This window comes from Zootermopsis nevadensis, unplaced genomic scaffold (assembly GCF_977971745.1).
Source record: "Zootermopsis nevadensis isolate Lab colony 2312 unplaced genomic scaffold, Znev_1.0 Znev_ptg000037l, whole genome shotgun sequence".
Lineage (NCBI taxonomy): Eukaryota > Metazoa > Arthropoda > Insecta > Blattodea > Termopsidae > Zootermopsis > Zootermopsis nevadensis.
Genome location: NW_028259169.1, coordinates 3,145,697 through 3,217,785, shown reverse-complemented (window position 1 = coordinate 3,217,785; position 72,089 = coordinate 3,145,697). Strand labels below are relative to the sequence as shown.

Here is a 72,089-nt window from a genome sequence, read left to right as displayed (position 1 = left end):
GAGACCGCTGGGGAGACCTAGACATAGATGGGAGGATAATCTCAGGCAGGATCTATGGGAGATAGGAGTTGAAGGAGAATGGATTTTGTTGGCCCAGGACAGGGTCCAGTGGAAGGCTTTGGTTAATTCGGTGATGAACCTTCGGGTTCGGTAAGCCATCTAGTTAGTTAGTTAGTTAGATTTTGATTACAGTTTGTTATTGTCAGTGTTGGTAAAATTCAATACAATTTTAAGAGCTAGCCGAGATTTTAGGGACCAAACGTAATGTGGTTGCCATGTGTTGCTGCATTTAACAGTACATTGCAATCAGGTCTTTTCTCATTGTGATTATGAATTAATGACTGCTGCCTCCATTATAGCATTATTTGTAGATGAATGTTGACATCGAGGATGTATTAATTGGTACAGCTCTTCTCTGGTTTAAGAGTATTACTGAATGTAATTGCACATTATGTATGAAGCTTCATTCTTTAGGTTTCAAAATCCTAAATTTTTGTTTCTGTAACAATACATGCTCTGGTCCAGTGGTTTTGAAATTGCGGGTCAGAATGAATTGTGAGGGTGCCTTGAAAGGGTCGCAAGCTTAACCTTTTCCTCACTGATTGTTGCATTTGTAACCACACTTGGAGGATACAATCAGGATCTTTGGTTAGCGTATGAACTGTAGTGATCTGATATGAACAGTTACATTATTTAATAAAAGTATTAATAAGGTAGTATATTTGCGTCATATTGTGAATTAGGTTAATATTTTCTGTCAAATCACAATTTTTAATAAGATAATAAAATATTTAAAATATCATTTCACGTTCCGCATCGAATGATCGATTTACAAATTGGAACGTCTCTTACGACATGTTTCGGTTATATCTAACCGTCCTCAGGTATAAATTAGATTGGTAAATCTAAAACTCGAATTACAATCATTTACAATGTTATGCAGTTTATTGAAAATGTTATTATCAGATTACTCTTATATATTAGAACGAAGGTATTGTTTTTTATATGGCGTGGTTCATCTGATGTTCAATATTAGTCGGTGATGAGTTGATAGAGACATGACGTGTCTAGCGGAAGACATCTAGAAGTATTACTGTGTCGGGTCGAGGTTTAATACTGAATAGGATGTGCTGAATGGCAACTGCCTTGTGAACTGTATCTCCCCTCTTTTATGCATATATCGTGGAGTAATATTACCAAGAGATGGCAGACCAAGTTATCTGAATATTAGTGTTTCAGAAGAGCAGTTGTGTGTGTGATGGGGAACCAGCTTAGGTGGAGTTGGAGATGTGAAGAACCAGACAGAATGAAGCACCTGGAATGTTTGTGACTTGGATAAGGAAATGCATTATTCAGGTATGTTAGGGAGTAGAGTTTATTTACATTCCATAGATCCTTATTAGGACTAAACTAAAGGATGTTGTTCATTGATGAACTTGCAGGCACTGTAAAGCAACAGACTGGAGACGCTGATGTTGCAGCTGTAACTAAAGGAATTCAGACATTAAAGATCCCAAATAGGACAGGTTGTGGGACTAAAGGAATGAAAACTGTAGTAGAAACCAACTATTTATCAATTTTTCCTGTAGTGATGTTGCTTGGAACACAATTGAAGGTGTGATAGCGCATGTAATATAAACAAAAGTTTTGTTCTCACTGTAGACAGTTTTCCACTCTAAAATGAAAAAGATGTTTCTATCAGAAAGATTCTGATGTGTTTTTATGTTCAGTAAGACAAATATAATAGGAAGCATACTGGCAGTTTTAGTTATGTAATGTGATATCATCGAAGGCCAAGTTGAAGGAAAGCGAGGACTGGGAAGAAGACTGATACAGCTAACCGACGATCTGAAAGAAGGAAAGAAGATGAAGTTCCAGGAATTAAAACGAGAAGCTGAGAATAGGGAAAACTGGAGAGCTCTTTTTGGGCAGAGCAATGGACCTGTCGTAAGACAGAACACTGAATAATAATAATAATAATAATAATAATATAGTAAAAATTTGTGTCATGGTATTAAGCTTTAGTAAGAATCCTTTACATAAGATTGAATGAAAATACACTTGTTCTAGTCACGCACAACAGAATAGTATTGCGTGCCCACTAAGCAGTGTTATAAATTTGTGTGTAACTAATTTAAAATTGAAATTCATTAGTAAACCACTGTCAGCATAAGGAATAGCTTTCTGTTTCTGTCCATGATAATGTCACGGAGGATATTTACTGACAGACTACCGACGTCCATCTTCTGGCATTCGAAAGAACAGCTTCATTATTGCTTTTCAGGTGATGTCATAGTTATCTTTAGTAATCTTCCACCTTGTCCATAAATTTGTTGGCTCTCCGGTCTGTATTCGGTCCGTGGCCTCCTCGATTCTCCTCTTCCATTCGGTCCTCTGTTAGGTCCATCTGTCCGAGGCTTTGATTGAGGTGTAGTATCTTAATTTGTAAGTATTCCTTTGAGATGGCCTCCGACATGTGTCTAGCAAATCTCGTGTGAGCTGCTTTTAGTCATATTTCTTAATATCCACTTCAGTATTATATCTCATTCTTGTTCTAACCAGGAAGTCTAAGTAATTACCTAGTTGGTGGGCGTGTGCTAGCATTAACAGAGTGACTGTGACTGGTTGTGCTTCAACTGGATATTTCTTGTTATGTTCCAGACAGGCGTTGTTACATCAATGGACAACATTGTTCCTTTTAAGTACCTGCAGTTGCCACAGACAGAGCAAGACAATACAATGGCCTTCCAACTAAGTATTCAACTATTTTCAATTGCCAGGTAATACACAGAATCTGTTACATGCAATATTGTATTCATATTGAATCAATATATATTCATACGAAACAATCTCTACCAAAACGTACACGGAAGAAACTACTGCTGAGCAGACGGACCGAGCTTTAACACGACTTGTGTTCATGGTTCATCAATTTGATGCGTGCTCAAGGTTCTACTAGAAGGACGGTAGATTTATCACCTCCCTAAGCACTGCAGCTTACCTTATGTGATAGAGGAGTCTCAATGAGCTGTCCTCTTGCTTCTAAGCAAGCCTCGCTCCTCTTCTATGGCTCTCCGGTCCATATTCCGTCCATGGCCTCCTCAATCCTCCTCTTTCATTTGGTCCTATCCTCTGTTAGGTCCGTCTGTCCGAGGCTTTGATTGAGGTTTAAAATCATCTTCCTTTTTAAAGTGCAACCCCCAACCTGGAGGACCTGAGTACCTGTCTTAGTCTGACCTCTCCCCCCTCGACCAATCTGGGTAGGGAGGCCCTACCAGCAGCTATGCTACCGCCAACATACCAAGCAAGCCTTGCGCCTTCTAAAATTATTTCTTCACATGTGATGGAGTTGCTATCTTGAAATATTAGCAGTCTCCCTTGGAATATTGCTAGTTTTTGCAAAGAACGCAAAGTACCATCTGCACAACAGACAGAACATCGCAGTCTCAAAATTTGGATGTAAGAATTTAAGAATTTGTGTAACATAATTTTGTGAGACAACAAAAACAGTCTCATGTCTTGGTAAATAGCGATACATAAAATACCAAAGGTGTTTCACACGACGTTAAGAAGAATAATGTAGTTGAATGCGTGTGTCGAGATAACGGACGACACTGCATTCAGCGTTAAAAATTGTATAAATATTTATAATTCAGGCTCTGAATATCCAGGTGTGCATTCTAAGCAATAAATTTGAGACAAATAATTACAAATATAATATAAATAGATTATGGATGGATACCAGGTAATATGACACTGTTGTGAGACAGTGGTGATGATGGAAGCCTGTTTGTCCTGTATACAAGGTGTATACTGTCCTGAAAAATGTAATAGAAGCTAGTTGGTTAAATTTGTGGCTCAATTCACAATCATCACAGCTATGCAATTCTTAGAGCATTGTTACATAAAATAAGACAAGCCTTTGCAATTTCCAATTGCCTCTGGAATGTGAGTTTACCCACACTCCAAGACACTTCATATTACAAAGTCAGAAAATGTCAGTGGCCTGAAGCATATTTTACTTTGTATCCATATGCAAATTTTTATTTTCATTACGAAAATTCTGATATTGTGCTCAGGAAGGCGGTTGATCGATAACTTTGAAATTAAATGTTTGTGTTGGAAATTTAATTTTAAAATAATTTTTTAACTTAACTGTACTTTTCCAGATCAAATAATAAGTCACAAAATGGTTTGAAATGATCTCAGTTCTTATTTTCTTGAATAAAGAATATTTATAAATTTAAAATGTATTTTGTTGTTCATTGATGAAATCGCAGGCACCGTAAGGCAACAGACTGGAGACGCTGATGTTGCAGCTGTAACTAAAGGAATTGAGACATTAAAGATCCCAAATAGGACAGGTTGTGGGACTAAAGGAAGAAAAACTGGACTTGTCAACGCTTCGGAACAAAATTGCCATTCATTATGATGTGGAATTTAAACCTTCACCATTTCCAAAGAGGCTTTTGAGGTGTGTATAGCCCCATTATATTTTGCATACGATATGTACAGGTAAACTTTGTATGATTTTTTTATGGGATAAAGAATAATAAATATGTTAACATTAGTTTCAAAATGGTTTTATTTGGTTTTACAATAATTCACTCTGATTTGCATTTTTTGGTAACTGGTAAGATTTTAATTGTAAATATTTCAGTGTACTGTTGTCTTTTTCAATTATTTTACCCACAAATCTAAGAACTAAATCAGTTTTGAAGATACGTTGCATGTGAAAATGTGTGCGCTATAATACTAATACGTTTGAATCCAGCAAATACTGAACTTTTCTGCCTTCGTAGACTTTGGACGTCCATGGATATTTGTGTAGCTAGCAGCAAAAATGAATTTCTTACCTGTTGTCTATCTTCTTTAGGTCAGTCTGAATAATATTAAAACTTTTAATGACTTCCGTGTAAAAAGACCTTTTTCTACTCTGATAACTCAGAATAATGTGATGTTAATTTTCTCACATTAATTTGTATGTCGTTGTTAATAAGTAGGAGGCTAAATGTTTATGTTTTGTGTTTATACAATTTGGTAAAATCAATGCATTGCTTATATACTTACAGGTAGATTTTGATTAATCGGGTGTTGAGGAGGATATTTGGGCCTAGGAGAGAAGACAATGGGGCGTGGAGAAAACTGCACAATGACGAGCTTAAAAATCTGTACTGCTCCCCCAGTATTGTCAGGGTGATTAAGTCGAGAAGATTGAGATGGGCGGGGCATGTAGCGCGCATGGATGGGACAAGGTGAGCACCGGGTATTGGTTGGGAAACCTGAAGGAAAGAGACCGCTGGGGAGACCTAGACATAGATGGGAGGATAATCTCAGGCAGGATCTATGGGAGATAGGAGTTGAAGGAGAATGGATTTTGTTGGCCCAGGACAGGGTCCAGTGGAAGGCTTTGGTTAATTCGGTGATGAACCTTCGGGTTCGGTAAGCCATCTAGTTAGTTAGTTAGTTAGATTTTGATTACAGTTTGTTATTGTCAGTGTTGGTAAAATTCAATACAATTTTAAGAGCTAGCCGAGATTTTAGGGACCAAACGTAATGTGGTTGCCATGTGTTGCTGCATTTAACAGTACATTGCAATCAGGTCTTTTCTCATTGTGATTATGAATTAATGACTGCTGCCTCCATTATAGCATTATTTGTAGATGAATGTTGACATCGAGGATGTATTAATTGGTACAGCTCTTCTCTGGTTTAAGAGTATTACTGAATGTAATTGCACATTATGTATGAAGCTTCATTCTTTAGGTTTCAAAATCCTAAATTTTTGTTTCTGTAACAATACATGCTCTGGTCCAGTGGTTTTGAAATTGCGGGTCAGAATGAATTGTGAGGGTGCCTTGAAAGGGTCGCAAGCTTAACCTTTTCCTCACTGATTGTTGCATTTGTAACCACACTTGGAGGATACAATCAGGATCTTTGGTTAGCGTATGAACTGTAGTGATCTGATAAGAACAGTTCCATTATTTAATAAAACTATTAATAAGGTAGTATATTTGCGTCATATTGTGAATTAGGTTAATATTTTCTGTCAAATCACAATTTTAATAAGATAATAAAATATAAAATATTTAAAATATCATTTCACGTTCCGCATCGAATGATCGATTTACAAATTGGAACGTCTCTTACGACATGTTTCGGTTATATTTAACCGTCCTCAGGTATAAATTAGATTGGTAAATCTAAAACTCGAATTACAATCATTTACAATGTTATGCAGTTTATTGAAAATGTTATTATCAGATTACTCTTATATATTAGAACGAAGGTATTGTTTTTTATATGGCGTGGTTCATCTGATGTTCAATATTAGTCGGTGATGAGTTGATAGAGACATGACGTGTCTAGCGGAAGACTTCTAGAAGTATTACTGTGTCGGGTCGAGGTTTAATACTGAATAGGATGTGCTGAATGGCAACTGCCTTGTGAACTGTATCTCCCCTCTTTTATGCATATATCGTGGAGTAATATTACCAAGAGATGGCAGACCAAGTTATCTGAATATTAGTGTTTCAGAAGAGCAGTTGTGTGTGTGATGGGGAACCAGCTTAGGTGGAGTTGGAGATGTGAAGAACCAGACAGAATGAAGCACCTGGAATGTTTGTGACTTGGATAAGGAAATGCAATATTCAGGTATGTTAGGGAGTAGAGTTTATTTACATTCCATAGATCCTTATTAGGACTAAACTAAAGGATGTTGTTCATTGATGAACTTGCAGGCACTGTAAAGCAACAGACTGGAGACGCTGATGTTGCAGCTGTAACTAAAGGAATTCAGACATTAAAGATCCCAAATAGGACAGGTTGTGGGACTAAAGGAATGAAAACTGTAGTAGAAACCAACTATTTATCAATTTTTCCTGTAGTGATGTTGCTTGGAACACAATTGAAGGTGTGATAGCGCATGTAATATAAACAAAAGTTTTGTTCTCACTGTAGACAGTTTTCCACTCTAAAATGAAAAAGATGTTTCTATCAGAAAGATTCTGATGTGTTTTTATGTTCAGTAAGACAAATATAATAGGAAGCATACTGGCAGTTTTAGTTATGTAATGTGATATCATCGAAGGCCAAGTTGAAGGAAAGCGAGGACTGGGAAGAAGACTGATACAGCTAACCGACGATCTGAAAGAAGGAAAGAAGATGAAGTTCCAGGAATTAAAACGAGAAGCTGAGAATAGGGAAAACTGGAGAGCTCTTTTTGGGCAGAGCAATGGACCTGTCGTAAGACAGAACACTGAATAATAATAATAATAATAATAATAATATAGTAAAAATTTGTGTCATGGTATTAAGCTTTAGTAAGAATCCTTTACATAAGATTGAATGAAAATACACTTGTTCTAGTCACGCACAACAGAATAGTATTGCGTGCCCACTAAGCAGTGTTATAAATTTGTGTGTAACTAATTTAAAATTGAAATTCATTAGTAAACCACTGTCAGCATAAGGAATAGCTTTCTGTTTCTGTCCATGATAATGTCACGGAGGATATTTACTGACAGACTACCGACGTCCATCTTCTGGCATTCGAAAGAACAGCTTCATTATTGCTTTTCAGGTGATGTCATAGTTATCTTTAGTAATCTTCCACCTTGTCCATAAATTTGTTGGCTCTCCGGTCTGTATTCGGTCCGTGGCCTCCTCGATTCTCCTCTTCCATTCGGTCCTCTGTTAGGTCCATCTGTCCGAGGCTTTGATTGAGGTGTAGTATCTTAATTTGTAAGTATTCCTTTGAGATGGCCTCCGACATGTGTCTAGCAAATCTCGTGTGAGCTGCTTTTAGTCATATTTCTTAATATCCACTTCAGTATTATATCTCATTCTTGTTCTAACCAGGAAGTCTAAGTAATTACCTAGTTGGTGGGCGTGTGCTAGCATTAACAGAGTGACTGTGACTGGTTGTGCTTCAACTGGATATTTCTTGTTATGTTCCAGACAGGCGTTGTTACATCAATGGACAACATTGTTCCTTTTAAGTACCTGCAGTTGCCACAGACAGAGCAAGACAATACAATGGCCTTCCAACTAAGTATTCAACTATTTTCAATTGCCAGGTAATACACAGAATCTGTTACATGCAATATTGTATTCATATTGAATCAATATATATTCATACGAAACAATCTCTACCAAAACGTACACGGAAGAAACTACTGCTGAGCAGACGGACCGAGCTTTAACACGACTTGTGTTCATGGTTCATCAATTTGATGCGTGCTCAAGGTTCTACTAGAAGGACGGTAGATTTATCACCTCCCTAAGCACTGCAGCTTACCTTATGTGATAGAGGAGTCTCAATGAGCTGTCCTCTTGCTTCTAAGCAAGCCTCGCTCCTCTTCTATGGCTCTCCGGTCCATATTCCGTCCATGGCCTCCTCAATCCTCCTCTTTCATTTGGTCCTATCCTCTGTTAGGTCCGTCTGTCCGAGGCTTTGATTGAGGTTTAAAATCATCTTCCTTTTTAAAGTGCAACCCCCAACCTGGAGGACCTGAGTACCTGTCTTAGTCTGACCTCTCCCCCCTCGACCAATCTGGGTAGGGAGGCCCTACCAGCAGCTATGCTACCGCCAACATACCAAGCAAGCCTTGCGCCTTCTAAAATTATTTCTTCACATGTGATGGAGTTGCTATCTTGAAATATTAGCAGTCTCCCTTGGAATATTGCTAGTTTTTGCAAAGAACGCAAAGTACCATCTGCACAACAGACAGAACATCGCAGTCTCAAAATTTGGATGTAAGAATTTAAGAATTTGTGTAACATAATTTTGTGAGACAACAAAAACAGTCTCATGTCTTGGTAAATAGCGATACATAAAATACCAAAGGTGTTTCACACGACGTTAAGAAGAATAATGTAGTTGAATGCGTGTGTCGAGATAACGGACGACACTGCATTCAGCGTTAAAAATTGTATAAATATTTATAATTCAGGCTCTGAATATCCAGGTGTGCATTCTAAGCAATAAATTTGAGACAAATAATTACAAATATAATATAAATAGATTATGGATGGATACCAGGTAATATGACACTGTTGTGAGACAGTGGTGATGATGGAAGCCTGTTTGTCCTGTATACAAGGTGTATACTGTCCTGAAAAATGTAATAGAAGCTAGTTGGTTAAATTTGTGGCTCAATTCACAATCATCACAGCTATGCAATTCTTAGAGCATTGTTACATAAAATAAGACAAGCCTTTGCAATTTTCAATTGCCTCTGGAATGTGAGTAAAATTAATTGTTTACCCACACTCCGAGACACTTCATATTACAAAGTGAGAAAATGTCAGTGGCCTGAAGTATATTTTACTTTGTGTCCATATGCAAATTTTTATTTTCATTACAAAAATTCTGATATCGTGCTCAGGAAGGCGGTTGATCGATAACTTTGAAATTAAATTTTTGTGTTGGAAATTTAATTTTAAAATAATTTTTTAACTTAACTGTACTTTTCCAGATCAAATAATAAGTCACAAAATGGTTTGAAATGATCTCAGTTCTTATTTTCTTGAATAAAGAATATTTATGAATTTAAAATGTATTTTGTTGTTCATTGATGAAATCGCAGGCACCGTAAGGCAACGGACTGGAGACGCTGATGTTGCAGCTGTAACTAAAGGAATTGAGACATTAAAGATCCCAAATAGGACAGGTTGTGGGACTAAAGGAAGAAAAACTGGACTTGTCAACGCTTCGGAACAAAATTGCCATTCATTATGATGTGGAATTTAAACCTTCACCATTTCCAAAGAGGCTTTTGAGGTGTGTATAGCCCCATTATATTTTGCATACGATATGTACAGGTAAACTTTGTATGATTTTTTTATGGGATAAAGAATAATAATTATGTTAACATTAGTTTCAAAATGGTTTTATTTGGTTTTACAATAATTCACTCTGATTTGCATTTTTTGGTAACTGGTAAGATTTTAATTGTACATATTTCAGTGTACTGTTGTATTTTTAAATTATTTTACCCACAAATCTAAGAACTAAATCAGTTTTGAAGATACGTTGCATGTGAAAATGTGTGCGCTATAATACTAATACGTTTGAATCCAGCAAATACTGAACTTTTCTGCCTTCGTAGACTTTGGACGTCCATGGATATTTGTGTAGCTAGCAGCAAAAATGAATTTCTTACCTGTTGTCTATCTTCTTTAGGTCAGTCTGAATAATATTAAAACTTTTAATGACTTCCGTGTAAAAAGACCTTTTGCTACTCTGATAACTCAGAATAATATGATGTTAATTTTCTCACATTAATTTGTATGTCGTTGTTAATAAGTAGGAGGCTAAATGTTATGTTTTGTGTTTATACAATTTGGTAAAATCAATGCATTGCTTATATACTTACAGGTAGATTTTGATTAATCGGGTGTTGAGGAGGATATTTGGGCCTAGGAGAGAAGACAATGGGGCGTGGAGAAAACTGCACAATGACGAGCTTAAAAATCTGTACTGCTCCCCCAGTATTGTCAGGGTGATTAAGTCGAGAAGATTGAGATGGGCGGGGCATGTAGCGCGCATGGATGGGACAAGGTGTGCACCGGGTATTGGTTGGGAAACCTGAAGGAAAGAGACCGCTGGGGAGACCTAGACATAGATGGGAGGATAATCTCAGGCAGGATCTATGGGAGATAGGAGTTGAAGGAGAATGGATTTTGTTGGCCCAGGACAGGGTCCAGTGGAAGGCTTTGGTTAATTCGGTGATGAACCTTCGGGTTCGGTAAGCCATCTAGTTAGTTAGTTAGTTAGATTTTGATTACAGTTTGTTATTGTCAGTGTTGGTAAAATTCAATACAATTTTAAGAGCTAGCCGAGATTTTAGGGACCAAACGTAATGTGGTTGCCATGTGTTGCTGCATTTAACAGTACATTGCAATCAGGTCTTTTCTCATTGTGATTATGAATTAATGACTGCTGCCTCCATTATAGCATTATTTGTAGATGAATGTTGACATCGAGGATGTATTAATTGGTACAGCTCTTCTCTGGTTTAAGAGTATTACTGAATGTAATTGCACATTATGTATGAAGCTTCATTCTTTAGGTTTCAAAATCCTAAATTTTTGTTTCTGTAACAATACATGCTCTGGTCCAGTGGTTTTGAAATTGCGGGTCAGAATGAATTGTGAGGGTGCCTTGAAAGGGTCGCAAGCTTAACCTTTTCCTCACTGATTGTTGCATTTGTAACCACACTTGGAGGATACAATCAGGATCTTTGGTTAGCGTATGAACTGTAGTGATCTGATATGAACAGTTACATTATTTAATAAAAGTATTAATAAGGTAGTATATTTGCGTCATATTGTGAATTAGGTTAATATTTTCTGTCAAATCACAATTTTTAATAAGATAATAAAATATTTAAAATATCATTTCACGTTCCGCATCGAATGATCGATTTACAAATTGGAACGTCTCTTACGACATGTTTCGGTTATATCTAACCGTCCTCAGGTATAAATTAGATTGGTAAATCTAAAACTCGAATTACAATCATTTACAATGTTATGCAGTTTATTGAAAATGTTATTATCAGATTACTCTTATATATTAGAACGAAGGTATTGTTTTTTATATGGCGTGGTTCATCTGATGTTCAATATTAGTCGGTGATGAGTTGATAGAGACATGACGTGTCTAGCGGAAGACATCTAGAAGTATTACTGTGTCGGGTCGAGGTTTAATACTGAATAGGATGTGCTGAATGGCAACTGCCTTGTGAACTGTATCTCCCCTCTTTTATGCATATATCGTGGAGTAATATTACCAAGAGATGGCAGACCAAGTTATCTGAATATTAGTGTTTCAGAAGAGCAGTTGTGTGTGTGATGGGGAACCAGCTTAGGTGGAGTTGGAGATGTGAAGAACCAGACAGAATGAAGCACCTGGAATGTTTGTGACTTGGATAAGGAAATGCATTATTCAGGTATGTTAGGGAGTAGAGTTTATTTACATTCCATAGATCCTTATTAGGACTAAACTAAAGGATGTTGTTCATTGATGAACTTGCAGGCACTGTAAAGCAACAGACTGGAGACGCTGATGTTGCAGCTGTAACTAAAGGAATTCAGACATTAAAGATCCCAAATAGGACAGGTTGTGGGACTAAAGGAATGAAAACTGTAGTAGAAACCAACTATTTATCAATTTTTCCTGTAGTGATGTTGCTTGGAACACAATTGAAGGTGTGATAGCGCATGTAATATAAACAAAAGTTTTGTTCTCACTGTAGACAGTTTTCCACTCTAAAATGAAAAAGATGTTTCTATCAGAAAGATTCTGATGTGTTTTTATGTTCAGTAAGACAAATATAATAGGAAGCATACTGGCAGTTTTAGTTATGTAATGTGATATCATCGAAGGCCAAGTTGAAGGAAAGCGAGGACTGGGAAGAAGACTGATACAGCTAACCGACGATCTGAAAGAAGGAAAGAAGATGAAGTTCCAGGAATTAAAACGAGAAGCTGAGAATAGGGAAAACTGGAGAGCTCTTTTTGGGCAGAGCAATGGACCTGTCGTAAGACAGAACACTGAATAATAATAATAATAATAATAATAATATAGTAAAAATTTGTGTCATGGTATTAAGCTTTAGTAAGAATCCTTTACATAAGATTGAATGAAAATACACTTGTTCTAGTCACGCACAACAGAATAGTATTGCGTGCCCACTAAGCAGTGTTATAAATTTGTGTGTAACTAATTTAAAATTGAAATTCATTAGTAAACCACTGTCAGCATAAGGAATAGCTTTCTGTTTCTGTCCATGATAATGTCACGGAGGATATTTACTGACAGACTACCGACGTCCATCTTCTGGCATTCGAAAGAACAGCTTCATTATTGCTTTTCAGGTGATGTCATAGTTATCTTTAGTAATCTTCCACCTTGTCCATAAATTTGTTGGCTCTCCGGTCTGTATTCGGTCCGTGGCCTCCTCGATTCTCCTCTTCCATTCGGTCCTCTGTTAGGTCCATCTGTCCGAGGCTTTGATTGAGGTGTAGTATCTTAATTTGTAAGTATTCCTTTGAGATGGCCTCCGACATGTGTCTAGCAAATCTCGTGTGAGCTGCTTTTAGTCATATTTCTTAATATCCACTTCAGTATTATATCTCATTCTTGTTCTAACCAGGAAGTCTAAGTAATTACCTAGTTGGTGGGCGTGTGCTAGCATTAACAGAGTGACTGTGACTGGTTGTGCTTCAACTGGATATTTCTTGTTATGTTCCAGACAGGCGTTGTTACATCAATGGACAACATTGTTCCTTTTAAGTACCTGCAGTTGCCACAGACAGAGCAAGACAATACAATGGCCTTCCAACTAAGTATTCAACTATTTTCAATTGCCAGGTAATACACAGAATCTGTTACATGCAATATTGTATTCATATTGAATCAATATATATTCATACGAAACAATCTCTACCAAAACGTACACGGAAGAAACTACTGCTGAGCAGACGGACCGAGCTTTAACACGACTTGTGTTCATGGTTCATCAATTTGATGCGTGCTCAAGGTTCTACTAGAAGGACGGTAGATTTATCACCTCCCTAAGCACTGCAGCTTACCTTATGTGATAGAGGAGTCTCAATGAGCTGTCCTCTTGCTTCTAAGCAAGCCTCGCTCCTCTTCTATGGCTCTCCGGTCCATATTCCGTCCATGGCCTCCTCAATCCTCCTCTTTCATTTGGTCCTATCCTCTGTTAGGTCCGTCTGTCCGAGGCTTTGATTGAGGTTTAAAATCATCTTCCTTTTTAAAGTGCAACCCCCAACCTGGAGGACCTGAGTACCTGTCTTAGTCTGACCTCTCCCCCCTCGACCAATCTGGGTAGGGAGGCCCTACCAGCAGCTATGCTACCGCCAACATACCAAGCAAGCCTTGCGCCTTCTAAAATTATTTCTTCACATGTGATGGAGTTGCTATCTTGAAATATTAGCAGTCTCCCTTGGAATATTGCTAGTTTTTGCAAAGAACGCAAAGTACCATCTGCACAACAGACAGAACATCGCAGTCTCAAAATTTGGATGTAAGAATTTAAGAATTTGTGTAACATAATTTTGTGAGACAACAAAAACAGTCTCATGTCTTGGTAAATAGCGATACATAAAATACCAAAGGTGTTTCACACGACGTTAAGAAGAATAATGTAGTTGAATGCGTGTGTCGAGATAACGGACGACACTGCATTCAGCGTTAAAAATTGTATAAATATTTATAATTCAGGCTCTGAATATCCAGGTGTGCATTCTAAGCAATAAATTTGAGACAAATAATTACAAATATAATATAAATAGATTATGGATGGATACCAGGTAATATGACACTGTTGTGAGACAGTGGTGATGATGGAAGCCTGTTTGTCCTGTATACAAGGTGTATACTGTCCTGAAAAATGTAATAGAAGCTAGTTGGTTAAATTTGTGGCTCAATTCACAATCATCACAGCTATGCAATTCTTAGAGCATTGTTACATAAAATAAGACAAGCCTTTGCAATTTCCAATTGCCTCTGGAATGTGAGTTTACCCACACTCCAAGACACTTCATATTACAAAGTCAGAAAATGTCAGTGGCCTGAAGCATATTTTACTTTGTATCCATATGCAAATTTTTATTTTCATTACGAAAATTCTGATATTGTGCTCAGGAAGGCGGTTGATCGATAACTTTGAAATTAAATGTTTGTGTTGGAAATTTAATTTTAAAATAATTTTTTAACTTAACTGTACTTTTCCAGATCAAATAATAAGTCACAAAATGGTTTGAAATGATCTCAGTTCTTATTTTCTTGAATAAAGAATATTTATAAATTTAAAATGTATTTTGTTGTTCATTGATGAAATCGCAGGCACCGTAAGGCAACAGACTGGAGACGCTGATGTTGCAGCTGTAACTAAAGGAATTGAGACATTAAAGATCCCAAATAGGACAGGTTGTGGGACTAAAGGAAGAAAAACTGGACTTGTCAACGCTTCGGAACAAAATTGCCATTCATTATGATGTGGAATTTAAACCTTCACCATTTCCAAAGAGGCTTTTGAGGTGTGTATAGCCCCATTATATTTTGCATACGATATGTACAGGTAAACTTTGTATGATTTTTTTATGGGATAAAGAATAATAAATATGTTAACATTAGTTTCAAAATGGTTTTATTTGGTTTTACAATAATTCACTCTGATTTGCATTTTTTGGTAACTGGTAAGATTTTAATTGTAAATATTTCAGTGTACTGTTGTCTTTTTCAATTATTTTACCCACAAATCTAAGAACTAAATCAGTTTTGAAGATACGTTGCATGTGAAAATGTGTGCGCTATAATACTAATACGTTTGAATCCAGCAAATACTGAACTTTTCTGCCTTCGTAGACTTTGGACGTCCATGGATATTTGTGTAGCTAGCAGCAAAAATGAATTTCTTACCTGTTGTCTATCTTCTTTAGGTCAGTCTGAATAATATTAAAACTTTTAATGACTTCCGTGTAAAAAGACCTTTTTCTACTCTGATAACTCAGAATAATGTGATGTTAATTTTCTCACATTAATTTGTATGTCGTTGTTAATAAGTAGGAGGCTAAATGTTTATGTTTTGTGTTTATACAATTTGGTAAAATCAATGCATTGCTTATATACTTACAGGTAGATTTTGATTAATCGGGTGTTGAGGAGGATATTTGGGCCTAGGAGAGAAGACAATGGGGCGTGGAGAAAACTGCACAATGACGAGCTTAAAAATCTGTACTGCTCCCCCAGTATTGTCAGGGTGATTAAGTCGAGAAGATTGAGATGGGCGGGGCATGTAGCGCGCATGGATGGGACAAGGTGAGCACCGGGTATTGGTTGGGAAACCTGAAGGAAAGAGACCGCTGGGGAGACCTAGACATAGATGGGAGGATAATCTCAGGCAGGATCTATGGGAGATAGGAGTTGAAGGAGAATGGATTTTGTTGGCCCAGGACAGGGTCCAGTGGAAGGCTTTGGTTAATTCGGTGATGAACCTTCGGGTTCGGTAAGCCATCTAGTTAGTTAGTTAGTTAGATTTTGATTACAGTTTGTTATTGTCAGTGTTGGTAAAATTCAATACAATTTTAAGAGCTAGCCGAGATTTTAGGGACCAAACGTAATGTGGTTGCCATGTGTTGCTGCATTTAACAGTACATTGCAATCAGGTCTTTTCTCATTGTGATTATGAATTAATGACTGCTGCCTCCATTATAGCATTATTTGTAGATGAATGTTGACATCGAGGATGTATTAATTGGTACAGCTCTTCTCTGGTTTAAGAGTATTACTGAATGTAATTGCACATTATGTATGAAGCTTCATTCTTTAGGTTTCAAAATCCTAAATTTTTGTTTCTGTAACAATACATGCTCTGGTCCAGTGGTTTTGAAATTGCGGGTCAGAATGAATTGTGAGGGTGCCTTGAAAGGGTCGCAAGCTTAACCTTTTCCTCACTGATTGTTGCATTTGTAACCACACTTGGAGGATACAATCAGGATCTTTGGTTAGCGTATGAACTGTAGTGATCTGATAAGAACAGTTCCATTATTTAATAAAACTATTAATAAGGTAGTATATTTGCGTCATATTGTGAATTAGGTTAATATTTTCTGTCAAATCACAATTTTAATAAGATAATAAAATATAAAATATTTAAAATATCATTTCACGTTCCGCATCGAATGATCGATTTACAAATTGGAACGTCTCTTACGACATGTTTCGGTTATATTTAACCGTCCTCAGGTATAAATTAGATTGGTAAATCTAAAACTCGAATTACAATCATTTACAATGTTATGCAGTTTATTGAAAATGTTATTATCAGATTACTCTTATATATTAGAACGAAGGTATTGTTTTTTATATGGCGTGGTTCATCTGATGTTCAATATTAGTCGGTGATGAGTTGATAGAGACATGACGTGTCTAGCGGAAGACTTCTAGAAGTATTACTGTGTCGGGTCGAGGTTTAATACTGAATAGGATGTGCTGAATGGCAACTGCCTTGTGAACTGTATCTCCCCTCTTTTATGCATATATCGTGGAGTAATATTACCAAGAGATGGCAGACCAAGTTATCTGAATATTAGTGTTTCAGAAGAGCAGTTGTGTGTGTGATGGGGAACCAGCTTAGGTGGAGTTGGAGATGTGAAGAACCAGACAGAATGAAGCACCTGGAATGTTTGTGACTTGGATAAGGAAATGCAATATTCAGGTATGTTAGGGAGTAGAGTTTATTTACATTCCATAGATCCTTATTAGGACTAAACTAAAGGATGTTGTTCATTGATGAACTTGCAGGCACTGTAAAGCAACAGACTGGAGACGCTGATGTTGCAGCTGTAACTAAAGGAATTCAGACATTAAAGATCCCAAATAGGACAGGTTGTGGGACTAAAGGAAGAGAAACTGTAGTAGAAACCAACTATTTATCAATTTTTCCTGTAGTGATGTTGCTTGGAACACAATTGAAGGTGTGATAGCGCATGTAATATAAACAAAAGTTTTGTTCTCACTGTAGACAGTTTTCCACTCTAAAATGAAAAAGATGTTTCTATCAGAAAGATTCTGATGTGTTTTTATGTTCAGTAAGACAAATATAATAGGAAGCATACTGGCAGTTTTAGTTATGTAATGTGATATCATCGAAGGCCAAGTTGAAGGAAAGCGAGGACTGGGAAGAAGACTGATACAGCTAACCGACGATCTGAAAGAAGGAAAGAAGATGAAGTCCCAGGAATTAAAACGAGAAGCTGAGAATAGGGAAAACTGGAGAGCTCTTTTTGGGCAGAGCAATGGACCTGTCGTAAGACAGAACACTGAATAATAATAATAATAATAATAATAATATAGTAAAAATTTGTGTCATGGTATTAAGCTTTAGTAAGAATCCTTTACATAAGATTGAATGAAAATACACTTGTTCTAGTCACGCACAACAGAATAGTATTGCGTGCCCACTAAGCAGTGTTATAAATTTGTGTGTAACTAATTTAAAATTGAAATTCATTAGTAAACCACTGTCAGCATAAGGAATAGCTTTCTGTTTCTGTCCATGATAATGTCACGGAGGATATTTACTGACAGACTACCGACGTCCATCTTCTGGCATTCGAAAGAACAGCTTCATTATTGCTTTTCAGGTGATGTCATAGTTATCTTTAGTAATCTTCCACCTTGTCCATAAATTTGTTGGCTCTCCGGTCTGTATTCGGTCCGTGGCCTCCTCGATTCTCCTCTTCCATTCGGTCCTCTGTTAGGTCCATCTGTCCGAGGCTTTGATTGAGGTGTAGTATCTTAATTTGTAAGTATTCCTTTGAGATGGCCTCCGACATGTGTCTAGCAAATCTCGTGTGAGCTGCTTTTAGTCATATTTCTTAATATCCACTTCAGTATTATATCTCATTCTTGTTCTAACCAGGAAGTCTAAGTAATTACCTAGTTGGTGGGCGTGTGCTAGCATTAACAGAGTGACTGTGACTGGTTGTGCTTCAACTGGATATTTCTTGTTATGTTCCAGACAGGCGTTGTTACATCAATGGACAACATTGTTCCTTTTAAGTACCTGCAGTTGCCACAGACAGAGCAAGACAATACAATGGCCTTCCAACTAAGTATTCAACTATTTTCAATTGCCAGGTAATACACAGAATCTGTTACATGCAATATTGTATTCATATTGAATCAGTATATATTCATACGAAACAATCTCTACCAAAACGTACAGGGAAGAAACTACTGCTGAGCATACGGACCGAGCTTTAACACGACTTGTGTTCATGGTTCATCAATTTGATGCGTGCTCAAGGTTCTACTAGAAGGACGGTAGATTTATCACCTCCCTAAGCACTGCAGCTTACCTTATTTGATAGAGGAGTCTCAATGAGCTGACCTCTTGCTTCTAAGCAAGCCTCGCTCCTCTTCTATGGCTCTCCGGTCCATATTCCGTCCATGGCCTCCTCAATCCTCCTCTTCCATTTGGTCCTATCCTCTGTTAGGTCTGTCTGTCCGAGGCTTTGATTGAGGTTTAACATCATCTTCCTTTTTAAAGTGCAACCCCCAACCTGGAGGACCTGAGTACCTGTCTTAGTCTGACCTCTCCCCCCTCGACCAATCTGGCTAGGGAGGCCCTACCAGCAGCTATGCTACCGCCAACATACCAAGCAAGCCTTGCGCCTTCTAAAATTATTTCTTCACACGTGATGGAGTTGCTATCTTGAAATATTAGCAGTCTCCCTTGGAATATTGCTAGTTTTCGCAAAGAACGCAAAGTACCATCTGCACAACAGACAGAACATCGCAGTCTCAAAATTTGAATGTAAGAATTTAAGAATTTTTGTAACATAATTTTGTGAGACAACAAAAACAGTCTCATGTCTTGGTAAATAGCGATACATAATATACCAAAGGTGTTTCACACGACGTTAAGAAGAATAATGTAGTTGAATGCGTGTGTCGAGATAACGGACGACACTGCATTCAGCGTTAATAATTGTATAAATATTTATAATTCAGGCTCTGAATATCCAGGTGTGCATTCTAAGCAATAAATTTGAGACAAATAATTACAAATATAATATAAATAGATTATGGATGGATACCAGTTAATATGACACTGTTGTGAGACAGTGGTGATGATGGAAGCCTGTTTGTCCTGTATACAAGGTGTATACTGTCCTGAAAAATGTAATAGAAGCTAGTTGGTTAAATTTGTGGCTCAATTCACAATCATCACAGCTATGCAATTCTTAGAGCATTGTTACATAAAATAAGACAAGCCTTTGCAATTTTCAATTGCCTCTGGAATGTGAGTAAAATTAATTGTTTACCCACACTCCGAGACACTTCATATTACAAAGTGAGAAAATGTCAGTGGCCTGAAGTATATTTTACTTTGTGTCCATATGCAAATTTTTATTTTCATTACAAAAATTCTGATATCGTGCTCAGGAAGGCGGTTGATCGATAACTTTGAAATTAAATTTTTGTGTTGGAAATTTAATTTTAAAATAATTTTTTAACTTAACTGTACTTTTCCAGATCAAATAATAAGTCACAAAATGGTTTGAAATGATCTCAGTTCTTATTTTCTTGAATAAAGAATATTTATGAATTTAAAATGTATTTTGTTGTTCATTGATGAAATCGCAGGCACCGTAAGGCAACAGACTGGAGACGCTGATGTTGCAGCTGTAACTAAAGGAATTGAGACATTAAAGATCCCAAATAGGACAGGTTGTGGGACTAAAGGAAGAAAAACTGGACTTGTCAACGCTTCGGAACAAAATTGCCATTCATTATGATGTGGAATTTAAACCTTCACCATTTCCAAAGAGGCTTTTGAGGTGTGTATAGCCCCATTATATTTTGCATACGATATGTACAGGTAAACTTTGTATGATTTTTTTATGGGATAAAGAATAATAATTATGTTAACATTAGTTTCAAAATGGTTTTATTTGGTTTTACAATAATTCACTCTGATTTGCATTTTTTGGTAACTGGTAAGATTTTAATTGTACATATTTCAGCGTACTGTTGTATTTTTAAATTATTTTACCCACAAATCTAAGAACTAAATCAGTTTTGAAGATACGTTGCATGTGAAAATGTGTGCGCTATAATACTAATACGTTTGAATCCAGCAAATACTGAACTTTTCTGCCTTCGTAGACTTTGGACGTCCATGGATATTTGTGTAGCTAGCAGCAAAAATGAATTTCTTACCTGTTGTCTATCTTCTTTAGGTCAGTCTGAATAATATTAAAACTTTTAATGACTTCCGTGTAAAAAGACCTTTTGCTACTCTGATAACTCAGAATAATATGATGTTAATTTTCTCACATTAATTTGTATGTCGTTGTTAATAAGTAGGAGGCTAAATGTTATGTTTTGTGTTTATACAATTTGGTAAAATCAATGCATTGCTTATATACTTACAGGTAGATTTTGATTAATCGGGTGTTGAGGAGGATATTTGGGCCTAGGAGAGAAGACAATGGGGCGTGGAGAAAACTGCACAATGACGAGCTTAAAAATCTGTACTGCTCCCCCAGTATTGTCAGGGTGATTAAGTCGAGAAGATTGAGATGGGCGGGGCATGTAGCGCGCATGGATGGGACAAGGTGTGCACCGGGTATTGGTTGGGAAACCTGAAGGAAAGAGACCGCTGGGGAGACCTAGACATAGATGGGAGGATAATCTCAGGCAGGATCTATGGGAGATAGGAGTTGAAGGAGAATGGATTTTGTTGGCCCAGGACAGGGTCCAGTGGAAGGCTTTGGTTAATTCGGTGATGAACCTTCGGGTTCGGTAAGCCATCTAGTTAGTTAGTTAGTTAGATTTTGATTACAGTTTGTTATTGTCAGTGTTGGTAAAATTCAATACAATTTTAAGAGCTAGCCGAGATTTTAGGGACCAAACGTAATGTGGTTGCCATGTGTTGCTGCATTTAACAGTACATTGCAATCAGGTCTTTTCTCATTGTGATTATGAATTAATGACTGCTGCCTCCATTATAGCATTATTTGTAGATGAATGTTGACATTGAGGATGTATTAATTGGTACAGCTCTTCTCTGGTTTAAGAGTATTACTGAATGTAATTGCACATTATGTATGAAGCTTCATTCTTTAGGTTTCAAAATCCTAAATTTTTGTTTCTGTAACAATACATGCTCTGGTCCAGTGGTTTTGAAATTGCGGGTCAGAATGAATTGTGAGGGTGCCTTGAAAGGGTCGCAAGCTTAACCTTTTCCTCACTGATTGTTGCATTTGTAACCACACTTGGAGGATACAATCAGGATCTTTGGTTAGCGTATGAACTGTAGTGATCTGATATGAACAGTTACATTATTTAATAAAAGTATTAATAAGGTAGTATATTTGCGTCATATTGTGAATTAGGTTAATATTTTCTGTCAAATCACAATTTTTAATAAGATAATAAAATATTTAAAATATCATTTCACGTTCCGCATCGAATGATCGATTTACAAATTGGAACGTCTCTTACGACATGTTTCGGTTATATTTAACCGTCCTCAGGTATAAATTAGATTGGTAAATCTAAAACTCGAATTACAATCATTTACAATGTTATGCAGTTTATTGAAAATGTTATTATCAGATTACTCTTATATATTAGAACGAAGGTATTGTTTTTTATATGGCGTGGTTCATCTGATGTTCAATATTAGTCGGTGATGAGTTGATAGAGACATGACGTGTCTAGCGGAAGACATCTAGAAGTATTACTGTGTCGGGTCGAGGTTTAATACTGAATAGGATGTGCTGAATGGCAACTGCCTTGTGAACTGTATCTCCCCTCTTTTATGCATATATCGTGGAGTAATATTACCAAGAGATGGCAGACCAAGTTATCTGAATATTAGTGTTTCAGAAGAGCAGTTGTGTGTGTGATGGGGAACCAGCTTAGGTGGAGTTGGAGATGTGAAGAACCAGACAGAATGAAGCACCTGGAATGTTTGTGACTTGGATAAGGAAATGCAATATTCAGGTATGTTAGAGAGTAGAGTTTATTTACATTCCATAGATCCTTATTAGGACTAAACTAAAGGATGTTGTTCATTGATGAACTTGCAGGCACTGTAAAGCAACAGACTGGAGACGCTGATGTTGCAGCTGTAACTAAAGGAATTCAGACATTAAAGATCCCAAATAGGACAGGTTGTGGGACTAAAGGAATGAAAACTGTAGTAGAAACCAACTATTTATCAATTTTTCCTGTAGTGATGTTGCTTGGAACACAATTGAAGGTGTGATAGCGCATGTAATATAAACAAAAGTTTTGTTCTCACTGTAGACAGTTTTCCACTCTAAAATGAAAAAGATGTTTCTATCAGAAAGATTCTGATGTGTTTTTATGTTCAGTAAGACAAATATAATAGGAAGCATACTGGCAGTTTTAGTTATGTAATGTGATATCATCGAAGGCCAAGTTGAAGGAAAGCGAGGACTGGGAAGAAGACTGATACAGCTAACCGACGATCTGAAAGAAGGAAAGAAGATGAAGTTCCAGGAATTAAAACGAGAAGCTGAGAATAGGGAAAACTGGAGAGCTCTTTTTGGGCAGAGCAATGGACCTGTCGTAAGACAGAACACTGAATAATAATAATAATAATAATAATAATAATATAGTAAAAATTTGTGTCATGGTATTAAGCTTTAGTAAGAATCCTTTACATAAGATTGAATGAAAATACACTTGTTCTAGTCACGCACAACAGAATAGTATTGCGTGCCCACTAAGCAGTGTTATAAATTTGTGTGTAACTAATTTAAAATTGAAATTCATTAGTAAACCACTGTCAGCATAAGGAATAGCTTTCTGTTTCTGTCCATGATAATGTCACGGAGGATATTTACTGACAGACTACCGACGTCCATCTTCTGGCATTCGAAAGAACAGCTTCATTATTGCTTTTCAGGTGATGTCATAGTTATCTTTAGTAATCTTCCACCTTGTCCATAAATTTGTTGGCTCTCCGGTCTGTATTCGGTCCGTGGCCTCCTCGATTCTCCTCTTCCATTCGGTCCTCTGTTAGGTCCATCTGTCCGAGGCTTTGATTGAGGTGTAGTATCTTAATTTGTAAGTATTCCTTTGAGATGGCCTCCGACATGTGTCTAGCAAATCTCGTGTGAGCTGCTTTTAGTCATATTTCTTAATATCCACTTCAGTATTATATCTCATTCTTGTTCTAACCAGGAAGTCTAAGTAATTACCTAGTTGGTGGGCGTGTGCTAGCATTAACAGAGTGACTGTGACTGGTTGTGCTTCAACTGGATATTTCTTGTTATGTTCCAGACAGGCGTTGTTACATCAATGGACAACATTGTTCCTTTTAAGTACCTGCAGTTGCCACAGACAGAGCAAGACAATACAATGGCCTTCCAACTAAGTATTCAACTATTTTCAATTGCCAGGTAATACACAGAATCTGTTACATGCAATATTGTATTCATATTGAATCAATATATATTCATACGAAACAATCTCTACCAAAACGTACACGGAAGAAACTACTGCTGAGCAGACGGACCGAGCTTTAACACGACTTGTGTTCATGGTTCATCAATTTGATGCGTGCTCAAGGTTCTACTAGAAGGACGGTAGATTTATCACCTCCCTAAGCACTGCAGCTTACCTTATGTGATAGAGGAGTCTCAATGAGCTGTCCTCTTGCTTCTAAGCAAGCCTCGCTCCTCTTCTATGGCTCTCCGGTCCATATTCCGTCCATGGCCTCCTCAATCCTCCTCTTTCATTTGGTCCTATCCTCTGTTAGGTCCGTCTGTCCGAGGCTTTGATTGAGGTTTAAAATCATCTTCCTTTTTAAAGTGCAACCCCCAACCTGGAGGACCTGAGTACCTGTCTTAGTCTGACCTCTCCCCCCTCGACCAATCTGGGTAGGGAGGCCCTACCAGCAGCTATGCTACCGCCAACATACCAAGCAAGCCTTGCGCCTTCTAAAATTATTTCTTCACATGTGATGGAGTTGCTATCTTGAAATATTAGCAGTCTCCCTTGGAATATTGCTAGTTTTTGCAAAGAACGCAAAGTACCATCTGCACAACAGACAGAACATCGCAGTCTCAAAATTTGGATGTAAGAATTTAAGAATTTGTGTAACATAATTTTGTGAGACAACAAAAACAGTCTCATGTCTTGGTAAATAGCGATACATAAAATACCAAAGGTGTTTCACACGACGTTAAGAAGAATAATGTAGTTGAATGCGTGTGTCGAGATAACGGACGACACTGCATTCAGCGTTAAAAATTGTATAAATATTTATAATTCAGGCTCTGAATATCCAGGTGTGCATTCTAAGCAATAAATTTGAGACAAATAATTACAAATATAATATAAATAGATTATGGATGGATACCAGGTAATATGACACTGTTGTGAGACAGTGGTGATGATGGAAGCCTGTTTGTCCTGTATACAAGGTGTATACTGTCCTGAAAAATGTAATAGAAGCTAGTTGGTTAAATTTGTGGCTCAATTCACAATCATCACAGCTATGCAATTCTTAGAGCATTGTTACATAAAATAAGACAAGCCTTTGCAATTTCCAATTGCCTCTGGAATGTGAGTTTACCCACACTCCAAGACACTTCATATTACAAAGTCAGAAAATGTCAGTGGCCTGAAGCATATTTTACTTTGTATCCATATGCAAATTTTTATTTTCATTACGAAAATTCTGATATTGTGCTCAGGAAGGCGGTTGATCGATAACTTTGAAATTAAATGTTTGTGTTGGAAATTTAATTTTAAAATAATTTTTTAACTTAACTGTACTTTTCCAGATCAAATAATAAGTCACAAAATGGTTTGAAATGATCTCAGTTCTTATTTTCTTGAATAAAGAATATTTATAAATTTAAAATGTATTTTGTTGTTCATTGATGAAATCGCAGGCACCGTAAGGCAACAGACTGGAGACGCTGATGTTGCAGCTGTAACTAAAGGAATTGAGACATTAAAGATCCCAAATAGGACAGGTTGTGGGACTAAAGGAAGAAAAACTGGACTTGTCAACGCTTCGGAACAAAATTGCCATTCATTATGATGTGGAATTTAAACCTTCACCATTTCCAAAGAGGCTTTTGAGGTGTGTATAGCCCCATTATATTTTGCATACGATATGTACAGGTAAACTTTGTATGATTTTTTTATGGGATAAAGAATAATAAATATGTTAACATTAGTTTCAAAATGGTTTTATTTGGTTTTACAATAATTCACTCTGATTTGCATTTTTTGGTAACTGGTAAGATTTTAATTGTAAATATTTCAGTGTACTGTTGTCTTTTTCAATTATTTTACCCACAAATCTAAGAACTAAATCAGTTTTGAAGATACGTTGCATGTGAAAATGTGTGCGCTATAATACTAATACGTTTGAATCCAGCAAATACTGAACTTTTCTGCCTTCGTAGACTTTGGACGTCCATGGATATTTGTGTAGCTAGCAGCAAAAATGAATTTCTTACCTGTTGTCTATCTTCTTTAGGTCAGTCTGAATAATATTAAAACTTTTAATGACTTCCGTGTAAAAAGACCTTTTGCTACTCTGATAACTCAGAATAATGTGATGTTAATTTTCTCACATTAATTTGTATGTCGTTGTTAATAAGTAGGAGGCTAAATGTTTATGTTTTGTGTTTATACAATTTGGTAAAATCAATGCATTGCTTATATACTTACAGGTAGATTTTGATTAATCGGGTGTTGAGGAGGATATTTGGGCCTAGGAGAGAAGACAATGGGGCGTGGAGAAAACTGCACAATGACGAGCTTAAAAATCTGTACTGCTCCCCCAGTATTGTCAGGGTGATTAAGTCGAGAAGATTGAGATGGGCGGGGCATGTAGCGCGCATGGATGGGACAAGGTGTGCACCGGGTATTGGTTGGGAAACCTGAAGGAAAGAGACCGCTGGGGAGACCTAGACATAGATGGGAGGATAATCTCAGGCAGGATCTATGGGAGATAGGAGTTGAAGGAGAATGGATTTTGTTGGCCCAGGACAGGGTCCAGTGGAAGGCTTTGGTTAATTCGGTGATGAACCTTCGGGTTCGGTAAGCCATCTAGTTAGTTAGTTAGTTAGATTTTGATTACAGTTTGTTATTGTCAGTGTTGGTAAAATTCAATACAATTTTAAGAGCTAGCCGAGATTTTAGGGACCAAACGTAATGTGGTTGCCATGTGTTGCTGCATTTAACAGTACATTGCAATCAGGTCTTTTCTCATTGTGATTATGAATTAATGACTGCTGCCTCCATTATAGCATTATTTGTAGATGAATGTTGACATCGAGGATGTATTAATTGGTACAGCTCTTCTCTGGTTTAAGAGTATTACTGAATGTAATTGCACATTATGTATGAAGCTTCATTCTTTAGGTTTCAAAATCCTAAATTTTTGTTTCTGTAACAATACATGCTCTGGTCCAGTGGTTTTGAAATTGCGGGTCAGAATGAATTGTGAGGGTGCCTTGAAAGGGTCGCAAGCTTAACCTTTTCCTCACTGATTGTTGCATTTGTAACCACACTTGGAGGATACAATCAGGATCTTTGGTTAGCGTATGAACTGTAGTGATCTGATATGAACAGTTCCATTATTTAATAAAACTATTAATAAGGTAGTATATTTGCGTCATATTGTGAATTAGGTTAATATTTTCTGTCAAATCACAATTTTTAATAAGATAATAAAATATTTAAAATATCATTTCACGTTCCGCATCGAATGATCGATTTACAAATTGGAATGTCTCTTACGACATGTTTCGGTTATATTTAACCGTCCTCAGGTATAAATTAGATTGGTAAATCTAAAACTCGAATTACAATCATTTACAATGTTATGCAGTTTATTGAAAATGTTATTATCAGATTACTCTTATATATTAGAACGAAGGTATTGTTTTTTATATGGCGTGGTTCATCTGATGTTCAATATTAGTCGGTGATGAGTTGATAGAGACATGACGTGTCTAGCGGAAGACATCTAGAAGTATTACTGTGTCGGGTCGAGGTTTAATACTGAATAGGATGTGCTGAATGGCAACTGCCTTGTGAACTGTATCTCCCCTCTTTTATGCATATATCGTGGAGTAATATTACCAAGAGATGGCAGACCAAGTTATCTGAATATTAGTGTTTCAGAAGAGCAGTTGTGTGTGTGATGGGGAACCAGCTTAGGTGGAGTTGGAGATGTGAAGAACCAGACAGAATGAAGCACCTGGAATGTTTGTGACTTGGATAAGGAAATGCAATATTCAGGTATGTTAGAGAGTAGAGTTTATTTACATTCCATAGATCCTTATTAGGACTAAACTAAAGGATGTTGTTCATTGATGAACTTGCAGGCACTGTAAAGCAACAGACTGGAGACGCTGATGTTGCAGCTGTAACTAAAGGAATTCAGACATTAAAGATCCCAAATAGGACAGGTTGTGGGACTAAAGGAAGAGAAACTGTAGTAGAAACCAACTATTTATCAATTTTTCCTGTAGTGATGTTGCTTGGAACACAATTGAAGGTGTGATAGCGCATGTAATATAAACAAAAGTTTTGTTCTCACTGTAGACAGTTTTCCACTCTAAAATGAAAAAGATGTTTCTATCAGAAAGATTCTGATGTGTTTTTATGTTCAGTAAGACAAATATAATAGGAAGCATACTGGCAGTTTTAGTTATGTAATGTGATATCATCGAAGGCCAAGTTGAAGGAAAGCGAGGACTGGGAAGAAGACTGATACAGCTAACCGACGATCTGAAAGAAGGAAAGAAGATGAAGTCCCAGGAATTAAAACGAGAAGCTGAGAATAGGGAAAACTGGAGAGCTCTTTTTGGGCAGAGCAATGGACCTGTCGTAAGACAGAACACTGAATAATAATAATAATAATAATAATAATATAGTAAAAATTTGTGTCATGGTATTAAGCTTTAGTAAGAATCCTTTACATAAGATTGAATGAAAATACACTTGTTCTAGTCACGCACAACAGAATAGTATTGCGTGCCCACTAAGCAGTGTTATAAATTTGTGTGTAACTAATTTAAAATTGAAATTCATTAGTAAACCACTGTCAGCATAAGGAATAGCTTTCTGTTTCTGTCCATGATAATGTCACGGAGGATATTTACTGACAGACTACCGACGTCCATCTTCTGGCATTCGAAAGAACAGCTTCATTATTGCTTTTCAGGTGATGTCATAGTTATCTTTAGTAATCTTCCACCTTGTCCATAAATTTGTTGGCTCTCCGGTCTGTATTCGGTCCGTGGCCTCCTCGATTCTCCTCTTCCATTCGGTCCTCTGTTAGGTCCATCTGTCCGAGGCTTTGATTGAGGTGTAGTATCTTAATTTGTAAGTATTCCTTTGAGATGGCCTCCGACATGTGTCTAGCAAATCTCGTGTGAGCTGCTTTTAGTCATATTTCTTAATATCCACTTCAGTATTATATCTCATTCTTGTTCTAACCAGGAAGTCTAAGTAATTACCTAGTTGGTGGGCGTGTGCTAGCATTAACAGAGTGACTGTGACTGGTTGTGCTTCAACTGGATATTTCTTGTTATGTTCCAGACAGGCGTTGTTACATCAATGGACAACATTGTTCCTTTTAAGTACCTGCAGTTGCCACAGACAGAGCAAGACAATACAATGGCCTTCCAACTAAGTATTCAACTATTTTCAATTGCCAGGTAATACACAGAATCTGTTACATGCAATATTGTATTCATATTGAATCAGTATATATTCATACGAAACAATCTCTACCAAAACGTACAGGGAAGAAACTACTGCTGAGCATACGGACCGAGCTTTAACACGACTTGTGTTCATGGTTCATCAATTTGATGCGTGCTCAAGGTTCTACTAGAAGGACGGTAGATTTATCACCTCCCTAAGCACTGCAGCTTACCTTATGTGATAGAGGAGTCTCAATGAGCTGTCCTCTTGCTTCTAAGCAAGCCTCGCTCCTCTTCTATGGCTCTCCGGTCCATATTCCGTCCATGGCCTCCTCAATCCTCCTCTTCCATTTGGTCCTATCCTCTGTTAGGTCTGTCTGTCCGAGGCTTTGATTGAGGTTTAACATCATCTTCCTTTTTAAAGTGCAACCCCCAACCTGGAGGACCTGAGTACCTGTCTTAGTCTGACCTCTCCCCCCTCGACCAATCTGGCTAGGGAGGCCCTACCAGCAGCTATGCTACCGCCAACATACCAAGCAAGCCTTGCGCCTTCTAAAATTATTTCTTCACACGTGATGGAGTTGCTATCTTGAAATATTAGCAGTCTCCCTTGGAATATTGCTAGTTTTCGCAAAGAACGCAAAGTACCATCTGCACAACAGACAGAACATCGCAGTCTCAAAATTTGAATGTAAGAATTTAAGAATTTTTGTAACATAATTTTGTGAGACAACAAAAACAGTCTCATGTCTTGGTAAATAGCGATACATAAAATACCAAAGGTGTTTCACACGACGTTAAGAAGAATAATGTAGTTGAATGCGTGTGTCGAGATAACGGACGACACTGCATTCAGCGTTAATAATTGTATAAATATTTATAATTCAGGCTCTGAATATCCAGGTGTGCATTCTAAGCAATAAATTTGAGACAAATAATTACAAATATAATATAAATAGATTATGGATGGATACCAGTTAATATGACACTGTTGTGAGACAGTGGTGATGATGGAAGCCTGTTTGTCCTGTATACAAGGTGTATACTGTCCTGAAAAATGTAATAGAAGCTAGTTGGTTAAATTTGTGGCTCAATTCACAATCATCACAGCTATGCAATTCTTAGAGCATTGTTACATAAAATAAGACAAGCCTTTGCAATTTTCAATTGCCTCTGGAATGTGAGTAAAATTAATTGTTTACCCACACTCCGAGACACTTCATATTACAAAGTGAGAAAATGTCAGTGGCCTGAAGTATATTTTACTTTGTGTCCATATGCAAATTTTTATTTTCATTACAAAAATTCTGATATCGTGCTCAGGAAGGCGGTTGATCGATAACTTTGAAATTAAATTTTTGTGTTGGAAATTTAATTTTAAAATAATTTTTTAACTTAACTGTACTTTTCCAGATCAAATAATAAGTCACAAAATGGTTTGAAATGATCTCAGTTCTTATTTTCTTGAATAAAGAATATTTATGAATTTAAAATGTATTTTGTTGTTCATTGATGAAATCGCAGGCACCGTAAGGCAACAGACTGGAGACGCTGATGTTGCAGCTGTAACTAAAGGAATTGAGACATTAAAGATCCCAAATAGGACAGGTTGTGGGACTAAAGGAAGAAAAACTGGACTTGTCAACGCTTCGGAACAAAATTGCCATTCATTATGATGTGGAATTTAAACCTTCACCATTTCCAAAGAGGCTTTTGAGGTGTGTATAGCCCCATTATATTTTGCATACGATATGTACAGGTAAACTTTGTATGATTTTTTTATGGGATAAAGAATAATAATTATGTTAACATTAGTTTCAAAATGGTTTTATTTGGTTTTACAATAATTCACTCTGATTTGCATTTTTTGGTAACTGGTAAGATTTTAATTGTACATATTTCAGCGTACTGTTGTATTTTTAAATTATTTTACCCACAAATCTAAGAACTAAATCAGTTTTGAAGATACGTTGCATGTGAAAATGTGTGCGCTATAATACTAATACGTTTGAATCCAGCAAATACTGAACTTTTCTGCCTTCGTAGACTTTGGACGTCCATGGATATTTGTGTAGCTAGCAGCAAAAATGAATTTCTTACCTGTTGTCTATCTTCTTTAGGTCAGTCTGAATAATATTAAAACTTTTAATGACTTCCGTGTAAAAAGACCTTTTGCTACTCTGATAACTCAGAATAATATGATGTTAATTTTCTCACATTAATTTGTATGTCGTTGTTAATAAGTAGGAGGCTAAATGTTATGTTTTGTGTTTATACAATTTGGTAAAATCAATGCATTGCTTATATACTTACAGGTAGATTTTGATTAATCGGGTGTTGAGGAGGATATTTGGGCCTAGGAGAGAAGACAATGGGGCGTGGAGAAAACTGCACAATGACGAGCTTAAAAATCTGTACTGCTCCCCCAGTATTGTCAGGGTGATTAAGTCGAGAAGATTGAGATGGGCGGGGCATGTAGCGCGCATGGATGGGACAAGGTGTGCACCGGGTATTGGTTGGGAAACCTGAAGGAAAGAGACCGCTGGGGAGACCTAGACATAGATGGGAGGATAATCTCAGGCAGGATCTATGGGAGATAGGAGTTGAAGGAGAATGGATTTTGTTGGCCCAGGACAGGGTCCAGTGGAAGGCTTTGGTTAATTCGGTGATGAACCTTCGGGTTCGGTAAGCCATCTAGTTAGTTAGTTAGTTAGATTTTGATTACAGTTTGTTATTGTCAGTGTTGGTAAAATTCAATACAATTTTAAGAGCTAGCCGAGATTTTAGGGACCAAACGTAATGTGGTTGCCATGTGTTGCTGCATTTAACAGTACATTGCAATCAGGTCTTTTCTCATTGTGATTATGAATTAATGACTGCTGCCTCCATTATAGCATTATTTGTAGATGAATGTTGACATCGAGGATGTATTAATTGGTACAGCTCTTCTCTGGTTTAAGAGTATTACTGAATGTAATTGCACATTATGTATGAAGCTTCATTCTTTAGGTTTCAAAATCCTAAATTTTTGTTTCTGTAACAATACATGCTCTGGTCCAGTGGTTTTGAAATTGCGGGTCAGAATGAATTGTGAGGGTGCCTTGAAAGGGTCGCAAGCTTAACCTTTTCCTCACTGATTGTTGCATTTGTAACCACACTTGGAGGATACAATCAGGATCTTTGGTTAGCGTATGAACTGTAGTGATCTGATATGAACAGTTACATTATTTAATAAAACTATTAATAAGGTAGTATATTTGCGTCATATTGTGAATTAGGTTGATATTTTAATATTTTTTCTGTCAAATCACAATTTTTAATAAGATAATAAAATATTTAAAATATCATTTCACGTTCCGCATCGAATGATCGATTTACAAATTGGAACGTCTCTTACGACATGTTTCGGTTATATTTAACCGTCCTCAGGTATAAATTAGATTGGTAAATCTAAAACTCGAATTACAATCATTTACAATGTTATGCAGTTTATTGAAAATGTTATTATCAGATTACTCTTATATATTAGAACGAAGGTATTGTTTTTTATATGGCGTGGTTCATCTGATGTTCAATATTAGTCGGTGATGAGTTGATAGAGACATGACGTGTCTAGCGGAAGACATCTAGAAGTATTACTGTGTCGGGTCGAGGTTTAATACTGAATAGGATGTGCTGAATGGCAACTGCCTTGTGAACTGTATCTCCCCTCTTTTATGCATATATCGTGGAGTAATATTACCAAGAGATGGCAGACCAAGTTATCTGAATATTAGTGTTTCAGAAGAGCAGTTGTGTGTGTGATGGGGAACCAGCTTAGGTGGAGTTGGAGATGTGAAGAACCAGACAGAATGAAGCACCTGGAATGTTTGTGACTTGGATAAGGAAATGCATTATTCAGGTATGTTAGGGAGTAGAGTTTATTTACATTCCATAGATCCTTATTAGGACTAAACTAAAGGATGTTGTTCATTGATGAACTTGCAGGCACTGTAAAGCAACAGACTGGAGACGCTGATGTTGCAGCTGTAACTAAAGGAATTCAGACATTAAAGATCCCAAATAGGACAGGTTGTGGGACTAAAGGAATGAAAACTGTAGTAGAAACCAACTATTTATCAATTTTTCCTGTAGTGATGTTGCTTGGAACACAATTGAAGGTGTGATAGCGCATGTAATATAAACAAAAGTTTTGTTCTCACTGTAGACAGTTTTCCACTCTAAAATGAAAAAGATGTTTCTATCAGAAAGATTCTGATGTGTTTTTATGTTCAGTAAGACAAATATAATAGGAAGCATACTGGCAGTTTTAGTTATGTAATGTGATATCATCGAAGGCCAAGTTGAAGGAAAGCGAGGACTGGGAAGAAGACTGATACAGCTAACCGACGATCTGAAAGAAGGAAAGAAGATGAAGTTCCAGGAATTAAAACGAGAAGCTGAGAATAGGGAAAACTGGAGAGCTCTTTTTGGGCAGAGCAATGGACCTGTCGTAAGACAGAACACTGAATAATAATAATAATAATAATAATAATATAGTAAAAATTTGTGTCATGGTATTAAGCTTTAGTAAGAATCCTTTACATAAGATTGAATGAAAATACACTTGTTCTAGTCACGCACAACAGAATAGTATTGCGTGCCCACTAAGCAGTGTTATAAATTTGTGTGTAACTAATTTAAAATTGAAATTCATTAGTAAACCACTGTCAGCATAAGGAATAGCTTTCTGTTTCTGTCCATGATAATGTCACGGAGGATATTTACTGACAGACTACCGACGTCCATCTTCTGGCATTCGAAAGAACAGCTTCATTATTGCTTTTCAGGTGATGTCATAGTTATCTTTAGTAATCTTCCACCTTGTCCATAAATTTGTTGGCTCTCCGGTCTGTATTCGGTCCGTGGCCTCCTCGATTCTCCTCTTCCATTCGGTCCTCTGTTAGGTCCATCTGTCCGAGGCTTTGATTGAGGTGTAGTATCTTAATTTGTAAGTATTCCTTTGAGATGGCCTCCGACATGTGTCTAGCAAATCTCGTGTGAGCTGCTTTTAGTCATATTTCTTAATATCCACTTCAGTATTATATCTCATTCTTGTTCTAACCAGGAAGTCTAAGTAATTACCTAGTTGGTGGGCGTGTGCTAGCATTAACAGAGTGACTGTGACTGGTTGTGCTTCAACTGGATATTTCTTGTTATGTTCCAGACAGGCGTTGTTACATCAATGGACAACATTGTTCCTTTTAAGTACCTGCAGTTGCCACAGACAGAGCAAGACAATACAATGGCCTTCCAACTAAGTATTCAACTATTTTCAATTGCCAGGTAATACACAGAATCTGTTACATGCAATATTGTATTCATATTGAATCAATATATATTCATACGAAACAATCTCTACCAAAACGTACACGGAAGAAACTACTGCTGAGCAGACGGACCGAGCTTTAACACGACTTGTGTTCATGGTTCATCAATTTGATGCGTGCTCAAGGTTCTACTAGAAGGACGGTAGATTTATCACCTCCCTAAGCACTGCAGCTTACCTTATTTGATAGAGGAGTCTCAATGAGCTGTCCTCTTGCTTCTAAGCAAGCCTCGCTCCTCTTCTATGGCTCTCCGGTCCATATTCCGTCCATGGCCTCCTCAATCCTCCTCTTTCATTTGGTCCTATCCTCTGTTAGGTCCGTCTGTCCGAGGCTTTGATTGAGGTTTAAAATCATCTTCCTTTTTAAAGTGCAACCCCCAACCTGGAGGACCTGAGTACCTGTCTTAGTCTGACCTCTCCCCCCTCGACCAATCTGGGTAGGGAGGCCCTACCAGCAGCTATGCTACCGCCAACATACCAAGCAAGCCTTGCGCCTTCTAAAATTATTTCTTCACATGTGATGGAGTTGCTATCTTGAAATATTAGCAGTCTCCCTTGGAATATTGCTAGTTTTTGCAAAGAACGCAAAGTACCATCTGCACAACAGACAGAACATCGCAGTCTCAAAATTTGGATGTAAGAATTTAAGAATTTGTGTAACATAATTTTGTGAGACAACAAAAACAGTCTCATGTCTTGGTAAATAGCGATACATAAAATACCAAAGGTGTTTCACACGACGTTAAGAAGAATAATGTAGTTGAATGCGTGTGTCGAGATAACGGACGACACTGCATTCAGCGTTAAAAATTGTATAAATATTTATAATTCAGGCTCTGAATATCCAGGTGTGCATTCTAAGCAATAAATTTGAGACAAATAATTACAAATATAATATAAATAGATTATGGATGGATACCAGGTAATATGACACTGTTGTGAGACAGTGGTGATGATGGAAGCCTGTTTGTCCTGTATACAAGGTGTATACTGTCCTGAAAAATGTAATAGAAGCTAGTTGGTTAAATTTGTGGCTCAATTCACAATCATCACAGCTATGCAATTCTTAGAGCATTGTTACATAAAATAAGACAAGCCTTTGCAATTTTCAATTGCCTCTGGAATGTGAGTAAAATTAATTGTTTACCCACACTCCGAGACACTTCATATTACAAAGTGAGAAAATGTCAGTGGCCTGAAGTATATTTTACTTTGTGTCCATATGCAAATTTTTATTTTCATTACAAAAATTCTGATATCGTGCTCAGGAAGGCGGTTGATCGATAACTTTGAAATTAAATTTTTGTGTTGGAAATTTAATTTTAAAATAATTTTTTAACTTAACTGTACTTTTCCAGATCAAATAATAAGTCACAAAATGGTTTGAAATGATCTCAGTTCTTATTTTCTTGAATAAAGAATATTTATGAATTTAAAATGTATTTTGTTGTTCATTGATGAAATCGCAGGCACCGTAAGGCAACGGACTGGAGACGCTGATGTTGCAGCTGTAACTAAAGGAATTGAGACATTAAAGATCCCAAATAGGACAGGTTGTGGGACTAAAGGAAGAAGAACTGGACTTGTCAACGCTTCGGAACAAAATTGCCATTCATTATGATGTGGAATTTAAACCTTCACCATTTCCAAAGAGGCTTTTGAGGTGTGTATAGCCCCATTATATTTTGCATACGATATGTACAGGTAAACTTTGTATGATTTTTTTATGGGATAAAGAATAATAATTATGTTAACATTAGTTTCAAAATGGTTTTATTTGGTTTTACAATAATTCACTCTGATTTGCATTTTTTGGTAACTGGTAAGATTTTAATTGTACATATTTCAGTGTACTGTTGTATTTTTAAATTATTTTACCCACAAATCTAAGAACTAAATCAGTTTTGAAGATACGTTGCATGTGAAAATGTGTGCGCTATAATACTAATACGTTTGAATCCAGCAAATACTGAACTTTTCTGCCTTCGTAGACTTTGGACGTCCATGGATATTTGTGTAGCTAGCAGCAAAAATGAATTTCTTACCTGTTGTCTATCTTCTTTAGGTCAGTCTGAATAATATTAAAACTTTTAATGACTTCCGTGTAAAAAGACCTTTTGCTACTCTGATAACTCAGAATAATATGATGTTAATTTTCTCACATTAATTTGTATGTCGTTGTTAATAAGTAGGAGGCTAAATGTTATGTTTTGTGTTTATACAATTTGGTAAAATCAATGCATTGCTTATATACTTACAGGTAGATTTTGATTAATCGGGTGTTGAGGAGGATATTTGGGCCTAGGAGAGAAGACAATGGGGCGTGGAGAAAACTGCACAATGACGAGCTTAAAAATCTGTACTGCTCCCCCAGTATTGTCAGGGTGATTAAGTCGAGAAGATTGAGATGGGCGGGGCATGTAGCGCGCATGGATGGGACAAGGTGTGCACCGGGTATTGGTTGGGAAACCTGAAGGAAAGAGACCGCTGGGGAGACCTAGACATAGATGGGAGGATAATCTCAGGCAGGATCTATGGGAGATAGGAGTTGAAGGAGAATGGATTTTGTTGGCCCAGGACAGGGTCCAGTGGAAGGCTTTGGTTAATTCGGTGATGAACCTTCGGGTTCGGTAAGCCATCTAGTTAGTTAGTTAGTTAGATTTTGATTACAGTTTGTTATTGTCAGTGTTGGTAAAATTCAATACAATTTTAAGAGCTAGCCGAGATTTTAGGGACCAAACGTAATGTGGTTGCCATGTGTTGCTGCATTTAACAGTACATTGCAATCAGGTCTTTTCTCATTGTGATTATGAATTAATGACTGCTGCCTCCATTATAGCATTATTTGTAGATGAATGTTGACATCGAGGATGTATTAATTGGTACAGCTCTTCTCTGGTTTAAGAGTATTACTGAATGTAATTGCACATTATGTATGAAGCTTCATTCTTTAGGTTTCAAAATCCTAAATTTTTGTTTCTGTAACAATACATGCTCTGGTCCAGTGGTTTTGAAATTGCGGGTCAGAATGAATTGTGAGGGTGCCTTGAAAGGGTCGCAAGCTTAACCTTTTCCTCACTGATTGTTGCATTTGTAACCACACTTGGAGGATACAATCAGGATCTTTGGTTAGCGTATGAACTGTAGTGATCTGATATGAACAGTTACATTATTTAATAAAAGTATTAATAAGGTAGTATATTTGCGTCATATTGTGAATTAGGTTAATATTTTCTGTCAAATCACAATTTTTAATAAGATAATAAAATATTTAAAATATCATTTCACGTTCCGCATCGAATGATCGATTTACAAATTGGAACGTCTCTTACGACATGTTTCGGTTATATTTAACCGTCCTCAGGTATAAATTAGATTGGTAAATCTAAAACTCGAATTACAATCATTTACAATGTTATGCAGTTTATTGAAAATGTTATTATCAGATTACTCTTATATATTAGAACGAAGGTATTGTTTTTTATATGGCGTGGTTCATCTGATGTTCAATATTAGTCGGTGATGAGTTGATAGAGACATGACGTGTCTAGCGGAAGACATCTAGAAGTATTACTGTGTCGGGTCGAGGTTTAATACTGAATAGGATGTGCTGAATGGCAACTGCCTTGTGAACTGTATCTCCCCTCTTTTATGCATATATCGTGGAGTAATATTACCAAGAGATGGCAGACCAAGTTATCTGAATATTAGTGTTTCAGAAGAGCAGTTGTGTGTGTGATGGGGAACCAGCTTAGGTGGAGTTGGAGATGTGAAGAACCAGACAGAATGAAGCACCTGGAATGTTTGTGACTTGGATAAGGAAATGCATTATTCAGGTATGTTAGGGAGTAGAGTTTATTTACATTCCATAGATCCTTATTAGGACTAAACTAAAGGATGTTGTTCATTGATGAACTTGCAGGCACTGTAAAGCAACAGACTGGAGACGCTGATGTTGCAGCTGTAACTAAAGGAATTCAGACATTAAAGATCCCAAATAGGACAGGTTGTGGGACTAAAGGAATGAAAACTGTAGTAGAAACCAACTATTTATCAATTTTTCCTGTAGTGATGTTGCTTGGAACACAATTGAAGGTGTGATAGCGCATGTAATATAAACAAAAGTTTTGTTCTCACTGTAGACAGTTTTCCACTCTAAAATGAAAAAGATGTTTCTATCAGAAAGATTCTGATGTGTTTTTATGTTCAGTAAGACAAATATAATAGGAAGCATACTGGCAGTTTTAGTTATGTAATGTGATATCATCGAAGGCCAAGTTGAAGGAAAGCGAGGACTGGGAAGAAGACTGATACAGCTAACCGACGATCTGAAAGAAGGAAAGAAGATGAAGTTCCAGGAATTAAAACGAGAAGCTGAGAATAGGGAAAACTGGAGAGCTCTTTTTGGGCAGAGCAATGGACCTGTCGTAAGACAGAACACTGAATAATAATAATAATAATAATAATAATATAGTAAAAATTTGTGTCATGGTATTAAGCTTTAGTAAGAATCCTTTACATAAGATTGAATGAAAATACACTTGTTCTAGTCACGCACAACAGAATAGTATTGCGTGCCCACTAAGCAGTGTTATAAATTTGTGTGTAACTAATTTAAAATTGAAATTCATTAGTAAACCACTGTCAGCATAAGGAATAGCTTTCTGTTTCTGTCCATGATAATGTCACGGAGGATATTTACTGACAGACTACCGACGTCCATCTTCTGGCATTCGAAAGAACAGCTTCATTATTGCTTTTCAGGTGATGTCATAGTTATCTTTAGTAATCTTCCACCTTGTCCATAAATTTGTTGGCTCTCCGGTCTGTATTCGGTCCGTGGCCTCCTCGATTCTCCTCTTCCATTCGGTCCTCTGTTAGGTCCATCTGTCCGAGGCTTTGATTGAGGTGTAGTATCTTAATTTGTAAGTATTCCTTTGAGATGGCCTCCGACATGTGTCTAGCAAATCTCGTGTGAGCTGCTTTTAGTCATATTTCTTAATATCCACTTCAGTATTATATCTCATTCTTGTTCTAACCAGGAAGTCTAAGTAATTACCTAGTTGGTGGGCGTGTGCTAGCATTAACAGAGTGACTGTGACTGGTTGTGCTTCAACTGGATATTTCTTGTTATGTTCCAGACAGGCGTTGTTACATCAATGGACAACATTGTTCCTTTTAAGTACCTGCAGTTGCCACAGACAGAGCAAGACAATACAATGGCCTTCCAACTAAGTATTCAACTATTTTCAATTGCCAGGTAATACACAGAATCTGTTACATGCAATATTGTATTCATATTGAATCAATATATATTCATACGAAACAATCTCTACCAAAACGTACACGGAAGAAACTACTGCTGAGCAGACGGACCGAGCTTTAACACGACTTGTGTTCATGGTTCATCAATTTGATGCGTGCTCAAGGTTCTACTAGAAGGACGGTAGATTTATCACCTCCCTAAGCACTGCAGCTTACCTTATTTGATAGAGGAGTCTCAATGAGCTGTCCTCTTGCTTCTAAGCAAGCCTCGCTCCTCTTCTATGGCTCTCCGGTCCATATTCCGTCCATGGCCTCCTCAATCCTCCTCTTTCATTTGGTCCTATCCTCTGTTAGGTCCGTCTGTCCGAGGCTTTGATTGAGGTTTAAAATCATCTTCCTTTTTAAAGTGCAACCCCCAACCTGGAGGACCTGAGTACCTGTCTTAGTCTGACCTCTCCCCCCTCGACCAATCTGGCTAGGGAGGCCCTACCAGCAGCTATGCTACCGCCAACATACCAAGCAAGCCTTGCGCCTTCTAAAATTATTTCTTCACATGTGATGGAGTTGCTATCTTGAAATATTAGCAGTCTCCCTTGGAATATTGCTAGTTTTTGCAAAGAACGCAAAGTACCATCTGCACAACAGACAGAACATCGCAGTCTCAAAATTTGGATGTAAGAATTTAAGAATTTGTGTAACATAATTTTGTGAGACAACAAAAACAGTCTCATGTCTTGGTAAATAGCGATACATAAAATACCAAAGGTGTTTCACACGACGTTAAGAAGAATAATGTAGTTGAATGCGTGTGTCGAGATAACGGACGACACTGCATTCAGCGTTAAAAATTGTATAAATATTTATAATTCAGGCTCTGAATATCCAGGTGTGCATTCTAAGCAATAAATTTGAGACAAATAATTACAAATATAATATAAATAGATTATGGATGGATACCAGGTAATATGACACTGTTGTGAGACAGTGGTGATGATGGAAGCCTGTTTGTCCTGTATACAAGGTGTATACTGTCCTGAAAAATGTAATAGAAGCTAGTTGGTTAAATTTGTGGCTCAATTCACAATCATCACAGCTATGCAATTCTTAGAGCATTGTTACATAAAATAAGACAAGCCTTTGCAATTTCCAATTGCCTCTGGAATGTGAGTTTACCCACACTCCAAGACACTTCATATTACAAAGTCAGAAAATGTCAGTGGCCTGAAGCATATTTTACTTTGTATCCATATGCAAATTTTTATTTTCATTACGAAAATTCTGATATTGTGCTCAGGAAGGCGGTTGATAGATAACTTTGAAATTAAATGTTTGTGTTGGAAATTTAATTTTAAAATAATTTTTTAACTTAACTGTACTTTTCCAGATCAAATAATAAGTCACAAAATGGTTTGAAATGATCTCAGTTCTTATTTTCTTGAATAAAGAATATTTATAAATTTAAAATGTATTTTGTTGTTCATTGATGAAATCGCAGGCACCGTAAGGCAACAGACTGGAGACGCTGATGTTGCAGCTGTAACTAAAGGAATTGAGACATTAAAGATCCCAAATAGGACAGGTTGTGGGACTAAAGGAAGAAAAACTGGACTTGTCAACGCTTCGGAACAAAATTGCCATTCATTATGATGTGGAATTTAAACCTTCACCATTTCCAAAGAGGCTTTTGAGGTGTGTATAGCCCCATTATATTTTGCATACGATATGTACAGGTAAACTTTGTATGATTTTTTTATGGGATAAAGAATAATAATTATGTTAACATTAGTTTCAAAATGGTTTTATTTGGTTTTACAATAATTCACTCTGATTTGCATTTTTTGGTAACTGGTAAGATTTTAATTGTACATATTTCAGTGTACTGTTGTATTTTTAAATTATTTTACCCACAAATCTAAGAACTAAATCAGTTTTGAAGATACGTTGCATGTGAAAATGTGTGCGCTATAATACTAATACGTTTGAATCCAGCAAATACTGAACTTTTCTGCCTTCGTAGACTTTGGACGTCCATGGATATTTGTGTAGCTAGCAGCAAAAATGAATTTCTTACCTGTTGTCTATCTTCTTTAGGTCAGTCTGAATAATATTAAAACTTTTAATGACTTCCGTGTAAAAAGACCTTTTGCTACTCTGATAACTCAGAATAATATGATGTTAATTTTCTCACATTAATTTGTATGTCGTTGTTAATAAGTAGGAGGCTAAATGTTATGTTTTGTGTTTATACAATTTGGTAAAATCAATGCATTGCTTATATACTTACAGGTAGATTTTGATTAATCGGGTGTTGAGGAGGATATTTGGGCCTAGGAGAGAAGACAATGGGGCGTGGAGAAAACTGCACAATGACGAGCTTAAAAATCTGTACTGCTCCCCCAGTATTGTCAGGGTGATTAAGTCGAGAAGATTGAGATGGGCGGGGCATGTAGCGCGCATGGATGGGACAAGGTGTGCACCGGGTATTGGTTGGGAAACCTGAAGGAAAGAGACCGCTGGGGAGACCTAGACATAGATGGGAGGATAATCTCAGGCAGGATCTATGGGAGATAGGAGTTGAAGGAGAATGGATTTGTTGGCCCAGGACAGGGTCCAGTGGAAGGCTTTGGTTAATTCGGTGATGAACCTTCGGGTTCGGTAAGCCATCTAGTTAGTTAGTTAGTTAGATTTTGATTACAGTTTGTTATTGTCAGTGTTGGTAAAATTCAATACAATTTTAAGAGCTAGCCGAGATTTTAGGGACCAAACGTAATGTGGTTGCCATGTGTTGCTGCATTTAACAGTACATTGCAATCAGGTCTTTTCTCATTGTGATTATGAATTAATGACTGCTGCCTCCATTATAGCATTATTTGTAGATGAATGTTGACATCGAGGATGTATTAATTGGTACAGCTCTTCTCTGGTTTAAGAGTATTACTGAATGTAATTGCACATTATGTATGAAGCTTCATTCTTTAGGTTTCAAAATCCTAAATTTTTGTTTCTGTAACAATACATGCTCTGGTCCAGTGGTTTTGAAATTGCGGGTCAGAATGAATTGTGAGGGTGCCTTGAAAGGGTCGCAAGCTTAACCTTTTCCTCACTGATTGTTGCATTTGTAACCACACTTGGAGGATACAATCAGGATCTTTGGTTAGCGTATGAACTGTAGTGATCTGATATGAACAGTTACATTATTTAATAAAAGTATTAATAAGGTAGTATATTTGCGTCATATTGTGAATTAGGTTAATATTTTCTGTCAAATCACAATTTTTAATAAGATAATAAAATATTTAAAATATCATTTCACGTTCCGCATCGAATGATCGATTTACAAATTGGAACGTCTCTTACGACATGTTTCGGTTATATTTAACCGTCCTCAGGTATAAATTAGATTGGTAAATCTAAAACTCGAATTACAATCATTTACAATGTTATGCAGTTTATTGAAAATGTTATTATCAGATTACTCTTATATATTAGAACGAAGGTATTGTTTTTTATATGGCGTGGTTCATCTGATGTTCAATATTAGTCGGTGATGAGTTGATAGAGACATGACGTGTCTAGCGGAAGACATCTAGAAGTATTACTGTGTCGGGTCGAGGTTTAATACTGAATAGGATGTGCTGAATGGCAACTGCCTTGTGAACTGTATCTCCCCTCTTTTATGCATATATCGTGGAGTAATATTACCAAGAGATGGCAGACCAAGTTATCTGAATATTAGTGTTTCAGAAGAGCAGTTGTGTGTGTGATGGGGAACCAGCTTAGGTGGAGTTGGAGATGTGAAGAACCAGACAGAATGAAGCACCTGGAATGTTTGTGACTTGGATAAGGAAATGCATTATTCAGGTATGTTAGGGAGTAGAGTTTATTTACATTCCATAGATCCTTATTAGGACTAAACTAAAGGATGTTGTTCATTGATGAACTTGCAGGCACTGTAAAGCAACAGACTGGAGACGCTGATGTTGCAGCTGTAACTAAAGGAATTCAGACATTAAAGATCCCAAATAGGACAGGTTGTGGGACTAAAGGAATGAAAACTGTAGTAGAAACCAACTATTTATCAATTTTTCCTGTAGTGATGTTGCTTGGAACACAATTGAAGGTGTGATAGCGCATGTAATATAAACAAAAGTTTTGTTCTCACTGTAGACAGTTTTCCACTCTAAAATGAAAAAGATGTTTCTATCAGAAAGATTCTGATGTGTTTTTATGTTCAGTAAGACAAATATAATAGGAAGCATACTGGCAGTTTTAGTTATGTAATGTGATATCATCGAAGGCCAAGTTGAAGGAAAGCGCGGACTGGGAAGAAGACTGATACAGCTAACCGACGATCTGAAAGAAGGAAAGAAGATGAAGTTCCAGGAATTAAAACGAGAAGCTGAGAATAGGGAAAACTGGAGAGCTCTTTTTGGGCAGAGCAATGGACCTGTCGTAAGACAGAACACTGAATAATAATAATAATAATAATAATAATAATATAGTAAAAATTTGTGTCATGGTATTAAGCTTTAGTAAGAATCCTTTACATAAGATTGAATGAAAATACACTTGTTCTAGTCACGCACAACAGAATAGTATTGCGTGCCCACTAAGCAGTGTTATAAATTTGTGTGTAACTAATTTAAAATTGAAATTCATTAGTAAACCACTGTCAGCATAAGGAATAGCTTTCTGTTTCTGTCCATGATAATGTCACGGAGGATATTTACTGACAGACTACCGACGTCCATCTTCTGGCATTCGAAAGAACAGCTTCATTATTGCTTTTCAGGTGATGTCATAGTTATCTTTAGTAATCTTCCACCTTGTCCATAAATTTGTTGGCTCTCCGGTCTGTATTCGGTCCGTGGCCTCCTCGATTCTCCTCTTCCATTCGGTCCTCTGTTAGGTCCATCTGTCCGAGGCTTTGATTGAGGTGTAGTATCTTAATTTGTAAGTATTCCTTTGAGATGGCCTCCGACATGTGTCTAGCAAATCTCGTGTGAGCTGCTTTTAGTCATATTTCTTAATATCCACTTCAGTATTATATCTCATTCTTGTTCTAACCAGGAAGTCTAAGTAATTACCTAGTTGGTGGGCGTGTGCTAGCATTAACAGAGTGACTGTGACTGGTTGTGCTTCAACTGGATATTTCTTGTTATGTTCCAGACAGGCGTTGTTACATCAATGGACAACATTGTTCCTTTTAAGTACCTGCAGTTGCCACAGACAGAGCAAGACAATACAATGGCCTTCCAACTAAGTATTCAACTATTTTCAATTGCCAGGTAATACACAGAATCTGTTACATGCAATATTGTATTCATATTGAATCAGTATATATTCATACGAAACAATCTCTACCAAAACGTACAGGGAAGAAACTACTGCTGAGCATACGGACCGAGCTTTAACACGACTTGTGTTCATGGTTCATCAATTTGATGCGTGCTCAAGGTTCTACTAGAAGGACGGTAGATTTATCACCTCCCTAAGCACTGCAGCTTACCTTATGTGATAGAGGAGTCTCAATGAGCTGTCCTCTTGCTTCTAAGCAAGCCTCGCTCCTCTTCTATGGCTCTCCGGTCCATATTCCGTCCATGGCCTCCTCAATCCTCCTCTTCCATTTGGTCCTATCCTCTGTTAGGTCTGTCTGTCCGAGGCTTTGATTGAGGTTTAACATCATCTTCCTTTTTAAAGTGCAACCCCCAACCTGGAGGACCTGAGTACCTGTCTTAGTCTGACCTCTCCCCCCTCGACCAATCTGGCTAGGGAGGCCCTACCAGCAGCTATGCTACCGCCAACATACCAAGCAAGCCTTGCGCCTTCTAAAATTATTTCTTCACACGTGATGGAGTTGCTATCTTGAAATATTAGCAGTCTCCCTTGGAATATTGCTAGTTTTCGCAAAGAACGCAAAGTACCATCTGCACAACAGACAGAACATCGCAGTCTCAAAATTTGAATGTAAGAATTTAAGAATTTTTGTAACATAATTTTGTGAGACAACAAAAACAGTCTCATGTCTTGGTAAATAGCGATACATAAAATACCAAAGGTGTTTCACACGACGTTAAGAAGAATAATGTAGTTGAATGCGTGTGTCGAGGTAACGGACGACACTGCATTCAGCGTTAAAAATTGTATAAATATTTATAATTCAGGCTCTGAATATCCAGGTGTGCATTCTAAGCAATAAATTTGAGACAAATAATTACAAATATAATATAAATAGATTATGGATGGATACCAGTTAATATGACACTGTTGTGAGACAGTGGTGATGATGGAAGCCTGTTTGTCCTGTATACAAGGTGTATACTGTCCTGAAAAATGTAATAGAAGCTAGTTGGTTAAATTTGTGGCTCAATTCACAATCATCACAGCTATGCAATTCTTAGAGCATTGTTACATAAAATAAGACAAGCCTTTGCAATTTTCAATTGCCTCTGGAATGTGAGTAAAATTAATTGTTTACCCACACTCCGAGACACTTCATATTACAAAGTGAGAAAATGTCAGTGGCCTGAAGTATATTTTACTTTGTGTCCATATGCAAATTTTTATTTTCATTACAAAAATTCTGATATCGTGCTCAGGAAGGCGGTTGATCGATAACTTTGAAATTAAATTTTTGTGTTGGAAATTTAATTTTAAAATAATTTTTTAACTTAACTGTACTTTTCCAGATCAAATAATAAGTCACAAAATGGTTTGAAATGATCTCAGTTCTTATTTTCTTGAATAAAGAATATTTATGAATTTAAAATGTATTTTGTTGTTCATTGATGAAATCGCAGGCACCGTAAGGCAACAGACTGGAGACGCTGATGTTGCAGCTGTAACTAAAGGAATTGAGACATTAAAGATCCCAAATAGGACAGGTTGTGGGACTAAAGGAAGAAGAACTGGACTTGTCAACGCTTCGGAACAAAATTGCCATTCATTATGATGTGGAATTTAAACCTTCACCATTTCCAAAGAGGCTTTTGAGGTGTGTATAGCCCCATTATATTTTGCATACGATATGTACAGGTAAACTTTGTATGATTTTTTATGGGATAAAGAATAATAATTATGTTAACATTAGTTTCAAAATGGTTTTATTTGGTTTTACAATAATTCACTCTGATTTGCATTTTTTGGTAACTGGTAAGATTTTAATTGTACATATTTCAGTGTACTGTTGTATTTTTAAATTATTTTACCCACAAATCTAAGAACTAAATCAGTTTTGAAGATACGTTGCATGTGAAAATGTGTGCGCTATAATACTAATACGTTTGAATCCAGCAAATACTGAACTTTTCTGCCTTCGTAGACTTTGGACGTCCATGGATATTTGTGTAGCTAGCAGCAAAAATGAATTTCTTACCTGTTGTCTATCTTCTTTAGGTCAGTCTGAATAATATTAAAACTTTTAATGACTTCCGTGTAAAAAGACCTTTTGCTACTCTGATAACTCAGAATAATATGATGTTAATTTTCTCACATTAATTTGTATGTCGTTGTTAATAAGTAGGAGGCTAAATGTTATGTTTTGTGTTTATACAATTTGGTAAAATCAATGCATTGCTTATATACTTACAGGTAGATTTTGATTAATCGGGTGTTGAGGAGGATATTTGGGCCTAGGAGAGAAGACAATGGGGCGTGGAGAAAACTGCACAATGACGAGCTTAAAAATCTGTACTGCTCCCCCAGTATTGTCAGGGTGATTAAGTCGAGAAGATTGAGATGGGCGGGGCATGTAGCGCGCATGGATGGGACAAGGTGTGCACCGGGTATTGGTTGGGAAACCTGAAGGAAAGAGACCGCTGGGGAGACCTAGACATAGATGGGAGGATAATCTCAGGCAGGATCTATGGGAGATAGGAGTTGAAGGAGAATGGATTTTGTTGGCCCAGGACAGGGTCCAGTGGAAGGCTTTGGTTAATTCGGTGATGAACCTTCGGGTTCGGTAAGCCATCTAGTTAGTTAGTTAGTTAGATTTTGATTACAGTTTGTTATTGTCAGTGTTGGTAAAATTCAATACAATTTTAAGAGCTAGCCGAGATTTTAGGGACCAAACGTAATGTGGTTGCCATGTGTTGCTGCATTTAACAGTACATTGCAATCAGGTCTTTTCTCATTGTGATTATGAATTAATGACTGCTGCCTCCATTATAGCATTATTTGTAGATGAATGTTGACATCGAGGATGTATTAATTGGTACAGCTCTTCTCTGGTTTAAGAGTATTACTGAATGTAATTGCACATTATGTATGAAGCTTCATTCTTTAGGTTTCAAAATCCTAAATTTTTGTTTCTGTAACAATACATGCTCTGGTCCAGTGGTTTTGAAATTGCGGGTCAGAATGAATTGTGAGGGTGCCTTGAAAGGGTCGCAAGCTTAACCTTTTCCTCACTGATTGTTGCATTTGTAACCACACTTGGAGGATACAATCAGGATCTTTGGTTAGCGTATGAACTGTAGTGATCTGATATGAACAGTTACATTATTTAATAAAAGTATTAATAAGGTAGTATATTTGCGTCATATTGTGAATTAGGTTAATATTTTCTGTCAAATCACAATTTTTAATAAGATAATAAAATATTTAAAATATCATTTCACGTTCCGCATCGAATGATCGATTTACAAATTGGAACGTCTCTTACGACATGTTTCGGTTATATTTAACCGTCCTCAGGTATAAATTAGATTGGTAAATCTAAAACTCGAATTACAATCATTTACAATGTTATGCAGTTTATTGAAAATGTTATTATCAGATTACTCTTATATATTAGAACGAAGGTATTGTTTTTTATATGGCGTGGTTCATCTGATGTTCAATATTAGTCGGTGATGAGTTGATAGAGACATGACGTGTCTAGCGGAAGACATCTAGAAGTATTACTGTGTCGGGTCGAGGTTTAATACTGAATAGGATGTGCTGAATGGCAACTGCCTTGTGAACTGTATCTCCCCTCTTTTATGCATATATCGTGGAGTAATATTACCAAGAGATGGCAGACCAAGTTATCTGAATATTAGTGTTTCAGAAGAGCAGTTGTGTGTGTGATGGGGAACCAGCTTAGGTGGAGTTGGAGATGTGAAGAACCAGACAGAATGAAGCACCTGGAATGTTTGTGACTTGGATAAGGAAATGCATTATTCAGGTATGTTAGGGAGTAGAGTTTATTTACATTCCATAGATCCTTATTAGGACTAAACTAAAGGATGTTGTTCATTGATGAACTTGCAGGCACTGTAAAGCAACAGACTGGAGACGCTGATGTTGCAGCTGTAACTAAAGGAATTCAGACATTAAAGATCCCAAATAGGACAGGTTGTGGGACTAAAGGAATGAAAACTGTAGTAGAAACCAACTATTTATCAATTTTTCCTGTAGTGATGTTGCTTGGAACACAATTGAAGGTGTGATAGCGCATGTAATATAAACAAAAGTTTTGTTCTCACTGTAGACAGTTTTCCACTCTAAAATGAAAAAGATGTTTCTATCAGAAAGATTCTGATGTGTTTTTATGTTCAGTAAGACAAATATAATAGGAAGCATACTGGCAGTTTTAGTTATGTAATGTGATATCATCGAAGGCCAAGTTGAAGGAAAGCGCGGACTGGGAAGAAGACTGATACAGCTAACCGACGATCTGAAAGAAGGAAAGAAGATGAAGTTCCAGGAATTAAAACGAGAAGCTGAGAATAGGGAAAACTGGAGAGCTCTTTTTGGGCAGAGCAATGGACCTGTCGTAAGACAGAACACTGAATAATAATAATAATAATAATAATAATAATATAGTAAAAATTTGTGTCATGGTATTAAGCTTTAGTAAGAATCCTTTACATAAGATTGAATGAAAATACACTTGTTCTAGTCACGCACAACAGAATAGTATTGCGTGCCCACTAAGCAGTGTTATAAATTTGTGTGTAACTAATTTAAAATTGAAATTCATTAGTAAACCACTGTCAGCATAAGGAATAGCTTTCTGTTTCTGTCCATGATAATGTCACGGAGGATATTTACTGACAGACTACCGACGTCCATCTTCTGGCATTCGAAAGAACAGCTTCATTATTGCTTTTCAGGTGATGTCATAGTTATCTTTAGTAATCTTCCACCTTGTCCATAAATTTGTTGGCTCTCCGGTCTGTATTCGGTCCGTGGCCTCCTCGATTCTCCTCTTCCATTCGGTCCTCTGTTAGGTCCATCTGTCCGAGGCTTTGATTGAGGTGTAGTATCTTAATTTGTAAGTATTCCTTTGAGATGGCCTCCGACATGTGTCTAGCAAATCTCGTGTGAGCTGCTTTTAGTCATATTTCTTAATATCCACTTCAGTATTATATCTCATTCTTGTTCTAACCAGGAAGTCTAAGTAATTACCTAGTTGGTGGGCGTGTGCTAGCATTAACAGAGTGACTGTGACTGGTTGTGCTTCAACTGGATATTTCTTGTTATGTTCCAGACAGGCGTTGTTACATCAATGGACAACATTGTTCCTTTTAAGTACCTGCAGTTGCCACAGACAGAGCAAGACAATACAATGGCCTTCCAACTAAGTATTCAACTATTTTCAATTGCCAGGTAATACACAGAATCTGTTACATGCAATATTGTATTCATATTGAATCAGTATATATTCATACGAAACAATCTCTACCAAAACGTACAGGGAAGAAACTACTGCTGAGCATACGGACCGAGCTTTAACACGACTTGTGTTCATGGTTCATCAATTTGATGCGTGCTCAAGGTTCTACTAGAAGGACGATAGATTTATCACCTCCCTAAGCACTGCAGCTTACCTTATGTGATAGAGGAGTCTCAATGAGCTGTCCTCTTGCTTCTAAGCAAGCCTCGCTCCTCTTCTATGGCTCTCCGGTCCATATTCCGTCCATGGCCTCCTCAATCCTCCTCTTCCATTTGGTCCTATCCTCTGTTAGGTCTGTCTGTCCGAGGCTTTGATTGAGGTTTAACATCATCTTCCTTTTTAAAGTGCAACCCCCAACCTGGAGGACCTGAGTACCTGTCTTAGTCTGACCTCTCCCCCCTCGACCAATCTGGGTAGGGAGGCCCTACCAGCAGCTATGCTACCGCCAACATACCAAGCAAGCCTTGCGCCTTCTAAAATTATTTCTTCACATGTGATGGAGTTGCTATCTTGAAATATTAGCAGTCTCCCTTGGAATATTGCTAGTTTTTGCAAAGAACGCAAAGTACCATCTGCACAACAGACAGAACATCGCAGTCTCAAAATTTGGATGTAAGAATTTAAGAATTTGTGTAACATAATTTTGTGAGACAACAAAAACAGTCTCATGTCTTGGTAAATAGCGATACATAAAATACCAAAGGTGTTTCACACGACGTTAAGAAGAATAATGTAGTTGAATGCGTGTGTCGAGATAACGGACGACACTGCATTCAGCGTTAAAAATTGTATAAATATTTATAATTCAGGCTCTGAATATCCAGGTGTGCATTCTAAGCAATAAATTTGAGACAAATAATTACAAATATAATATAAATAGATTATGGATGGATACCAGGTAATATGACACTGTTGTGAGACAGTGGTGATGATGGAAGCCTGTTTGTCCTGTATACAAGGTGTATACTGTCCTGAAAAATGTAATAGAAGCTAGTTGGTTAAATTTGTGGCTCAATTCACAATCATCACAGCTATGCAATTCTTAGAGCATTGTTACATAAAATAAGACAAGCCTTTGCAATTTCCAATTGCCTCTGGAATGTGAGTTTACCCACACTCCAAGACACTTCATATTACAAAGTCAGAAAATGTCAGTGGCCTGAAGCATATTTTACTTTGTATCCATATGCAAATTTTTATTTTCATTACGAAAATTCTGATATTGTGCTCAGGAAGGCGGTTGATCGATAACTTTGAAATTAAATGTTTGTGTTGGAAATTTAATTTTAAAATAATTTTTTAACTTAACTGTACTTTTCCAGATCAAATAATAAGTCACAAAATGGTTTGAAATGATCTCAGTTCTTATTTTCTTGAATAAAGAATATTTATAAATTTAAAATGTATTTTGTTGTTCATTGATGAAATCGCAGGCACCGTAAGGCAACAGACTGGAGACGCTGATGTTGCAGCTGTAACTAAAGGAATTGAGACATTAAAGATCCCAAATAGGACAGGTTGTGGGACTAAAGGAAGAAAAACTGGACTTGTCAACGCTTCGGAACAAAATTGCCATTCATTATGATGTGGAATTTAAACCTTCACCATTTCCAAAGAGGCTTTTGAGGTGTGTATAGCCCCATTATATTTTGCATACGATATGTACAGGTAAACTTTGTATGATTTTTTTATGGGATAAAGAATAATAATTATGTTAACATTAGTTTCAAAATGGTTTTATTTGGTTTTACAATAATTCACTCTGATTTGCATTTTTTGGTAACTGGTAAGATTTTAATTGTACATATTTCAGTGTACTGTTGTATTTTTAAATTATTTTACCCACAAATCTAAGAACTAAATCAGTTTTGAAGATACGTTGCATGTGAAAATGTGTGCGCTATAATACTAATACGTTTGAATCCAGCAAATACTGAACTTTTCTGCCTTCGTAGACTTTGGACGTCCATGGATATTTGTGTAGCTAGCAGCAAAAATGAATTTCTTACCTGTTGTCTATCTTCTTTAGGTCAGTCTGAATAATATTAAAACTTTTAATGACTTCCGTGTAAAAAGACCTTTTGCTACTCTGATAACTCAGAATAATATGATGTTAATTTTCTCACATTAATTTGTATGTCGTTGTTAATAAGTAGGAGGCTAAATGTTATGTTTTGTGTTTATACAATTTGGTAAAATCAATGCATTGCTTATATACTTACAGGTAGATTTTGATTAATCGGGTGTTGAGGAGGATATTTGGGCCTAGGAGAGAAGACAATGGGGCGTGGAGAAAACTGCACAATGACGAGCTTAAAAATCTGTACTGCTCCCCCAGTATTGTCAGGGTGATTAAGTCGAGAAGATTGAGATGGGCGGGGCATGTAGCGCGCATGGATGGGACAAGGTGTGCACCGGGTATTGGTTGGGAAACCTGAAGGAAAGAGACCGCTGGGGAGACCTAGACATAGATGGGAGGATAATCTCAGGCAGGATCTATGGGAGATAGGAGTTGAAGGAGAATGGATTTTGTTGGCCCAGGACAGGGTCCAGTGGAAGGCTTTGGTTAATTCGGTGATGAACCTTCGGGTTCGGTAAGCCATCTAGTTAGTTAGTTAGTTAGATTTTGATTACAGTTTGTTATTGTCAGTGTTGGTAAAATTCAATACAATTTTAAGAGCTAGCCGAGATTTTAGGGACCAAACGTAATGTGGTTGCCATGTGTTGCTGCATTTAACAGTACATTGCAATCAGGTCTTTTCTCATTGTGATTATGAATTAATGACTGCTGCCTCCATTATAGCATTATTTGTAGATGAATGTTGACATCGAGGATGTATTAATTGGTACAGCTCTTCTCTGGTTTAAGAGTATTACTGAATGTAATTGCACATTATGTATGAAGCTTCATTCTTTAGGTTTCAAAATCCTAAATTTTTGTTTCTGTAACAATACATGCTCTGGTCCAGTGGTTTTGAAATTGCGGGTCAGAATGAATTGTGAGGGTGCCTTGAAAGGGTCGCAAGCTTAACCTTTTCCTCACTGATTGTTGCATTTGTAACCACACTTGGAGGATACAATCAGGATCTTTGGTTAGCGTATGAACTGTAGTGATCTGATATGAACAGTTACATTATTTAATAAAAGTATTAATAAGGTAGTATATTTGCGTCATATTGTGAATTAGGTTAATATTTTCTGTCAAATCACAATTTTTAATAAGATAATAAAATATTTAAAATATCATTTCACGTTCCGCATCGAATGATCGATTTACAAATTGGAACGTCTCTTACGACATGTTTCGGTTATATTTAACCGTCCTCAGGTATAAATTAGATTGGTAAATCTAAAACTCGAATTACAATCATTTACAATGTTATGCAGTTTATTGAAAATGTTATTATCAGATTACTCTTATATATTAGAACGAAGGTATTGTTTTTTATATGGCGTGGTTCATCTGATGTTCAATATTAGTCGGTGATGAGTTGATAGAGACATGACGTGTCTAGCGGAAGACATCTAGAAGTATTACTGTGTCGGGTCGAGGTTTAATACTGAATAGGATGTGCTGAATGGCAACTGCCTTGTGAACTGTATCTCCCCTCTTTTATGCATATATCGTGGAGTAATATTACCAAGAGATGGCAGACCAAGTTATCTGAATATTAGTGTTTCAGAAGAGCAGTTGTGTGTGTGATGGGGAACCAGCTTAGGTGGAGTTGGAGATGTGAAGAACCAGACAGAATGAAGCACCTGGAATGTTTGTGACTTGGATAAGGAAATGCATTATTCAGGTATGTTAGGGAGTAGAGTTTATTTACATTCCATAGATCCTTATTAGGACTAAACTAAAGGATGTTGTTCATTGATGAACTTGCAGGCACTGTAAAGCAACAGACTGGAGACGCTGATGTTGCAGCTGTAACTAAAGGAATTCAGACATTAAAGATCCCAAATAGGACAGGTTGTGGGACTAAAGGAATGAAAACTGTAGTAGAAACCAACTATTTATCAATTTTTCCTGTAGTGATGTTGCTTGGAACACAATTGAAGGTGTGATAGCGCATGTAATATAAACAAAAGTTTTGTTCTCACTGTAGACAGTTTTCCACTCTAAAATGAAAAAGATGTTTCTATCAGAAAGATTCTGATGTGTTTTTATGTTCAGTAAGACAAATATAATAGGAAGCATACTGGCAGTTTTAGTTATGTAATGTGATATCATCGAAGGCCAAGTTGAAGGAAAGCGCGGACTGGGAAGAAGACTGATACAGCTAACCGACGATCTGAAAGAAGGAAAGAAGATGAAGTTCCAGGAATTAAAACGAGAAGCTGAGAATAGGGAAAACTGGAGAGCTCTTTTTGGGCAGAGCAATGGACCTGTCGTAAGACAGAACACTGAATAATAATAATAATAATAATAATAATAATATAGTAAAAATTTGTGTCATGGTATTAAGCTTTAGTAAGAATCCTTTACATAAGATTGAATGAAAATACACTTGTTCTAGTCACGCACAACAGAATAGTATTGCGTGCCCACTAAGCAGTGTTATAAATTTGTGTGTAACTAATTTAAAATTGAAATTCATTAGTAAACCACTGTCAGCATAAGGAATAGCTTTCTGTTTCTGTCCATGATAATGTCACGGAGGATATTTACTGACAGACTACCGACGTCCATCTTCTGGCATTCGAAAGAACAGCTTCATTATTGCTTTTCAGGTGATGTCATAGTTATCTTTAGTAATCTTCCACCTTGTCCATAAATTTGTTGGCTCTCCGGTCTGTATTCGGTCCGTGGCCTCCTCGATTCTCCTCTTCCATTCGGTCCTCTGTTAGGTCCATCTGTCCGAGGCTTTGATTGAGGTGTAGTATCTTAATTTGTAAGTATTCCTTTGAGATGGCCTCCGACATGTGTCTAGCAAATCTCGTGTGAGCTGCTTTTAGTCATATTTCTTAATATCCACTTCAGTATTATATCTCATTCTTGTTCTAACCAGGAAGTCTAAGTAATTACCTAGTTGGTGGGCGTGTGCTAGCATTAACAGAGTGACTGTGACTGGTTGTGCTTCAACTGGATATTTCTTGTTATGTTCCAGACAGGCGTTGTTACATCAATGGACAACATTGTTCCTTTTAAGTACCTGCAGTTGCCACAGACAGAGCAAGACAATACAATGGCCTTCCAACTAAGTATTCAACTATTTTCAATTGCCAGGTAATACACAGAATCTGTTACATGCAATATTGTATTCATATTGAATCAATATATATTCATACGAAACAATCTCTACCAAAACGTACACGGAAGAAACTACTGCTGAGCAGACGGACCGAGCTTTAACACGACTTGTGTTCATGGTTCATCAATTTGATGCGTGCTCAAGGTTCTACTAGAAGGACGGTAGATTTATCACCTCCCTAAGCACTGCAGCTTACCTTATTTGATAGAGGAGTCTCAATGAGCTGACCTCTTGCTTCTAAGCAAGCCTCGCTCCTCTTCTATGGCTCTCCGGTCCATATTCCGTCCATGGCCTCCTCAATCCTCCTCTTCCATTTGGTCCTATCCTCTGTTAGGTCCGTCTGTCCGAGGCTTTGATTGAGGTTTAAAATCATCTTCCTTTTTAAAGTGCAACCCCCAACCTGGAGGACCTGAGTACCTGTCTTAGTCTGACCTCTCCCCCCTCGACCAATCTGGGTAGGGAGGCCCTACCAGCAGCTATGCTACCGCCAACATACCAAGCAAGCCTTGCGCCTTCTAAAATTATTTCTTCACACGTGATGGAGTTGCTATCTTGAAATATTAGCAGTCTCCCTTGGAATATTGCTAGTTTTCGCAAAGAACGCAAAGTACCATCTGCACAACAGACAGAACATCGCAGTCTCAAAATTTGGATGTAAGAATTTAAGAATTTGTGTAACATAATTTTGTGAGACAACAAAAACAGTCTTATGTCTTGGTAAATAGCGATACATAAAATACCAAAGGTGTTTCACACGACGTTAAGAAGAATAATGTAGTTGAATGCGTGTGTTGAGATAACGGACGACACTGCATTCAGCCTTAAAAATTGTGTAAATATTTATAATTCAGGCTCTGAATATCCAGGTGTGCATTCTAAGCAATAAATTTGAGACAAATAATTGCAAATATAATATAAATAGATTATGGACGGATACCAGGTAATATCACACTGTTGTGAGACAGTGGTGATGATGGAAGCCTGTTTGTCCTGTATGCAAGGTGTGTACTGTCCTGAAAAATGTAATAGAAGCTAGTTGGTTAAATTTGTGGTTCAATTCACAATCATCACAGCTATGCAATTCTTAGAGCATTGTTACATAAAATAAGACAAGCCTTTGCAATTTCCAATTGCCTCTGGAATGTGAGTTTACCCACACTCCAAGACACTTCATATTACAAAGTCAGAAAATGTCAGTGGCCTGAAGTATATTTTACTTTGTGTCCATATGCAAATTTTTATTTTCATTACAAAAATTCTGATATCGTGCTCAGGAAGGCGGTTGATCGATAACTTTGAAATTAAATTTTTGTGTTGGAAATTTAATTTTAAAATAATTTTTTAACTTAACTGTACTTTTCCAGATCAAATAATAAGTCACAAAATGGTTTGAAATGATCTCAGTTCTTATTTTCTTGAATAAAGAATATTTATAAATTTAAAATGTATTTTGTTGTTCATTGATGAAATCGCAGGCACCGTAAGGCAACAGACTGGAGACGCTGATGTTGCAGCTGTAACTAAAGGAATTGAGACATTAAAGATCCCAAATAGGACAGGTTGTGGGACTAAAGGAAGAAAAACTGGACTTGTCAACGCTTCAGAACAAAATTGCCATTCATTATGATGTGGAATTTAAACCTTCACCATTTCCAAAGAGGCTTTTGAGGTGTGTATAGCCCCATTATATTTTGCATACGATATGTACAGGTAAACTTTGTATGATTTTTTTATGGGATAAAGAATAATAAATATGTTAACATTAGTTTCAAAATGGTTTTATTTGGTTTTACAATAATTCACTCTGATTTGCATTTTTTGGTAACTGGTAAGATTTTAATTGTACATATTTCAGTGTACTGTTGTATTTTTAAATTATTTTACCCACAAATCTAAGAACTAAATCAGTTTTGAAGATACGTTGCATGTGAAAATGTGTGCGCTATAATACTAATACGTTTGAATCCAGCAAATACTGAACTTTTCTGCCTTCGTAGACTTTGGACGTCCATGGATATTTGTGTAGCTAGCAGAAAAAATGAATTTCTTACCTGTTGTCTATCTTGTTTAGGTCAGTTTGAATAATATTAAAACTTTTAAAAGACCTTTTCCTAATCTGATAACTCAGAATAATATGATGTTAATTTTCTCACATTAATTTGTATGTCGTTGTTAATAAGTAGGAGGCTAAATGTTATGTTTTGTATTGATACAATTTGGTAAAATCAATGCATTGCTTATATACTTACAGGTAGATTTTGATTAATCGGGTGTTGAGGAGGATATTTGGGCCTAAGAGGGAAGATGATGGGGCGTGGAGAAAACTGCACAATGACGAGCTTAAAAATCTGTACTGCTCCCCCAGTATTGTCAGGGTGATTAAGTCGAGAAGATTGAGATGGGCCGGGCATGTAGCGCGCATGGATGGGACAAGAGGTGTGCACCGGGTACTGGTTGGGAAACCTGAAGGGAAGAGACCGCTGGGGAGACCTAGACGTTGATGGGAGGATAATCTCAGGCGGGATCTACGGGAGATAGGAGTTGAAGGAGAGTGGGTCCGGTGGAGGGCTTTGGTTAATTCGGTGATGAACCTTCGGGTTCGGTAAGCCATCTAGTTAGTTAGTTAGTTAGTTAGATTTTGATTACAGTTTGTTATTGTCAACATTGTCAGTGTTGGTAAAATTCAATACAATTTTAGGAGCTAGCTGAGATTTTAGGGACCAAACGTAATGTTGCTGCATTTAACAGTACATTGCAATCAGGTCTTTTCTCATTGCTTATTATGAATTAATGACGGCTGCCTCCATTATAGCATTATTTGTAGATGAATGTTGACATCGAGGATGTATTGATTGGTACAGCTCTTCTCTGGTTTAAGAGTATTACGTATGAAGCTTAAAGAATATTGCCTTCATTGTTAAGGTTTCAAAATCCTAAATTTCTGTTTCTGTAACAATACATGCTCTGGTCCAGTGGTTTTGAAATTGCGGGTCAGAATGAATTGTGAGGGTGCCTTGAAAGGGTCACGAGCTTAACCCTTTCCTCACTGATTGTTGCATTTGTGACCACACTTGTAGGATACAATCAGGATCTTTGGTTAGCGTATGAAATGTAGTGATCTGATAAGAACAGTTCCATTATTTAATAAAACTATTAATAAGGTAGTATATTTGCGTCATATTGTGAATTAGGTTAATATTTTCCGTCAAATCACAATTTTAATAAGATAATAAAATATAAGATATTTAAAATATCATTTCACGTTCCGCATCGAATGATCGATTTACAAATTGGAACGTCTCTTACGACATGTTTCGGTTATATTTAACCGTCCGCAGGTATAAATTAGATTGGTAAATCTAAAACTCGAATTACAATCATTTACAATGTTATGCAGTTTATTGAAAATGTTATTATCAGATTACTCTTATATATTAGAACGAAGGTATTGTTTTTTATATGGCGTGGTTCATCTGATGTTCAATATTAGTCGGTGATGAGTTGATAGAGACATGACGTGTCTAGCGGAATACATCTAGAAGTATTACTGTGTCGGGTCTAGGTTTAATACTGAAATTCGATGCGGAACGTGAAATGATATTTTAAATATTTTATATTTTATTATCTTATTAAAATTGTGATTTGACGGAAAATATTAAAATATCAAAACTATTAATGATAAACTGAAGATTTCTGTCTTCTGGGTTATTGCGCTGTGTAGTCTGGTCGATGTTAACCAACGTTTCAGAGGTCATACTGCCTCCGTCATCAGGGCGATGAATATGCCAATAGGGTGTGAGGAGTTGGATTTTATAGGCAGGGACGTGAAAGGTGTAGCCTGCCCCGAGCCAATGGGAGCAGGTATGGGAGTGGACCAATGGTAGCACGTGGGCGAGGGTGGGAGAGGGAGAGAAAGTAGAGAGAGAAAGGTGAGTGTAGTTGTATGGATAAAGGCCCTGAAAGGGGCCGAGTTACTGGTCTGGTTGGTTCTGGCGGCGCACTCTTGCTCGTTCTCGGAGTCCTCGGAGTGTGTGGATCAGAGGCTTCCAGGACCGGCTCAGGTGAAGTCCATCTTCCCTGTTAAAGTTATCAGGATGAAGTTCGATCTCGATGGCTTCCCTGATTAACCGGTCCATGTAGCCGGTTTTTGAGGAGAGGATAGAAGTGTCCTCTAGCTGTATCTTGTGCTCCAAGTTGAAGCGGTGTTCAGCAACCGCAGATTTCTCGGGCTGCCCGAGCCGGATGTGGCGTTCGTGCTCCTTGATCCTGGCCTCAACGGAACGGCCTGTCTGGCCGATGTAGACTTTTCCGCACTCGCAGGGAACTCTGTATACGCCAGGCGTCTTCAGTCCTAGGTCGTCCTTTACCGGCCGGAGAAAACTGGGAATTTTCTTTGGCGGAAGACCAACAGACTTGATGTCGTGCCTGGCCAACAACCTGCTTATGCGGTTGAAGGTCGTCCCGACGTAGGGCAGGAAGGCAACCGAGGCTGGTTTTTCAGTAGGCGGTGGCAGCCTCGCAGGCGGATTGAGAGCTTTCTGAATCTGACGGTTGCTGTACCCGTTTTTCCTGAAGGTGGTGGTGAGTGCCTCCAGTTCACTCTGTAGGCTGTCGTGGTCGCAAAGGGCTTTAGCCCTGTGTACCAGGGTCGAGAGCACGGCCTGTTTGTTGGACGGGTGGTGATGGGAATTGGAGTTGAGGTAAAGGTCGGTATGGGTTGGTTTCCGGTACACCTTGTGGCCTAATGAGCCGTCAGGTTTCCGGTGAATGTCTATGTCGAGGAATGGGAGATGGCCGTCCTTTTCAGTCTCCATGGTGAACTGGATGCTCTCGTGAATGCTGTTGAGGTGGCTGAGGAACTCCGCGAGCTTGTCAGGGCCGTGGGGCCAGATGACAAACGTGTCGTCTACGTAACGGAACCAGCAGAGGGGCTTGAAGGTCGCCCCGTCCACCGCCATTTCTTCAAAGTTCTCCATGTAGAAATTGGCGATGACAGGTGATAGTGGGGAACCCATAGCCACCCCGTCGGTCTGTTCGTAGAACCGGCCGCCGAACTTGAAATATGAAGAGGTTAGTACCAGGTGGAACAGCCTCAAGACGTCGCCATCGAAGTGCCGTTCCAGGAGACGTAGGGCATCACCAACGGGTACCATGGTGAAGAGGGACACGACATCGAAACTAACCATGATGTCCCCAGGACCCACGCGGAGCGACTTGATAGTATTGATGAATTCGGTGGAGTTCTTCACGTGACGTGGAGAGTGCCCCACCAATCCACCGAGTAGTCCCGCGAGATATTGGGCGAGCCGGTAGGTTGGAGCGCCGATGGTGCTTACGATGGGCCTGAGGGGAGCTCCTTCCTTATGGATCTTGGGTAGCCCATACAGTCTAGGGGGCCTCGAACCCTGGGGCCGTAGCTTTTGGATGACCTCCTCTGGAAATGAACACTTCTTGAGAAGGAGGTTGGTCTTCCTTTCAACGGCTTCCGTAGGGTCCTTAGACAGTAGCCTGTACGTAGGGGCTTCCAGAAGGGCTACAGTGCTGCCCATCGAGGATTTCCTGAGCGGTGTTGAGAGAGCTGTTCGCTCCCTACCTGTGGAAGCAGCCGAGGAGGTCCGGCAAGAAACCGTGCGGATCCTGAGAGCCTCCAAGAAGCCGAAAGACAATCTGTCCGGAGCTGAAAGGAGAGCTCTCCGAGCACTGCGGAATAACGCGGACCTCACGGTCCTCCCGGCAGACAAGGGTAGCGCGACGGTTGTCCTCAGCACTGACGACTACAACGGGAAGATCCGAGCCCTTCTGGAAGCCCCTACGTACAGGCTACTGTCTAAGGACCCTACGGAAGCCGTTGAAAGGAAGACCAACCTCCTTCTCAAGAAGTGTTCATTTCCAGAGGAGGTCATCCAAAAGCTACGGCCCCAGGGTTCGAGGCCCCCTAGACTGTATGGGCTACCCAAGATCCATAAGGAAGGAGCTCCCCTCAGGCCCATCGTAAGCACCATCGGCGCTCCAACCTACCGGCTCGCCCAATATCTCGCGGGACTACTCGGTGGATTGGTGGGGCACTCTCCACGTCACGTGAAGAACTCCACCGAATTCATCAATACTATCAAGTCGCTCCGCGTGGGTCCTGGGGACATCATGGTTAGTTTCGATGTCGTGTCCCTCTTCACCATGGTACCCGTTGGTGATGCCCTACGTCTCCTGGAACGGCACTTCGATGGCGACGTCTTGAGGCTGTTCCACCTGGTACTAACCTCTTCATATTTCAAGTTCGGCGGCCGGTTCTACGAACAGACCGACGGGGTGGCTATGGGTTCCCCACTATCACCTGTCATCGCCAATTTCTACATGGAGAACTTTGAAGAAATGGCGGTGGACGGGGCGACCTTCAAGCCCCTCTGCTGGTTCCGTTACGTAGACGACACGTTTGTCATCTGGCCCCACGGCCCTGACAAGCTCGCGGAGTTCCTCAGCCACCTCAACAGCATTCACGAGAGCATCCAGTTCACCATGGAGACTGAAAAGGACGGCCATCTCCCATTCCTCGACATAGACATTCACCGGAAACCTGACGGCTCATTAGGCCACAAGGTGTACCGGAAACCAACCCATACCGACCTTTACCTCAACTCCAATTCCCATCACCACCCGTCCAACAAACAGGCCGTGCTCTCGACCCTGGTACACAGGGCTAAAGCCCTTTGCGACCACGACAGCCTACAGAGTGAACTGGAGGCACTCACCACCACCTTCAGGAAAAACGGGTACAGCAACCGTCAGATTCAGAAAGCTCTCAATCCGCCTGCGAGGCTGCCACCGCCTACTGAAAAACCAGCCTCGGTTGCCTTCCTGCCCTACGTCGGGACGACCTTCAACCGCATAAGCAGGTTGCTGGCCAGGCACGACATCAAGTCTGTTGGTCTTCCGCCAAAGAAAATTCCCAGTTTTCTCCGGCCGGTAAAGGACGACCTAGGACTGAAGACGCCTGGCGTATACAGAGTTCCCTGCGAGTGCGGAAAAGTCTACATCGGCCAGACAGGCCGTTCCGTTGAGGCCAGGATCAAGGAGCACGAACGCCACATCCGGCTCGGGCAGCCCGAGAAATCTGCGGTTGCTGAACACCGCTTCAACTTGGAGCACAAGATACAGCTAGAGGACACTTCTATCCTCTCCTCAAAAACCGGCTACATGGACCGGTTAATCAGGGAAGCCATCGAGATCGAACTTCATCCTGATAACTTTAACAGGGAAGATGGACTTCACCTGAGCCGGTCCTGGAAGCCTCTGATCCACACACTCCGAGGACTCCGAGAACGAGCAAGAGTGCGCCGCCAGAACCAACCAGACCAGTAACTCGGCCCCTTTCAGGGCCTTTATCCATACAACTACACTCACCTTTCTCTCTCTACTTTCTCTCCCTCTCCCACCCTCGCCCACGTGCTACCATTGGTCCACTCCCATACCTGCTCCCATTGGCTCGGGGCAGGCTACACCTTTCACGTCCCTGCCTATAAAATCCAACTCCTCACACCCTATTGGCATATTCATCGCCCTGATGACGGAGGCAGTATGACCTCTGAAACGTTGGTTAACATCGACCAGACTACACAGCGCAATAACCCAGAAGACAGAAATCTTCATATTCACCGCTGTGAGAACCTCAAGTCTTACATAATGATAAACTGTTTGCACAGCTTTATTCAGTCAGACATTTATGAAATTTTACTATACCAGGTGATCTTAAGGCAGTAAATACTAAATGTATAGTAATTGCTACAACAAAGATATGATTGAGCATTAATTCATTTACATGTGTGGATCCATTGCATGGGCTTTGTATGAACTATGTTTGTCATAAGAGATATTTTGATAGAGATAATTTGAGCTTATGTACAAATTATATAAGTTGAAATATAAACTTATGGTATGTAACATCTAGCTTTCTTGAATTTAATGACATTTCCAGGTACTAGCATTGTTAAGACCTCAAGTAGTTTGGTCTGTAACTTCAAAAATCTTGCTGTTTTATTATGCGTCGTTAGGATCTTGGTAGATTAAAGGTGTTATGCAGATTGTGTATGCTATTTTGAATTTTTATGCTTATGAATATGTCCTGTTTCTCTACGTTTCTAGTTTATGTTAGAATTTATTGAACATGATGCTGTAGAACAGGAATGTATGGGCTATCTGAATCCTGTATTTGAAGATTTATTAGACGAAGATGAAGTTAGAAAAATTCAGGGTGAAGGAGCAAGTAGACCTCTTGTAGGGAACACACCAGAAAAACCTGAGGAACGAATGGAATCTGAACCACCAGCAGAAGTAAGGCAGTATCCGGAAATTGTCATTTATGACGATACTCAGCATAGATATTTTGTGAGTGCAGTACAAGATGAAATAAGAACAGTGAAATTACCTGAAACAGATGGAATAATTATACATAAAGGAGAAGAAAAAGATAAAATTAGCATAGCAACTGAAACTGAAGTTATTGCAGATCGAAACCAAGGGGATATTGTGAAAACATTAGAATCTCCTGCACATTCTTCTCAAGATGCAGATGAAATGGATACATTTTGCTTGGCAAAGGACAGTATACTCTTCTCTCAAGTGTCAACGAACACACTTGTGACCAGTAATGCCAAGGTGGAGCACGTAGGCTCCGAACAAGAGGCAGATCCTTGCCAAGTAGTGGAGGTAAAGGGAATTTTAAAGTCAGTAGTCTCTTCTTTGGAACCCATTAAGCATGTGGTCTACCCCAGCAGAAGCATAGAAACAATGGTACAGTTTGGCCCCCATTCCGTTGAAATGTTGGAAATCGTTGAGGAGTCTGCACCAGAGACTGATTCTGAGTCACCTGTTAAATCAACTAATGTCCAAGGAAACACAAGGAAGATGTTGCATGATGTTCAGGGAGGTGCTACTTTGACAATTATCTCTAACAAAAAAATTGCTAGATTATCACTGGAAAATGTTGAGCAACCACGATCTCAACGATTATCAGATGAAGAAATTATCAGGGTGAGTGCAGTTACTAGTAGCGATCCAACTGCATGTCTCCGTCTAACTCAGCTTCAAGCAGAATCAGTTGATAAATTGAATGATTCCCCACGTAAAGTGTCCGATCCTGGTTACTGTGTGAAAATGCATGCAACCTCAAGTGATAACCCACCTTCACTCTGCCTTCAGATGATGGACAGAATCGACAAAACAGAAGAGATCACTGTAACTGCATGGCGTGATTCTGAATATGTAATTCTAGATCCAACTAACAGACAGATTTCACATGCTGACAGCGGTTTGAAAATAGTGGGTAGATCTTCACAGTTTGCTGTTATAGAAGTTGGACAAATATCTGAACATAACACATCTACCGATCTAAAAGAATTAATTCTTAAAAAGGAAATTGAAGTGTCTAAAACATATGAAATAATTGGCAACTTTAGTGACCCAAATCCTTCATGTAACACTGCTGCAGTAGAGTTAAGATATGACTGCAAGAGTTTCTATGGGAATGACAAAGAGACTGATGATGGTGAACCTCCTCTTGAACTGAATGACAGTTCAAGCTCAGATGATGAAAGTCCATCTCTTGGTCACAGTGTGTCTGAAAATATTTTATCTGCTTTTGGTTTTGATGAATGAGAATTTAAATAAACATTCAGTTTATTGATTATAGTATATAAAGTTTATTCTGTAGTTATTCTTTAATATTATATAGAGGTTTTAACATGATCCACTGTGGATTACCCTGAAAACTGAATGATTTGTTACATCACAGGAATATAGCTTTTTACCACTGTGCGTACGCTGATGGGTCTTCAGGTTATGCTGATCGATGAATGACTTGTCACACAAATCGCAGGAATATGGCCGCTGGCCATCATGTAATGTGTTCTCTTCTTTTGCAGGACTGTAGCAAACAAATCGAAAGTCTTCAAAGCCTAGAAAATTTTATTCCATTGTGTGCCGATCATGCATTCGCGTTCACTGGGCGTTGACTGTGACGTCACAACATGGCGGATATGTTTCGTCAACTTTAAAATTTAGAATTAATATAGGTATATGTGCTTGCGTTTCAGATTTTCATTTATTTATATTTATTTATTTATTGAAAATGTACTACATACCGAAATCCTGTATCATTTCAGAGGGTGAATCTGTTAATTTTTTAAAAGATAAGGACAGAACCAAAGCATCTGATACAGAGTTGGATGCTGAGATAGATGAAGAAATCTCAACATTAGGTGAGTGGGTTTTTGTAACACATAGAACAGAGGCGCTGGATACATTAGCAGTTGAGGTGGGGGAGTATAGTTTGGACATTGAAGGAATACGGGAGGTTAGATGGCCTGATGATGGAAGACCAACAAAGGGAACTACGTATTACACGAGACTTGCCAAACATTCTTCAGGGTGTGGGCAACTTTGGCAAAATTTGGTCTGTATGCAGGCAACGTGAAGCTCAATACGTGTGTGTGTGTATATATATATATATACACTTTTATCTGCATAATTTTCTATACATTATATACAATAAAAATATAATGATGATAACGTGAAAAGTTAGTAAAAAATGCAATTCCCAACCTAGGCTAGGGTGTGTTTATTTTTAGCACATTTTACGTGGTCACCACACCAACAGGTACACACTTTAGATTCCTAGTGACAAAGTATCGGGTGTTTGTAGCATGGCTCACGATGCCACAAGGAAGACCTTAGGCCCTCATGTGATCTCCTTGCTTTCCGAGGAGGTGTACTGTTATAGATTCAGTGTGAGTGCCTTGTCTGTCTCAAAGAGGAGTTTGAGATCAGGGGATGTGCTTAGTGGCAAATTTCATGTGAACTGTATCTGTAGTGTGTGTGGACTGGTAACAACGAAGACATGGCAGACCAATTTGTCTGAATATCAGTGTTTCAGAAGATCAGTTGTGTGCGTGATGGGGAAGCAGCTTTTTTGGAGTTGGAGTTGTGAAGAACCAGACAGAACGAAGCACCTGGAGTGTTTGTGACTTGGATAAGGAAGTGCAGTATTCAGGTATGTTAGGGATTAGAGTTTATTTACATTCCATAGATCCTTATTACGACTAAACCAAATGATGTAGAACATGTCATTTCATACAACATACATGAACCTCAGTACTTTCGACACAATTACAAGGACGTGTTTCACATGTGAATGTACATAACCTGGAAAATAAGTTTACAAATTAGTTAGTCAATGCTTTTTGGAGGAAATAATCTCTTGTTTACTGTTAAAATAATGTGAAACCTATAAATACACTCTGTGAGCAAACTGCAATTTCTTAATATTAAAGCAGATAGTACATGTAGTTACCATTGGGCTTTAGTCAGTCGTTACAGAACAAGGACTGCATTAGTACAAAGCATTTGATAAAACATTAAAGGTTTCTTGTAAAAACCCCTGTATGGAACATCATTAGCGTGTACTTTTCTGCTCTGCTAGCTGGTTGGGGTGGAGACTGTAGGAAAGGAAGGTGGACCCACCAAGTCGGAGGAATCTCCTACCGGTGAACCCCGGAAGGTCGGAATCCATGATAGCGGCATTCCATGGGCAACATTACGACCGTCTGCTCCTCAAACAAGTACAGGTATGCAAAAGTAATTCTGTAAACTGTCTTTAAAAGGTCGATTTTATGGGTGCCAGACTCGGTATCTCATTTCTATTGAAAGACATAGATTATGGGGTATGTGAGATGAAATAAATAATTCTGTGACATAAGAGTGGATATAAGTGTCCTGTTATTACCTTCAGGTTTTCCAGGCAAACTTTGTGTACATTTTTCATAACTTTTCTTGTCTTATCCTTGTTTAATTGTGTCTCTTTGCCCCCTCCCTCCACCCAATAGTAATAAAAAGAGAAATCATTTGTAAATGTATGAAAGGAATGTTAAAAGATTGATTTCTGGATCACTATAATTTCAGCAGTGGCTTGATTGACATTTCATTATAGCTGTTGGAAAAAAAATGTTACGCACTCGTCTGAATCAGAGGAATCTGGTTGGTGCCGAAATCGGTTAAACCCTCTGACATCCAGCTCTAACACTGGTGGAGTGCTGTTCAATTGTACGTGGAAGTAAATCCGCTAACTGTGAATTTTGTCTTGCGCACAAAAGTACAGAATGAAAATTACCGATTTCTTCTCATCCACTCAATTCTTTTGAACTGAAGTGAGCCATATCTTGAAGTGTCAGTATTTATTACATCCAACAACCAATCAGATTTCTATTCAGTCACTGCAACAGTACCAGTACCAGTTGAAAATAAATAATTCTGAATCTTTATTACGCAGTTTTCTGTTCTCAGTCGTCACTTTATCTCTCTTAGGTCAAGTTATTCGGGTTCTGAACTTCATTTTCAAACATTCCTAATTTGTTTTCTTTTCCAGAGTTGTATGATAAATTTTCACCAAAGTGTTCTGTAGTGCAGATTTGTATGTGCATTATTTCAGGATTAAATTTGGGAAAGTGGCAATGAAATGTCGAGACTGTAGAGCGTCGTCACCCGCAATGCAAAGAACAGGTGCCTCTGCCATGTGTGTCAGTGGATAATACCCCGACTCGTCGTGGAGGTGTGACGGGCACCATCGCTGATTACACTCCTCATGGTGCCATCCATCATTGTGCGTTGTGTCAATGAGGTTGAGCTTTGTGGTCTTAACAAAATTAGCTATTTTTAAGATACTTGACTTTGCAGTATCGTGAGCTGGGATAGCTCAGTCAGTACAGTGACTAGCTGCAGGCTGGGCGATCGGGGTTCGATCCCCGACGGGGACCGAGGATTTTTCCTCTAGTCTCTGCGTCCAGACCGGCTCTGGGGCGCACCTAGCCTCCTCTGCACGATTTTGAATGCTGAAATAAATTAGGATGTTATTTTAATGAGGCTGCATTGAAAAGGTGTCAGCATTAATAATGCATTACAGTTATGGTTGGAACTTACTAATATGATGTAGACTAAAAGGGTAATATTTTGATATAGTATGTAATACATTACAGCAATTTTACTAATCACGACACAAGGAGCATGTGAACTGCTTTGCTCTGAGAACTGTAACATAATTGGGCATTTTTGTTTAAGCAGAAGTTAAACAAATTCTGATGCTGATTTTGCATTTGCATTGTGAGGAAGGTATCACCACCTTGTCGAAGGCAATCTGCCGGGTGAGGAGGCTTGCGTGCTCAAATGACCCTTAGGGCTATGCCGGCCTGAGCTTCGGCTCATGGTAGGGTCACCCAAGCCGGACAGGTCTAAGGAGATGCGCTAGACTAAGAGTGATACCCTGGTCCTCCAGGTTGGGGGTTGGGTGTAGGGCTAACAACCTTTCACCTTTAAAAAAAATATGTGTTACGAAAAAATCAACCAAGCCTCGGATCAGGACGGACTCTTTGGCACGACCACGGCAATTGAAAAAGGACATGAGATTTGGTACCTGGAACATTAGGAGCCTCTATAGGGCTGGGGCACTGAAATCAGTGTGTAGGGAATTAGGTAATTATAAGTTAGACTTAGTGGCAGTGCAGGAAGTGCGATGGGAGGGGGAGGGCACGATCCCAGTGGACAATTTTACATTTTTCTATGGAAAGGGGAATGACAATCATCAGCTAGGGACGGGTTTTTTTGTTCATAGCAGAATTAGGGCAGCAGTTAAGAGAGTAGAATTTGTTAGTGACAGGTTGTCTTACGTAATTTTGGAAGGACGTTGGTGCGACATCATTGTCCTTAATGTTCATGCCCCAACTGAAGACAAAAGCGATGATATCAAGGATAGCTTTTATGAAGAATTGGAATCAGTATTTGATACATTTGGCAAGTATCACATGAAAATTCTGCTAGGAGATTTCAATGCAAAAATTGGGAGGGAGGATGTCTTCAAACCCACAATAGGCAGCGAGAGTCTCCATGCACTTAGTAATGATAATGGCGTCAGAGCAGTGACCTTCGCTACGTCAAAAGATTTAATTGTAAAAAGTACAAAATTTCCACACCGTGATGTTCATAAATACACTTGGACTTCCCCAGATGGCAGAACACACAATCAAATAGATCATGTTTTAGTAGATAAGAGAAGGCAGACAAATGTAATTGATGTGAGATCATTCAGAGGAGCAGATTGCGACACTGATCATTATCTGGTGGTAGCAAAAGTGAGGGAGCGGCTTTCAGTAAGTAGACGAACTAAACAAAATTTTGACACAGAAAGATTTGATTTGAAAAAATTAAGTGAGGGAGAGGCAAAGGAACAATATCAAGTTGAAATTTCGAATAGGTTTCAAATTTTAGAGACAAATGAGGATAATGAAAGTGTGGACATCAACAGGGAGTGGGAAAATGTCAGAAACTGCATCAAAATTTCAGCAAAAGAGAAACTAGGATACTACAGGAGAAAGCAAAATAAACCGTGGTTTGATGAAGAATGTTCAAAATTAATAGATCGAAGGAAGCAAACAAAATTTCAATGGTTGCAGAACCCAAACAAAACAAATGCGGATAATCTATGTAACGTGAGACGTGAGGCTAGTAGAACCTTTAGGACTAAGAAAAGGGAATACCTGAAGGGCAAAATTGCTGAACTTGAGACAAATAATAAGGAAAAAAACATCAGAGACCTGTACAGAGGCATTAATAACTTTAAGAAAGGATATCAACCCCAGACTAATTTGGTAAAGGATGATAGTGGCAATTTGCTTGCAGATCCAATAAAAATTGTGAATAGGTGGAAAAATTTCTTTAGCGAGCTCTTAAATGTTCATAATACTGGTGATATTAGACAGATTAAAATGCATACAGCTGAACTGTTGGTGCCAGAACCTAGCTTAGATGAAGTGGAACTAGCCATTGGGAAGTTGAAAAGTTATAAATCTCCAGGAATTGATCAGATTCCGGCCGAATTAATTAAAGCAGGTGGCAAAGGGTTGCATATGAGGATCCATAAGCTTATTCAGTTAATTTGGGATAAGGAAGAGATGCCACATCAATGGAAGGAATCCATAATTATTCCTATTTATAAGAAGGGGGACAAGACTGAGTGTGGTAATTACCGAGGAATATCGCTGCTATCAACCTCATACAAAATTCTATCCAACATTCTTTTGGCAAGATTAACCCCATATGCGAATGAAACTATTGGGGATCATCAGTGTGGGTTCAGACGAAACAGATCAACGATTGATCAGATCTTTTGCATTCGTCAGATACTAGAGAAAAAATGGGAGTTCGGTGGGACTGTACATCAGTTATTTATAGATTTCAAAAAAGCCTATGACTCTGTGAAGAGAGAAGTGCTATATAATATTCTTATTGAATTTGGTATACCAAAGAAGCTAGTGGGTCTAATAAAAATGTGCTTAAATGAAACCTGCAGCAAAATTCGAGTAGGTAAATATGTATCTGAGACATTCCTCATCAAGAACGGTCTAAAACAAGGAGATGCTTTGTCTCCCTTGCTCTTTAACTTTGCGCTAGAATACGCCATCAGGAAGGTCCAAGGTAGGCAGGAGGGTTTGCAATTGAACGGGACACATCAGCTATTGGCATATGCTGATGATGTTAATTTATTGGGGGACGATATAAATACAATAAAGAGGAACGCAGAAGTTTTACTAGAGGCTGGTAGACAAGTGGGGCTGGAAGTAAATTCAGAAAAAACTAAGTACATGTTAGTATCTCGTCATCAGAAGACAGGCGGGCAAAATTATCTTAGGGTAGCTAATAAATCCTTTGAAAGGGTTACAAAGTTCAAATATTTGGGAACAACAATAACAAATCAAAATGATACTTGTGAGGAAGTTAGGAGGAGACTAAATTCCGGAAATGCTTGCTACTTCTCAGTCCAAAATATTTTGTCTTCCCGTCTGATTTCTAAGAACCTGAAAATTAAAGTATACAAAACAATAATCTTGCCTGTTGTTTTGTATGGGTGCGAAACATGGTCTCTCACTCAGAGGGAGGAACACAGATTGCAGGTGTTTGAGAATCGGGTGTTGAGGAGGATATTTGGGCCTAAGAGGGAAGACGATGGGGCGTGGAGAAAACTGCACAATGACGAGCTTAAAAATCTGTACTGCTCCCCCAGTATTGTGAGGGTGATTAAGTCGAGAAGAGTGAGATGGGCGGGACATGTAGCGCGCATGGATGGGACAAGAGGTGTGCACCGGGTACTGGTTGGGAAACCTGAAGGGAAGAGACCGCTGGGGAGACCTAGACGTAGATGGGAGGATAATCTCAGGCGGGATCTATGGGAGATAGGAGTTGAAGG

At 38.2% G+C, this 72,089-nt stretch overlaps 2 long non-coding RNA genes across 2 annotated transcripts; both read left to right on the top strand.

The window, feature by feature from the left end:
• Positions 1 to 15,544: 15,544 nt before the first annotated feature.
• Positions 15,545 to 32,557, top strand: LOC147871831 (uncharacterized). The gene is made up of 4 exons (XR_015538246.1): positions 15,545 to 17,255; positions 18,561 to 22,558; positions 23,867 to 27,853; positions 29,159 to 32,557. It is a non-coding gene; the product is annotated as an uncharacterized LOC147871831 (long non-coding RNA).
• A 2,339-nt stretch (positions 32,558 to 34,896) lies between these two features.
• On the top strand, positions 34,897 to 51,985 carry LOC147871830 (uncharacterized). The gene is made up of 6 exons (XR_015538247.1): positions 34,897 to 38,469; positions 39,775 to 39,893; positions 41,394 to 43,759; positions 45,068 to 45,186; positions 46,699 to 49,064; positions 50,373 to 51,985. It is a non-coding gene; the product is annotated as an uncharacterized LOC147871830 (long non-coding RNA).
• Positions 51,986 to 72,089: the final 20,104 nt, after the last annotated feature.